The sequence below is a fragment of the Coloeus monedula genome, assembly GCF_965178545.1.
Source record: "Coloeus monedula genome assembly, chromosome: Z".
Taxonomy (NCBI): domain Eukaryota; kingdom Metazoa; phylum Chordata; class Aves; order Passeriformes; family Corvidae; genus Coloeus; species Coloeus monedula.
Window position 1 is genome coordinate 63540958 of NC_138822.1, and position 54107 is coordinate 63595064.

The following is a 54107-nucleotide window of genomic DNA, read 5'->3' on the forward strand; positions in this document are numbered from 1 at the left end:
TCCAGTTGTTCAGTAACTAAGACTTGGTATCTCAAAGGTGGCTTTCATTTCAATGTCGCTTATAGTTTTCATATTCCCAAAATCTTTTGTCAGGCAATCATATTTATAAGGCTTTCCTGTTTCATCTTCCCCAACACACCTCACTGCAACCTCCTTTCAGGCAGTTGTAAAGGGTGATAAGATCCCTTTCCTGAGCCTCCTTCTCTCCAGGCTAAACATCCCCAGCTCCCTCAGCCACTCCTTGTAAGACCTATGCTCTAACTTCATTCCACAAAGCCTTCCCCAAGCAATCTGGTGGGCTTATTACTTTACAGAAATAAACCCACCAAGGAAGTCATCTGGATTTGTTGAAGTGGTAGACACAGGAGACAAAGAAAAATCCTGAAGAATGACAGACAAAGCTACAGCCAGCCCTTAAAGGGAAACTGACATGCAATGTGTTCAGTTCCTTGCTGGAGACACTGGACTCTAGGCAAGCTGGAGAGTAGTAGACATGCTACTTTACCTGAAAAATTACAGGCTGCAGCCAGTTTTTCATAGATTGCTAGCACAGAAGTGGATAACAGAACAGTAAAGCTCTTACAGATATTCTCTGGCCTTTCCCAAACAGTAATCTGGGGCTGGGCCCAGAGAGTGGTGGGGAATGGTTCTGCATCCAGCTGGGGACCAGTCACTAGCAGTGTCCTCCCAGTATCAGCGTTGGCCCCAGTCCTGGTTAGTATCTTTTCTGATGATCTGGATGAGGGGATTGAATCTACCACAGCAAATTAGCAGATGACACCAAGCTGGGTGTGAGTGTTGATCTGCTTGAGGGTAGGAGGGTTCTGCAGAGGGATCTGGACAGGCTGGATTAATGGGCCAAAGCCAACAACGTGAGGTTTAACAAGACCAAGTGCCTGGTCCTGCAGGTTGGCCACAGCAATCCCCTGCAGTGCTACAGGCTGGGGACAGAGTGGCTGGACAGTGGCCAGGCAGAAAGGGACCTGGGGGGTACTGATTGACAGCAGCTAAACATGAGCCAGGGTGTGCCCAGGTGGCCAGGCTGCATCTTGAATCCTGTGTTCAGTTCTGGGCTCCCCAGTTTAGGGAGGATGTTGAGATGCTCAAATGCATCCAGAGGGCAACAAGGCTGGTGAGAAGGGTCTGGAGCACAAGTCCTATGAGGAACAGCTGAGGGATCTGGGGTTGTTCATCCTGGTAGCAGCATCGTAGTGAATCCTGGCTGGACCCCTTTCCCATATTCCAGTATCAAAGATTTGTGCAAGGCAATTAAGGAGTTTTGGATGCATAGTAACTATTTTAAGATCCTTTTAAGTGCTACCTTTTCTACACATCTGTTAGTGCCTCATGATTTGATTACAATAATGCAAACTCTTCTCACACCTGGTGAATTTGTGTTGTGGGAACAACAGTGGAAGCTAATTTTATCTGATTTATTGCGAATTCTATGGCAAACTCCAGATAATTATCTGGATTTTGACAACAATTATATCACACTAGACCATTTATCTTTATTGGTGACAATAACATCGCAAATCCTCAAAAACAAGCAGTGCTTATTCCACGTCCTGCTCTTATTGAAATAACACGTGCTGCTGAAAAGGCCTTAACATTACTACCATCTCAAACTCCTGAATCTCATTATACTAATATTAAACAATTGCCAGCTGAAAATATTATTCACTTTTACAAGCATTTGCACGGAGCTATCTTTTCCCAGGTCCCTAATCCTGACCTCCAACAAGCGCTCCTACTCGAACTGCTCCAAGTGAATATCAATGATGCTTGCAAACAAATCATCCTGACTCTTCCTTTACACTCCCCTCCGACTGTTGAATCCATCCTTGAAGTCTGTACAAAGAAGGTGCAGCTGAACACAGCTGTTCCCCTTTTGAAAAAAGTGGGGATGTTGGGGGAGGTTGTGGAGAATGTGATGGGTACAGGGTGACACTTTACCATGCCATAAATCGAGTCTCTCCTGATGGGAGAGAATTTGCTGAAAGTCTTTGCAAGGAGTTTGAGAGATAAACCGAGATGTCTCCTTTAGTTTCAATGCTTCCAGATAGTTGTTTATTAAGTCTTATCAGAGGAACTGAGCCACTAGCGTGACCCAGGTACAGCACAGAAGGAAGAAAAGTAGGAATGAGTCCAATTATCAAGATTTACACAGCCTTTTAAAGATATTTTAACCAATAGTTACTAAAAACGTACCTTATTTTCACTTTCTTACCAATTATTCAGTAACACGACTAGGAACTGCGGAATTTTCTATCCAATCATTCCAAACTACTTTTACTGCAGAATATGGAGCAGTAGAAGGAGAAGAAGGTCTAGAGAACAACAACAATCCTCCATTTTGATATTTTTTACTCTTATTTATTTACTACAAAGAGAAGCCTAAAAGCTCTAAATTTTTCACCCTGTGACAATCTTACATAGTAGTCTATCACCTAATTCACACCACTGTATTTTCTAGTTCTTGTCTGACTGTTGGTAATTTTTTCCAAGGTTTGAAGCTAAAACGGTGTTGTTCAGGGGGGTAAGAACCCTTAAAAACAGGCAGAGAAAGATTCTTGGCACTCTGCGTTCCCACACAGGGGAAACTCAATCTCAAGGTAAACTTACATGCTATCGTTGTCAGAAAAAGGGACGTGTGGCTCAGAATTGCAGAGCAATTATAACTGCTGCTAAAAACTCTTCAGAGACTGTTTCCCCAGGTCAACAGCAGGGAAACTAATGGCCCGACACATCATAGTTCGATGTTCAGACAAAAACAGAGCTGCAAACAAAGCAGCTTGGACTCCTGGACTTAGGTTTAAGGTAACCTGTGATGAAACACACCATTTCAACAACAACAGACTGTAATATCCATCTCATTCCAGACTGTGGACCACATGCCAGACTTTAAATGCCTTTTTGTTATTGGGGACACTCGGGAAACACCTGCTGGGATAGAGGTTACACCCACACTCATGAAAATGGATCGGAATGGGGGTTCTAGCCCAATGGTACACTGTATATGTCCACCATACTTTATGCCAAAGGGTCAAGTCATTGCACAGGCCATTCCACTGCCCAAATACCTGCCCACAGATGGTCATATCCCAGCCATCTGTTGGACTGAGGTTCTGGGAAACGATAAACCTGTAGTAGAATGTAAGCTCCATCACAGATCACATAAAATCAGTATAATGGGAATGATAGACACAGGTGCTGATGTGTCTGTCATTCCATTTGATAAGTGGCCTGAGCAATGGGAATTGCAGTCTCAGGGTATCATACAAGGGATTGGAGGTACCCAAATTGCGAAGCAATCCAAAAACACCATCCAAATTGAAGGTCCTGAAGGACAAATAGCGACACTTTGTCCATATGTCCTGGACACTAAATTCACCCTGTGGGGAACGGATGCCATGTCTCAGTGGGGAACAAAAATTGGTATCACCCCTAGACATCAAAATTTTCCCTTGTGGCCACTGGAGCAGAGTGCCATCCACAAAAATTAACTTGGAAAACAGATGAACCAGTGTGGGTTAACCAGTGGTTGCTAAAAGAAGAAAACTTCGAGGCACTCCAAACATTAGTAGCTGAACAATTGGCTAAAGGGAATATCGTACCAACAGCCCATGGAATACACCCGTGTTTGTAATACAAAAACCAGGAAAAAACAAATACAGGCTCCTCCAAGATCTTAGAGAAATCAATAAGGTTATTGAAGACATGGGACACCTTCAACCAGGTAGGCCATCACCTTCAATGCTCCCACAACATTGGCATTTGGCTGTCCTTGATAGTAAAGATTGCTTCTTTCATATTCCACTCCACCCTGCAGATGCCCCTCGATTTGCATTTTCTGTGCCCTCTATTAATCATGAAACTCCCATGGAATGTTACCATTGGCTTGTGCTTCGCCAAGGTATGAAGAATTCACCAAGTCTCTGTCACGAGAATATTGCCAAAATTCTATCTCCCATCCATGCCAAAGCAGAGAAAGCCATCATCCTACATCACATGGATGATGTACTGGTATGTGCTCCCAATAATCAGTATCTCGAGCAGACACTTAACATGGTGGTTGAGGCCCTAGAGGCCAAGGGCTTTGAATTACAACCAGAAAAAATGCAGAGAACAAGCCCTTGAAAATACCTCGGACTCAAAATCACAGAAGCCTCTATCACCCCAACACCTGTCACCATTAATAATAACCCAAAAACACTAGAGGAAGTGCAACAGATCTGTGGGACACTGACTTGTATAAGACCCTGGTTGGCACTCACCCCAGAGGATGTAGCTCCTATTATGAACCTACTGTCAGGGGAAGGCGGTCCAGCACCCTCTAGATCCTTGACAGAAGAGGCAAGGCAGTCTTTCAAAAAGATACAAGAGCTCATTTCCACCAGACAAGCACACAGGTATCAGCCCTCCCTACCCTTTAAGCTTGTCATTCTAGGGGAGGTACCACGCTTTCATGGCCTCATATTTCAGTGGGACAAAGAGCAGAAGGAACCCCTCATCATAATTGAATGGGTATTCCTTCTACTCCAACCTCCTAAAACCATCACACAGCCACAAGAACTAATGGCAAAAATTATCATGAAGGGTAGAGCAAGGCTCTGCACCCTGGCAGGATGTGACTTTGCATGCATCTACTTACCTGTAACAACAGACACATTAGATCACCTACTCCAAAATAATATGAACTTCAAATTTGCATTAGACAGTTACTCAGGCCAAATATCAAACCATTACCCAAAACATTACTTGTTTAATCTGGCATTCTCTTTTATCCCTCGAGAAATTCAAAGTAGAAAACCCCTTGATGCTCCAACCATTCTTACAGGTGGTTCAGGAAAATCTAAAAGATCAGTCCTGACTTGGAAAGATCCAAATACGCAAAAGTGGGATCTGATGTCAAGGTAATCCAGGGGTCACCACAAGTAGCTGAACTAGCAGCCATCGTTAGAGCATTTGAGAGGTTCAAAGAACCCTTTAATTTGGTCACAGACTCAGCATATGTAGCTGGAGTAACTGTGAGAGCAGAACACTCTCGCCTAAAAGAAGCCTCAAACAAAAAAATTTATGATCTGCTCTCAAAGCTAATTTATCTAGTTTCCCACAGAGAGCATCCCTATTTTGTCATGCGTGTGAGATCACATGCAAACCTGCCAGGATTTATTGCAGAGGGTAATCGTAGAGCTGATGTTCTGGCTATGCCAGCAGACACAGTTCTATCAGCCGGCTTACCAAAGCTCCCCCAAGTTTTTGAACAAGCAAAATTGAGCCATGCCATGTACCATCAAAATATTCCTGCTCTTACCCGCATGTTCCATCTGTCACGGACACAGGCAAAAGCAATAGTGGCGACATGTCCCAACTACCAGAAGCTACAGCTTCCATCCCTGGGCATGGGGGTCAATCCCAGAGGCATTAATAGCAGTGAAATGTGGAAAATGGACGTCCCACATTTCCCTGAATTTGGGAGATTAAAATATGTTCATGTTTCTATTGATACCTTCTCTGGTGCTATGTATGCCTCTGCACATGCAAGTGAAAAGGCTAAGGATGTTGAAAAACATCTTGTCCAAGCTTTTGCTGTGAGGAGATAAAACCTGATAATGGACCTGCCTACACCTCTCAGGAGCTTAAAAACTTTCGTCAGCAGTGCGGATTTCGACATGTTACAGGTATTCCTCACTCCCCAACTGGACAAGGCATTGTTGAATGTGCCCATCAAACCCTCAAGCGAATGCTGCTACAGCAGTCAGGGACCACTAAACTCAACTCACCTGCCCTCAGACTCAGCAAAGCACTGTTTACCATAAACTTCCTGAATGGCACCTTTGAGGATCCAAACCCTCCCATCTATTGTCATTTCCAGAACACCAGGAGACAGAAACTGAAGGAGAATCCAGAAGTCCTGATCCGGGACCCAGAGACTCAAAAAATCCAAGGACCATACAAACTTGTAACTTGGGGACATGTATCCACCCCTCAGGGATTGAGGCTGAAGCCCAGCAAGTGGGTAAAACCCTACGTCACGTCCACAAAGGTCAAGTAGGTTAAAACAGCCTCCTGGAGAAGACACCGTAAGGAAAATTCTGATTTTGCATCTCCATTTGAGCCCCTTCCACTGAATTTCGATGTTAATCCCCTAAATTAAGTTATGCTGTTTTGCACTCACATGTTGTACTTTATTTTGTAGATCCTTGTCCTGATACCCCATACCATATTGTCCTGACTGACCTCCTGAGTTTTCTAACTGGGGGACTAGTTCAAAGACATCTTAGGTAGTGTTGGGTTGTAGGGACGATGGATTTCAATTATGTTTTGCGCTGTTTTTTTATTACTGTTTTGTGCTCTTTAAGTTTCAGGGTTACAGCCCAGCTTTAAAGAAAAAAAAATGGGAAATTGTTGCTGCCTGCCCCCCAGGTGCAGCCCAGCCTGGGACTGGCCAGGCAAGTCCAGACTTGTTCCAACCATGTGCTCTGAATTCCCTTTGTTCTAAGCGCGGGTAAAACTGAAAGTAGCACAGGCTCCCCCGAAGCAGAGTCTGATTGGCTGGTTACCGATTGGCTCGCCCCTTTCCCTTCCCCCGAATAAAAAGTGACCAGAGTGGGCTCCGCCCCCTCTTGCCCTGGCCCCACTTCTGTGAAGAGCTGCTCCAGTCTCTCTCTTGAGATGCGAGGAAAAACCAAGCAGGATTGAGGCACAGAGTTTGAGCTGTATTTCTACCTCTTTGCTTCTGCTATTGACATTGACTTTACAGCTATCACTTGCTGCATTTCGGAGCCACCGAGTCGCTGGATTGCCTGTGCCATCTCTCTAGGCTCGGGGCTTCCTAAGGCACAGAACGGTGAGCTGAATGACTGAGCAAGCTGAGAACATCTCCACACAGTAGCACGTGATTCTACTCACTTTGTTTCAATGTTCATTCAGCCTTCGTCAGAAGACCCTCTGGATTTCACAAAAATAAGTAAGAAAAGCGAAAGTATGGTAGTATAATTGGAGTCACTGTATACAGGCTGCATCTCCATTGGAGTGCTTGAGGAGTCTGCAGTTCCAAAAACTGTTGTGTGTGTACTCATAAATCCATTGTACAATTGATCTGAAGCCATTTGCTCTAAGAATGTTTCTTACTCTGACATTTTTTAAGCATCAGGTTTTCTCCTCTCTGTTTCCATATTTGTCAATTTGATGCTGCCAGGTTGCAGTGAACTTTTAAGTCCTGGATCCACCAGATATCTTACTGACAAATAGTAGGTCTGTTTTGTTTGTAATACTGTATGTGACTCATTTTGTGCTCTCCAGACCTGATGAAAAGGTATGCTGATCCTAGGACACAGAGAAATAACACTGGAGAGCCAGTCACAAGCATGAAAGAATATTATTTTTTCAATTTCTAAGACAGTTATGTTTTGGTTTTGTTTATTGTTGGGTTTTGGGATTTTGGATGGGTTTTTTTAGTTTGGTGGGTTTCTTTATAATACTGTTTGTTTATTTGAAAACCAAGGAGCAAAAAGGATGGCTTGGATGCACAGAACAAGTGACTGACAGAGCTCCAAGCACCAGGAAGGAAATGAAAGACACACCGGTTATCTCTCCTTACACCCCTACACTTGCATTGTCTGTCCTTCCAGCAGCCCAATATGTCTCAGAAATGCAACCAGCTGTGCTGACCAGGTGGCCCAGTTTTGCACGCTGGCATCATGGTACTCTGCCTAATGCCATAATACAGAATCCAACCTTACAGTTCTCATCTCTTTTCTTCACTGGCAAAACTCCCATTGCAGTAATAAACTGCACTGCAGTAAGGAGTACAGAGCTCTGATTTACTTCATTTTCTCTTTATTTAGATTAAATAAAAGCACCTTCCTGCTGTCAGGAATTCTAATTTACCTTCTGCTCTCCAAAAAAAACCCCAGTTTAAACAAGTCTATTTTATCAATTAATTAAGTGCATGTTTTTAAATTCGAACTTTCAATATATATCAGCCTTAGTCCCTGAGTGTTAGTGCTAGGCACCAGGTAATGAACTGGGCATAACATCAAAGTCCAAACAAACCTATTTCAGATATGACTGAAAAGGCCCTGCCACCTGTACATGCAGTATCTCCTATTAACATGTATTAGGTACTTCACATTACAGTTCATTTTGGCACAAAAATGCATTAGAGTACAGAATTAGCAGTGGTAGAGTACTAAAAACAGTGGTGCTTTGCAGTAGGCTTGTAACAAAGCCTCTAGCACACTGAGTGTCTAAATATGCAGTATTCCAAACACTACCTGAGATCTTGCTGTGATAGCTCAGAAGGGGGTGCTCCAGCACTGAGTTTTATACTGCACTTTTTATACTAACTTCCAGAAGATGCTCTTCCTACATCATCTATCACACTTGTACTTTCTGAAATTCTAGGACTGATTTTGGCTTAAATATTTTTGTTTCTCCACTGTAATTCCCTCATCAAGCCGTCAGAGGCTTGAACCTTTCCTGGAGGTTTCTCTCTTGGGTCACACAAGTAGCCCGTGTTCTCAGCACTAAAGGTAACACTTTCGAAATAAGGTACTGCTACAGTAAACCCAAGACTGTGATCTGGAAAGTCTTGGTAAGTGATACACATAACCGTATTTTAAAAGGAGGATTTCCGGCTATTGATACAAATTATTGTGCTGGAAAAGGTATCTTCTCAACAGTAGCGCAGTGATCCAAAAGCAAGAACACCATGAGCTTTCTGAAAAGCTTGTGTTAAAGGTTATAAATGCAGAGTAGTAAAGCTAAGTTTCTGTATAAGCACTAAATCAGAATCCTGCCTAAGCACCCATCTAACAGCAGGGACTCATTGCAAACTACTTTCATTCCTCTGTCTAACACTGCAACCAATACAGTCATTAATCTTTCGTGACTTACACATCTGGTCTTCCTATCCATCTCCAAGATACCTCAATTCATAGTTCATAGTACACAAGTTCACACCTTCATAATACAAAAAGGGAATGTGGAGACTGAACTATAAACAGTATTCGCCCTGTCCCCAAACCCAAAACTCCTCCTCCACCCAAACATTGTAACAGCTTCCAAGTAACTAAGCACCAAGCAGCAGCAAGTTTACATGGTATAAATAATCATCATATCCAGGGATGTCAGATCACTAATGTTAGGCAAGGGTCTGCCTGTAAGTCAGAAGATGAATCAACAGTGGTACCAGCAGGCTTGGACAGTTACTCACCTCTTTGTAACAGGAAACAGATCAGGAATAAGGCTTGACTGCTTTTATGTAGCTCTTGAAAACTATGATCTGGAAGGCTGACACAACTTCTAAAATAATAATTCTTGCCTTTATGGTCTTTATAGATCTCTATTAGTCTGTCTTCATAAAGAGCAAAGATAAAGGCAAAACCTGCTAATCTTACAGGCAGAGATGTCAGAAACCATGAAATATGATCACTTCAAAAGGGATATACTACTCTCTCCATTTGCAGTTATAAGCTGCTGTAGGAATAGTTACAGATCTGACAGAAGAAAATAAAGTAATTTTAAAAAGTAGTAGGATTTATATGTTTTATTATCACCTACTGAATTACTACAGTTCATACGTCTATAAACTTCCCTAGGTAAAAATGATCAAAAGAAATCTGATTTACTAGAATGAATTAATTTATGCAATACTTGGCTACTATCTTTCACCTAGCCATAAAAGCACCGTAAATGCCAATTTCTAACGCATTCAGTGCAATGCAATGACCCAGGTCTAACACTTTCTTCCATCAGAAGATTCTGAAGTATACTTCAAGTTAATTAATTCAGCATTGACACACTTTGGCTGAATGGAGTAGAGTAAGTTCTGATACAAAATTAGAAGAGTGAAGAACAGAGTATTATAGTGACTTACTGTGTCCCCCACATTATCGGAGAAGTGGCCCAATAAAGCAGCAGCCAGCTCCCCCAGCTCATACCATAACACACATCTGTCATCTATCCACTCTCTTTGAAACCAAATATAACAAAACATATCACAATTCTAAAGATCATAGTGAGTCAAATGATCTCCTTACTGATACAAATGAAATTTGGATAGACCAATTAACACATTTACATTTACCATGAGTACCCACTGCCATCTTACACAGAGGCTGGCCCCTCTCCTCTATATGATTTTGAACCACTGAAAGTTATCTCAATGTGTTTCTCAGATCTGTTTTTCCCTGCTTTCACAGAGGAACAGCATGGTGAAATGCACTTCACCAGACCACAGGCATGGTGACTAAATCACCTATGGTGACTAAATCAGTGGGAGCTAAGCCAGCCACGAGCCAGCCAGCCAGCTAAACCGACCTCAAAAATCATCAGAGCAGATCACTAGTGAGCAAGTTAAGTCTGTTGAGAAGCACATCTCAAACTATTGCTCCTTAATCAGTGCTATTTAGACTCTTACAAATTATATAAAGCAATTGAGAAGCTTTTGCATGGAGAAGTAACAAATTATATAAAGCAATTGAGAAGCTTTTGCATGGAGAAGTAAATTTTGGTATGAAAACATCCATGGCAATAAACTGATAAGTACCATTAATGTCAGAAGCTCTGCTTGAACTCCTGATTCCTACTTTGCAATAGTCTTCTATACAGTCACATTTACTAATTTACCATTTGAAAGTGAGACTCTCTCTCTGGTGAAACTATGGTAGTTTCCTCTGCAGAAGAAAATCCCCTGCCCAGATAGGGAATTCAGAAGGCTCCTCTGTAACTGAACAGTGATGATATATTCAATTACTTAACCCCTTATCACTTTTCCTTTAACACTCTTGTCAGTATCAGTAAAACAGTTTCAAAGCACTTCACTCTGGGGCAGATAAAGCCTACAAAAAAAAGAAAAAAAAAACAGAGAAGAGAGAGAATTGTACAGTCATTTGTTGTACCTCATCTAAATTTAGTGGAAGTGAGTTTATGACACCATTAGAACTTTGGGACATGGTTTATTTATGAAAATAACAACAACGTAATAGCATTTAACATTTCTTTACACGTACCATTTTCATAGTTGCTTCATTAATGCAAAAATATACCAACATAGCACAAGTGTGGTTACCTGGTAATTAAACTTTGAATACCTACATTATTAACAGAAATATCAAACTTAAGAGAAGGAAAATAGTATTTTTGCTGCTGTGGTGCTTAGGTTCCTCAGGTATATGTGAACCCAGACTGTGATAGGTGCGATTTGTGAGTAACAAATTAGACACAGCTCCCGTATCAGCGGGGAAAATACCAGAAAGGACCTGCTGATAGGCTACATAATCTGTGAAATTTAAATTACTCTCTTGATCTTTCTGGGCCAAATCAGTCATTCCTTTGATTGTTATGTAAACGATGGCTTTTCAAAGTAGCAATTTCTAAATGCCCCAAGATTTACTCATCAGTGCACTAGTAGTTCCAAATCTTTGCACTAGGGAAAGAATAGAGCAACATCTTCTAAGAAAGCTAGTTAACTGGCAGTCTCATTAAGGATATCAAGAACTGCATGAGAGATGAAATTATTCTTTTACTATTGCAGATAAGTTTTTCAGGCCAAAAAAGACACATACAGCCTTTTCAATGGAAAAAGAACAATTTCATTAACAATTAGTAGAGAATACACTTTGTATACCAAAAATCTCTGATCTCACATCAAATTTGGCACTAGCTGAACATAAAAAATGTAACAATTTTTTTTTAAAGTGTAAGCTGAAACTTTCCAGAATAGTATAAAGAGCTAAACCCCTGTTTTTTGCTGTCCGTTCTCCTGTATTAAGCTCAACTATCTTAAAACTGTCATGACAATAAAAAAAAAAGAATTGCCCTCTTAGATAGTAACAGTTCACATGTTCAGAACACACTGAAAGCTGAAGTTGGTAGATAGCTTCTCAACTGTAGTATTTACCCAAACAATACAGAAGTGCAGTGTTAACAGCTTCATCTCCTCAAACTAGAGGGAAAGTTGCTGCCTCCACATATTGGGACGTTTATTAAACTGTATTACATTGAAGAGAATACAAAAGAAACCCTTGTGCTAAATGTGTTCACATTCTGCAATAGGACATACCTACAAATGAGGCAGTCTTGAATTAGAAATAAACACTGCATGCCATGACATTTTTTAGAAGTCTAAAATTAAACAGAGGAAAGTGGGGTTCTCTTACATTAAAAAAAATCCTTTTGTACAGTGCTTTTAGTTTCAATATAATTTTAATTATACTTTTCAACATATAAAAATAAAGCTAAAGTACAAGCTGAAATTTTCTGTTCTGTTTATGTATTAGCAAACAAAATTAAATTTTAGATTCTCTTTAGGCACTAACACTTAATGATATCTACATATACTCTCCACACTCCAGTCTCTGGTGGGAAAACTACATCTCTCTGATTAAATGTCCAGTGATTGACAGGATTTTAGACATCTACATATTTCAGCATTTATGCCACTAATTTTCACTTTTAAAATTATAACACCAAAGGCAGTATTTGATTGCTATAAAATGGAAAACTACCACCAAGTGGCATATGACCCAGATAATGATTCACAATTCACATCTTAAAAGATTGTTTCACCACTATAATGCTATTATCACACTAACACTTTAAAAGTTCAAGATTATTTTGGATTTTTTTTTTCCCTCTAACAACACGAGTTCTGATCTTGTTTCATTATAGAAGTGATGCAGAGATGCTTCAGACCTAAAAGTAGACAATACACATACCACTATGGCATTACTGTTTGCAATGGTCACACACATGAATGAAAAATAACTAAATAAGGACTGGCAATACGTATACAGTAATTTATAACATACAAAGCAGGCTTTACTTAACTAGCTCTTTCTTAGACCAAAAGAAAATCCCGTAATTCCTAATCTAGTAACTATTACAAAATACCAGTACAAGCTAAAGGCTTGAAAGAAGCTACTATGTAACAGATCTGAAGAGTTTCAAAGTAATTCAGGTACTGCCTTAAATGTAACTAAGAGAACAGTAGCAAGCAATGCAAAGCATGCTACAGACTACCGAATTTAACTTCCTTGCAGCAGAGTAAATACACGGAAGTGTCCACAACTCATTTCAGAATCGAAGCTGTGCATAGGTTGCTGTCAGCCAGCTAATATAAACCTTGTTCAGACACATTTATCTATCTGAAACTCCCATCCAAAAAATTAGGAGGTGATTAATGAATAGGCAAAACCCACATCTCAACAATTTCCCAAGTATTCTTCAGATATTTCTAGTTTCTAACCAAGTGCTTTTATTATCCCCAATTCCAATTCCGACATGAAATCTAAGAATTCTTTACATACCATACTACTATTGGTGTCTGCAAATAAAATTCCATGCCTCACACCTTTCTAAATCCATTGACTTTGATTAAATCATCTGAGCCACAGCCACCTCTATCTTGAGTTTTAACATCCTGTTTCATCCACCAAGAAGTTCTCTTCTACTACCTTCTTCTTTCAGGACGTAAAGAAAAATCCTGTCTGCTACCCAGAATCCTGTTGGGAAATAGCTATGGGTAGTAATGGCAGCTTATGTGCTTTATGTGATCTTAGCAAAATGGCACCAGATCATCACTCTTCTGAGCAATTACATTTTCAAGTAAGGGCTGATTCAGATGAAACTATGTGTAAAACAATACAGCTGTCATGAACTATGCTGTTCTCAAAACTTCCACCCAAGTTAAACCTATTTATAAAGTGCAAACCCAAATGATCTGACACAGCAGCTCAGCACACAAGCTTGTTAATGATGAAGGCAATGGACTTCCTATGGAAGTGGATGATGCACTCAATCCTGTAGGAGCAGGATGGAACTTTTATTACTGTGCTATGCTATCAGTTTATAAGTGAGCTACCCTCTGTAGAGATAAGCATTTTACAGAGTAACAGTTCTCCAGGAGTGGCTTTTTAGGAACACCTGATAAGAAGGGACAGATAATAACTACCTCACAGATCTGCACTGTATTTACAAAGCAAAACCAGAAAATACAGTGTTTGCAAGAAAACATGACCTGAGGAGGGGAGAAAATGTGTGTATTTGGTGGCTGGTTGTTTTGGTTGTTTTTTTTCCTTAACAAAAAAACAACCAACAAAACCAACCAACCAAAAACCCTAAAAACCCCAAGACACTTTTTGTAAGGGAATCATAATGAACACACAATGTAACAATGTGCTGCATATAACCTCAGACATGGGATAAAATAGCTAGGAGTAAGTTAAGGCTGCCATTCATAACTATTAACTTCCAAAGGCATGTTTCTCAGCTAAGGGTACACAATCCTTTACATATTTTATAACTGATACATCACAGAGATATGCTATTTCAGGCTAACAAAACTCAAGAAATCAAACTAATACCAGCTAAAACATGATACACGGAAAGAATTCTAGCTCTTCCCAAAGGAGAAACTTAGCTTTTCAAAGACACCATAAATAATACATATATATTTTCACTAGTATCCCCATTTCAGATGAAAAAAGCTCTATGAATAAGACTAGATGGTCTAAAAATACTCCTTTAAAAAGTATGTACCAGCAGAAACTTCCCTCTAAAATACTTATTTTATTAGTGAAATGGTACCAAAGATAACAAGTATACAAACAATCTCTTTGCTCTATGCTACTTACACATCATAAATAAGACAGCTGTTGTTGCAAGACACAATCTTTCACAGTCTTCCTGTAAGCATACAGATTTTTTATTCTTTTATTAGAATTAGCTGTTTACCAGCCAACAGCATGTGGCTTAAAATCACAAAAATGGCTGTTCTATACTTTACATGGTAAAGCATTTTCTGTTGTCTTAAATGTACACAGTGGTAAGAACATTAAATGTTATCAAAAATGCGGAGTGATTAAGCAGCTTTGCTTCACAATCAAATTGGATTTCATTACCTTAGGAGCTGGGCAAAGTTTTCATTCCCTGTAATATGCTTCCCTTCCACTGAAAAAATTTAACTATGCAGAGGAAAAGTAAAACAAGTAGAAAGCAAATAGCCAATACACTCAATTTTTTATTTTAACTGAAAGAATTAACACGTCCCATGAGGTAAGGCAATTAAGTAATTTGATTGCATTAAGTTGTACTAAAAATAATCTACGTGATTTTAGATATGATAATGTCTTAAAAGTATAACTTATCAGAAATCTCAGGTAACCAATTAAACTAGTTCAGAGAACACAGCCATGTTTTGCCTTGACGAAAATAGTTCTTTTGTCCTTCTCTTCTTACATGCTTTCTCCACAAAAAATGAAAAAAGAATCTCTACTGTGTAAGCCCTATGTAAATTAGAACTTTCTTCCTCATATTATTTATCCCCTGTTTCTTTGCATGCCATTCCTTTTATATAGCCCAACAGGTATCAGAGAAAATAACAGAGAGGTAACAATTAAGGCCATCCAACCGTATATTAAATGTCTTAAGGACTTTCTTTGATGCAGGTGATCAGAGCACATTTTGTATTCCGCTACTACTTTTGTACAGTGGTGGTCCCCAAATGACATCTTTCCTCTTATTTATAAATCTAAGAAAAAAAAAAAGATGGAGCTTCAGTATTTTAACAAGTGAATCAAACAATCGTTCTGGCAAGTCACTTGCATTCTTGTCTACAGCATGGTGGTGGCAAAGTAGCAAGAGAGATCAAATAAGATTTAGCTGAAAATGTGTAACAGCACATATACATTTCTAGAAAATACCACATTTTAAGAAGGCACTAAAGCTTCTGCTTGTGCTCCCATATTTTTTTAACGAAAAAGAAAAATTAATTTTCTTAATGGCACCTGTACTATTTTCAGCTGAACAGACACACTGCAGTACATTTCAAAACAAAGCTGTAAGTTCTGGTATCATCATATAGATGTGCTCACTTCTCTAAGGACAAAGAAAACAACAAAACAAACAACTCCAAAACAACCCTGTAAGCTAACCTAATACCTATAACATGGCAATGTTCCTTTTAGGAACAGAAAAAGCGCATGCATTGTTCAAACACTTTAAAAGAAATATTAATTTCAGGGATATTAGTAAGAAATTATTTTAAATAATAAACCCTAAGAATCTCAAGCAGTGAGCAAATGAAAAACATACTAATCTGTGAGTATTTAACATAAGAACAGTAAAACCGTGTTTATGCTTAAACCCCCTTTCCCTACAGTTGTCATTTACTAGGAAAGAAAGTGTGTATATTTATGCACCATTTTCAAGCACATCAAACAGCACACATTGAAATTTTTGTGGATTTTTTAACCTACAGGGCAAAACAATACAAACGCCATCAACAAGCAGTATTTTAAACAACCTTCAATGCATATCTTCAGCTTTTTTTGGGAAGTACAGGTTTACATCTTTCAGTTTCTAGTTATTTGTAACACCTTATAGCAAAACTTAACATAAATCGTTTTACAAGTACAGCCATCATGGAAAAGCATGGATTTTCAAGAGATGAATAGTTCTGATGGCATCTGCCTTTTCATGGTATAACTACTGGTCCGTGCTATCTTGCTTTACAGCAAGAAGACAACAAAGCTATCACAAGAATTGGAGGAGCTACTAGTACTATCAACAGGTTCAGGTTGATTGCTTTGACATTTTCTTCCTCATTCTGGGAAATAAAATGCTTTGGGTTTCATTCCTTAGTTGAATTGTAAGTCCATTCTTTGCTTTAAACCTCTTCCATTTTAATGGAGAGGTTTTCTTCATTTGGTTGACAGTTCCCGTTCTGTTGTAGCTTGACTTCATCTGTCCTTTGCGTATCTCTATTGTCTACTTCCTTGTCAGTCTCTGAATTCTGATCTTCTTTATTGTTATCTTTGTCCTACCAAAGATAAAATTATTTGACAACAAAATAATATTTGTAGCATTATAGGCTATGACTTCCAACCAACTCTTGGTAATTTTTTTGTTTCAATTTTTACATGTCTATCTTGTCTCTGCAAATTTTAGAATAGAGGTGTGAGCTTCTTTGCCCCCTCCCCCCTCTTTTTTTAAAACTAGCTTTCTTTTCAGTGGGCTGAAGTTAGGCACTTGTAGCAACCCATCACCCAAAAAATTATGCCATAAAGTGATCTGTCTTTATTAACTATAGTCAGACAAAACAGAACAAGCAGCACCACAGAATGTATGAGAAATAGCTCCAGAAATTAAGATTTCACCAACATTTTTTAAATAGAACTTTTAAAATAGAAATTTTTTTTTCTTTTTTTTTGTCAGGTATCTGATGCATTTTAAGGGAGTTCTTGGGTAAGATACTTAAGCATTTCAGCAGTCACCTAAACAAGCTGTTTTGTAACAGCTGAGTAATTCTCCGAGCACAACGAACTACTCTTTAAAGGTGTGCTGCTATTCAAATTCTAAGATTAAACAATTTGAAGACGTTTCTTTTCTTAATTCTAGTACCTTCTATTTTGCAGGGGAAAATCCTATACCACTCTTTCACAACTCTTCAACTTCACTCCTATAGAATCCAATATACAGACCAGGACCAAATCAGTGAGGGAGAGTTTGAGCTGCAGTGAGAGTTTATTCAAAAAGTAATCTTTTCAATATGACAGTCAAGCCACCGCTGAATACTGCTTATTAGTTAATGCTCTGCCTGCTCCTAGGAGTAGGGAACCAGGCATGTCTTAACATAGGGCACACAGTAGGAAAGAGAAACAAGGTGTTTCTGTAACCTAAGCACACAAACTCCTACAGGTCAACTGAAGTCCAAACATGTAGACTTAAACTGGACTACTAACCCCAACTAGCAAATACTAAACCCAAACTGATTTGGTAAGGAACAGGAAAAAAAGAAGGGAGGAGTAGAAGAAAGAAAAAGGAAAGAGAGAATTTCAATAATGGCTTCATTACCACTTCACTCTGCTGATCACGTGGTCACACAAACTTACCTTCAAAGTAGTGGTGCTTTTGTCAGATTTCTCCTTTCCCTCTTTTTCTTTACTACTTTTTTTCTTGGAAGTGGACCGTTCTCTTTCTCTTCTTTCATTATTTGTATCCCTTTCTCTTTTCTTTTCTTTCTTGTTTCTGTTTCAGAAATTTTTTATTCAAATTAGGATTTGATCCAACTACAACAAACTTCAAACCACTTGACAGCAAACTAAACTCCCAGCGTGGATGTTCAAAAAACCTCCCAAAATTTAACAAAAAAGCCCTTCACGAAGACAATGGGATTTTTTTGGCTGAAGAGAGCTAAACACTGCATGCCCAGTACACACTGTATTTGCAAAGAAAAAAGCGAATGAATCTGTATCAGATGAAGGGATTTTATTGATTTGAAGCAATTTGCAATGCTGATTGATTTGAAACTATGTCATTGAAAGAATACCAGAGCTCAAATTGGTTAAAGTTTTGAGTTAGTTTTAAATTAAAACTGAATCATACTGACCAACTGAAATAATCTGAAATCCTTAATGCAAAGGCAGTAGAACAGTGAAAATACTATAAATCCTTCCTTCTTTACTCATCATTAACTTCTATGTTTACATCAAACCAACCTTCTTGGAGAAGGAGTTCGTGAAGACTTCCTTTTTGCTGTTTTTGATGTTTTAGGAGACTTGGAGGGACTTCTACTCTTCCTTTTACGCCTTTCTCTACAGGACCAAGAAATTCAAGATCATCAAAACCCAAAAATAATAAACTCAAAGGAGATAAAAAGAGAAAGCTCTTACAATGATCTAACACATTCACTGAATTTAACAGTCTATATTACCAACAGAATATGAACTGTACCACCTAAAAAAAATTGTACGCTTCAGTTTAGTGGGAAAGGCAAGGCTGCAAGTAGGAAAAAAGAAGTTGTGTCCTTTCAAAATTTTTTTTTTAAAATCCTTATACACTTGATAACAATGGAAACACACTGAATTCAGTAATCCAGTTAAGTTTCTTCAGTCAGGAAAATAATTCAATTGAATGAAGTGCCATATTAAGACAAATGGTGTAACTTGAACAGTATGAATCTCAAAATGTAACATTACAATCTGCAGATCACTGCAACTTCAGTTTAACCTGACTGAAATTTAATTCCTAAATATATGAGTTAGAATTAGCTGGTTTAGAAGAAAATATTGCAAAATGAAGCCCAAGCTCTTGTCAAAATCAGGATAAATAAATTCTGTTGTTTGTCTTGTGGTCCTTGCTTAGCAAACTCAATGTCATCATTCCGTAACACACGGAAAAGCCTGAAGTGTTTTACAAAGCAGCTGTTTTACATAGCTATATGGAGTTTCCTGAAGTTGCCATTATGGATACTGATCTTGAATAGAACAAAAACATGAAATAACTGGTCATTTATACTGAGGCACACATTAAATTAAAGCAAAAATTGAGCCAGTACAACTTCATTCAACATAAATGCAGAACCCATCTGTCAAAATAAGACAATTTTTTTCCTATCAACTCTTTGTACAGCAGGAAAAGCAGACTGGAAGAACATTGAAGAAAAATAGGGAAATTTAAAACTTACTTCTAGATATAGCACAAAAGCTACATTTATGGATAACACCTTTTGCAATTTGTGTATACTTAAATCTTCAATATTTAGAAAAGCCAAGAAAACAAAACTTATTTGATAAATAACAAAAGGAAACATTAAATTATGGCCAGTATCACTACATGGATTGACACTCTGACAATATAATTTACTGTGACTGTCCTGGTTTTGGCCAGGATAATTTTCTTTCTAGTAACCAGTACGGTGCTGTGTTTTGGATTCAGTATGACAATGATGTTGGTAATACAGTGATGTTCTAGTTGTCACACTAAATCAAAGACTTTTGTTTCCCATGCTCTGCCAGCAAGCAGGTGCCCAAGACACTGGAAGGGAGCATGGCAAGGAGAGCTGACCCAACTGGTCGAAAGTATATTCCATACCATAGGCAGGGAGCTGGCTGGGAGCTGCAGACTGCCCTGGAAGATGGGCTAGGCATTGGTCCATGAGGGGTGAGCAATTGTGTAGTACATGACTTGTTTCTCTTGGGGTTTATTTCTCTCTGTACTTTCCATTACAATTATTACTGTTAGGGTAATTATTTTATTTTGTTTAAATTACTAATGTGTTCTTCCCTCAACTCTCAAAACACAGAGCCTGGCAGAGCATGACAAGGTTGAACAAAGAAGGGACTGGTGAGGAAACAAAAGAAGTCAGAAATGAACTGTCATGGTTTAACTCCAGATGGCAACTAAATCCAGAGTGGCATTTGCTCATTCCGTGCCTTCTTTTGCCCCCCCACTGCCCCTCAACCTCCATACCCCCATGCCACTGGGGAGGAGAATAATCAATAAGAAAACTCCAGCACTGTACCAGCTGATAATAAGAAATTTAACTTTCTTTCAGTCAAAACCAAGACAGAGACCTCCTGAAGCTGCACAGGACAAGATTTCTTAGGTATTTTGTTCAGCAAGCTTTTAAGTGTGATTGATAAACAAAAATATAAAATGGCCTCAAAATTGTGGACTAAATAACACAGTAACTACATCAGTTGTTCACTAGTTAACATGCATTTTATTTTGAACATCTCCACATTTATCATCACCTTTATTTAAATGACGATACTGGAAATTGATTATTCTCTCTTAGTGCTGTCACTTCGGCTACACTGAGTACATTCCCACTTTATTCTGCTTTCCAGCATACATACCTGCAAACCAAGTGCTTTAGCAATTGTGTTCAAACTAGAAACTGCTTATTCATGAAGCCTCATTTTCAGTTGCTGCTCTTATTTCAAGCTGAAGAACTGTATCTCACTGCATTTGTCCATACAAAGATTTTTGCGCACCCATTTCATTAACTCTCTTGCACAATACTAATACAGCAGAATTTAAGAAAAACAAGTTCTGAATACTTTGATAGTGATCCCATGTCTCTCAATCATACACAGAAATAACATTATGCACCTCATCTGGTGCTACTGGTTCTGCTAGCCTGTAAGATAGCTCCTTTCCCTGATTTCTCTTCCCCCCTGGTCTGTCTCTTCCTACAGCTAGGAATCACAAATAACCATCTTATTTCCAGTACCTGCATGCTGTATGTCAGCAAAGCAAGGTCAGTTGCCATCTAGTTCTTAGAAGGTCCCGTATGTCCTACTCCACCTTCACCTCTTCTCCAAAAAGAAGACTGTTTGCCCCGTATTTTACATTTATCAGGCAAATGATCAGAATGAAGTGCTGTACTGTACGTTCAGGCAATTGAAATGCCTCATGGTTGAATTATCTTCACTGGAAAGGCCTGCAACCATTTAAACTATGCAATGTCAACCACCAAAGAGAGACCACTGAAAGCAAGCTGTGACTGTAACCCAACCCATCCAGAATTACTTTTCAGAGAACCAGAACCATGACATTACTGAGGTTGGAATTACCTATCCCTTCCCCACCTTACAGGAGGGTCAAACCAGAGTAGGTTATTCAGGGCCATATCCAGTAAGATTTTATTATCTCCATGGAGAGAGGAGACAATCCCTTGGGGTAACTAGTTCCAGTCTGCCCAAAAAAACCACAAAGTCAACATTAGGAAAAAAAACCCTTTATTTCCCATATGTCAATATGGGCCTGTCACCTCTTAATTGTCACAGGCCTCTGCTGGCTCTGTCTTCTTCATGCTCTTATTAGATATTAATACATATTTTAAGACGCTCCTTAGCTTTCTTTCTCTTTTCCAGGCTGAAGAGTCCCAGATTCCTCAGTATTCCCTTGTATGACAGAAGCTCCAAGCCCTTTATAAGCTTCATGGCCCTTCACCAGACTCACGCCAGTATATTTGCATGTCTCTTGTAACGGGAAGCCCAGAACAAGATTCTAAATGTGTCCTCACCAGAAGAGGGAAAGAATTTCCTTTTTTGACCTACTCACAACATTGCTGGCCTTCTTAGCTGCAAGGACCTGCCAGCCAGCCTTCCAGCCAGTCAGTCCCCCTGCTATACTGGTGCAATGGCATTATTCCCGCACATGTGTAGGACTTTTCCTTTCTCTTTGTTCAATTCCATAACTCTCAGTCCATTTCTCCCACCTGCTAAAGTTTCTCTGAATGATGGACCAGCCTCTCCCCACTCTACTGTTTGCAAAGCTGCCAAGGATGCCCTCTGTCCCACTATCTAAGCCCTTATGTTATCTTGATAACAACATTCACCAGTATTGGCCTCTGCATGGATGTTCTAAGGATAATGTTATATCTGAAAAAAAATTGTAAATCCATAATAGAAAGTGTATTTTCTCATCTTCCAGCTTCAAAAGAACACTGCTCTCGTTTAACAATATCTGTATCATATCAAAGTACAGTTTTGTACTTTGCACTAGAAGAGATGCACTAATTTTCACTAGAATTGTTTGCTCAAGTACATGACATTGGAGCCTTTCCGTAGCACTTTCTTAACTAGTAGGATTCTTAAGGGGGAACAAAATTGTTGCAAACTAAAGTATGAGCTTTTGGTTACAGCCAGCTAACTACACTTGCTGTTTGGCTTTAGGAACCTGGTTTTCCACCAAGGGTCCTATATAAGCTCTATATTGAAACTCATGTATTTTTCTGCACTTATCCAATTCTACACTGAAGCCTACGAACCGAAAAAAATGGTTTCAAAGCTGATAGAAGTATCTCTGTGTGGGTCTTCCACGCATGTAAATAGGAAGCTGCATATGCTTAAAGAAGAAACAGTATTTTTCCCATAAACCTCATAACACAAACACAATGTTCAGAAACTATTTCACCCTTTTTTACCTTCTATGAGCTTGGACTAGAGGAATTCTGCTTTTGTCTAGTGAAATTATGATAACAGAACTTCATTAGTATAGGTAGAACTTTAGCAATTCATTCAGAATTTCATTATCTCAAGGTTACAGGTATCATTTGGTATTTAAAACTGATGCAATACTACTGAACTTTAATTCCTGATGTAACAGAAAGGACCTTATCCACCAATGCTTCCGAACTTACCTTAGCTGCACTGCTTTTAGAATATGCCTGAGTTTGCTTACAGAGGTTGATTATAATCTCACAGCCTCTTTCTGCTGTACTGAATTTATCCAGACTTCCTGCCAGTTAATCTTCCTTCAGAGCCAAAACCAACATCTACATTAACTTTATTGTTTTCCTGCTTACAGTCAGTAACGTTAACGAACGTCACTTTTAACTTATACCTGGCCATCTAGTCAGATAAACAAGGTTTCTGTCTCTTCCAACAGAGATATATTCACCTTGTGAAAGGCTAGCCAGCCAAGCAATACACTTGCTTCCTGCAGTTCAGCCATCCAGCCAAAAAGTAGCAAGTACTATGGAACAACTGTTTGCAAGATCTACAGACCAAAATGTTGCAGTACGTAAGTAATGAAAGAACTATGTAACACTGACTCAAACTTTCATCAGGGCAAAGATGATGTGTGTGCTGTAGGCCAGAACTTCTGGCTGTCTCCAACATATAGAAATGGCACAAGAATCACCCAATTACTGTCCTCAAGGATTATATAATATGGTTATGTGAAAGTCAAGCACCAGCAGCCCAACAAGAAACTGTTCTATCAGGCATCATATAGAGCATTTTATTACAGATGTTACTTTACAGGAAAATCTACAGAATGGAAATAATACATATTTATTTAATAAGAGACATGGTGATATCAATACATAAAAATTAGGATGGTGCCTCACTGAACTGACAAGTCAAAAAAAAGCATGAAAAATTCTAAACAAACCTGCTGGAGCTACGAGATCTTCTTGAAGAGCTATAGCTTCTTGGGGGTGTTCTGGATCTCTTATCTTTCTTCTTTTTATCATCTCTGTCTTTTTCTCGATCCTTCTCCTTATCCCCATCTTTTTCCTTTTCTTTGTCTCTGTCCTTTTCTTTGTCCTTATCTCCCTCCTTGTCCTTAATCTTTTCTCTGTCCTTCTCTCCTTCTTTCTCAGTATCTTCTTTTTCTTTGTTCTGATCTACCTCTTCCTTTTCTTTTTCCTTATCTTTATCTTTTTCCTTTTCCTTGTCCTTTTCCCTGTCCCTGTCTTTGTCCTTATCCTTGTCCCTGTCTTTGTCTCGGGCTCTCTCTCTGTCTTTGCTTCGCTCTTTATCTCTCTCCTTGTCCTTCTCCCTATTTCTCTCTTTATCTCGCTCTCTTTCCCTGTCTTTGTCTCGGTCCCTATCCTTCTCCTTGTCTCGGTCTCTGTCTTTTTCTTTGGCCTTTTCTTTTTCCTTGATCTTTTCTTTGTCTCTTTTCTTGTCCCTGTGAAAAGCCAAACACAAACCCATTAATTAATCTTCAAACTTTCCAATTAGAATTACAACTAACTTTTTAGTATACATCAAGATAAAGTGTCTCTGTTGAAAAATAGTAATTCTTCAATATTTTACTTTTTCACCCTGTTCACGATGAGGGAAATCTACATATAGCTAGGAAATATACGGCTACATACAGCTAGGAAAAAACTGGAAACCAAATTGGAGAAAGGGAGGCCAAAACCAAATCAAACCACTATCTTCCAAGTGATGTTACTATGTCTCTCTCCACCTCACAGTTATGTAATTATACATATATATATTGTCTCTATTTTGTCAGAGAACGGACAAAACTCTACAATCTTTAAATCCACTCTACACTAAAAATATATCCACACAAAATGACCTTCAGATTAGTCACTGCCAAAAGAATAAAGACAGCTGACTGACAGAAGTCTTTATATTCTACAGTTTTGTCTCACACAGGTATCTTTGAACTGCTTGGAAGTCCAACAACACTTAATTCATAGAAATAAAAAGAAAACACGGACAAAATACCACCAGATACCCTTAAAAGGCAAATGTAAGATCAAAACTCAAGACAATTCAGCTATCTGTAATGTCATTAGGAATTTGAAAATTACTGAAAAATTGCTAATACAGTAAAAACAGAAGAAAGGAAAGCAGCTTCTTCGGGACAGGAAGTAGGATACATGCTGATAAAAAGAACAGTAAGGAAAATTCCATCTGATGTTCAAATCATCAAGTCAAACAAAAACTAATTAGCTCACAACTTTGGCTGGAAGATTACATTATAGTATAGGACTATTTGAAAATGCAAGACTCCATCTTTCCTCTCTAGTACAGAGACACGTGACAAAAGAACAATTGCTCAGAGAGAGAAAACAGGAGAAAGCACAAGAGGAGAAATTCATTAGCAGGCCTTATTGGGTAAAAGAGAACCAGATGGACAGAAGTTATCTGGTATTGGTATCTATTCTAGATTTTCACAGATTCTAAGAGACTCCTTCACACATGAAAGGTCCTAAGCACTCAAACAGTCCTCCAACTGAAGAAGTGTTTGGCAGTATCTTCTCAACTGTAAATAAACAGCAGACTGTTGTATGCTCTGTGACCTAATAACTTTGATTCCCATTAGGTTCTGTCAAATACTTTGTTAGGAGTCTCAGAGAAGGAATGTAACATCATAAAGACAAAACAGCACACAGTCCCCACGACACCAGCCTTAAAACCTCTCAAGAAATGTCTTCTAGTTAATTTATCAGAGAGATTTCACTGGACTTGCCCCTTCCAGTGAGCAGATGTCTCAAGAAGCTCCAGAAAAGAGAAACAAGAGAATCGAAAGGACCCACCAATAAAACCCAGCTGGCTACATAGTCTAGTTTTGTTTCCACATAGGTCCACAGATCTACAGCTCTCTTTCCCACAAAACTTCTTATCTCAAAAAGCAAGAGGCAGCTGCACAACCCAAGTACAAATCTCCCTTTAAATGAATCAAGGGAATTACAGAAATGAAACTAAGAACATACCAAGACTTATATTAATTAAGCTATTTTCACAGGCACTTTTGGTTTGAGTTTATTCTCTACTTCATTGCTCAAAAAATTGTGCTATGATCTTGTTAAAATTTCACAGTTTAATAATTAGATGATCAGACATAAAAACTAATAAACTAGATAAAATACACACATATTACATCCTGAAATACATATATGCCACACAACAGACACGTGCATTTGTTCCTGCTGTTTGACATATGAGAACATCAAAGGTGAAAACAAAAGCTCATGCACAAGAACTATATACATGTTCTCACAATATAGGATCAAGGTCAGTCTGAATTCAACCTTCTCAACAGATACACATCAAACAAGCAGTATCCATTTTTTTTGTAGGTTCACAAGGTACACAAGGTATTCCTTAACTATTGGTTGTAGTCTGACAAAATTACCTCTTTTCAGTCAGCCTGGATGTAAGTACAAATGTAGACGAGACTATCGAAGTTCAGGTGCCTCAGCATGATCATTTAACCCCTGTAGGCACCATCTAGGCTACAAGAAAGACAATTAACTCTATCCTAGCCAAGACCACCACACTCAGTATTAAATATTACTTTCTGTCCTTTAGCCCCACAGATGAGACTCCACCCTTTATGGTCACCTAAAAGATTTGTTAAATTTTTTTCAAAAACTCTGTATTGTATCATTGTATCAACTCAGTATCATTTTGTGGAACAGATCTCACCGAGAACGAGAGCGACTTCTTGATTTCCGTCTTTCTGTAGATCTAGAACGCTTTTTCAGGGGACTTCTTGATCTGCGTCTGTCCTTGTGTCTTGAGAGAGATCTGTTGCCAGATCTACTTCTAAACGAAGAATGCCAGAGAAAAATATTTTAATATTGAAACTTCATACAAATGAAGTCGACCAACAAAATGACAGTATACATGTGTGGTGTCACCCCATAGTTTTATATAAAGAATTACACCTTAATAATATACTGTCTGCAAATGTTTTTGCAAATACGGATACTTTATGCTTCACCAGGTGTACATGTCCTACTTAGAAACAATGAACCATTTGAGTTATACCGATGTTTCATAATAATCTCCATGAATCAGGAAAATAAAAGTTAATGTAATTTACAACAGCTGTCCTCACAAAATGACACTGCATAAAATCTGATTGACAATTTTTAGCAAATTTTAAAAAGAATTAGTTACATTTTATTTCCTTTCCAGGCCCAGTCACTTACTGAAGTCCTAAGTCATTAAAAAAAAGATGACTTTGGCTACAACAATCTCTTTTTGCTTTGTTCTCTATCCTTATAATTTAAATTTAAAAAAAACCCCTGATGATGTGCGGCGCAGGGTTTAGTCAAGTTACCTTTTCAGATAAAAGGACCTGTTAATATGGATTTCAGTTGTAAATGAAGTGCAGATACTCTGATTAAAAAAACAAAGTCTTATGCAGATTTGATGAAGAAAACAGCACTTCAAATTTTTTTTCCAAAACTCTCCATATTTTTGACGACCCTTTTCCCCAGGAAAGGAAAAATAAAAAGCTGAATTTGCACATTAAGCTTCAAAAAACAACATCACTGGATACTTTGCTTCAGATATTAAGGTACCATGAAGTTTAACTTACCAAAGACAGAAACATCATGTATATTACTCAGTAAAAACTGAAGAATTGTGAGGTACAAAAAGTAACAGCTGCACCTACCTTCCAGAATTCAAGACACACAGCGTAATATAAACCAAGAGGAGAGGAAGCAATTTTTTACCTACACCTTTGTTCTCCTTATCAGCAGAGAAATACAAATCAACTGCAAGGCCAATTAATTACAACTGAATCAAAGCACAACCTTGAATACATTTTATGTCACAAAGATGAAAATTATGTTATATAAAAGAGTAAAACAGGGAAGCTGTAAGGATAGATTATTTTTACGGATGAAGCTCCCTCAACAGGTCAGAGTGGCTTTTTTTCAGCATGTTCTCAAAACTGACAGTAGCAATATTAAAGAATTTACAAAACATAACAAAATATAATAATCAACATTTGTTTCAAGAACAGGTTTTCCATATTTAAAAAATAAAAGCTTATCTTCTAAAATTCCACTTGGTTTCTGTCAGTATAAGATAGTACTGAAATTACTGCATTGTTACACGAAACCAAGTTTGTTTTTCAGTTATGGAATTAAGAGACATAGCAGAGAAGCAAGCAATAAAGAAGTGACCAAATGGTCCTTCTTGCATTAGAAAGCACCAAACATTATGAAGTCATCAGAAAACATGTGCTGTGGTTTCCTGCTATTGCAAAATTGAAGCCTGCACTTGTACCGTATTTCTTTGATAGTAAAATTGATGACAACTCCCTCTTGGCCAGATCTTCCGTATCTAAAAGAATCCTAGTAGCCTTATTAAAAGGCATGAATGAAAGGATGCAGCAGAGCTGTTGCTGCAATACGGACAACACTCAACTTTTTAAAGTGCAAGCAATCAAATAACATTCCAAATTTTGAGGGTTTTTTTATCCTTAATGTAGCCAAATATCTTTATTGACCTATGATTTACCTGGGTTCTCAGAAGATACTCCTGACAATTGAAAGAATCTGGACCGTTCTGGGAAGCCTTTAGAAGTCTCACAGAACAAGAAGGCTGTTTCATTCTTGGAAAAAAACCTTAATGGGTATACTTCAAGAATGACCTAATGATTTTCTTTTTCAGAACTGAACAGATTTAACAAAGCAAACAAAATCTGAAAAATTAGAAACTGCCCCTAATGCCTTTTCGCTATGCTTTTTTTAAAACATAAAAGCTCATCAGTCTGAATTCAACCTGCAAAAAAAGGTTTTTAAAAACATAGCTTCACATTTACAGGACAGTAAATAAAAACACTGCATTTATTAACTCAATGTTTAGAAGCTGAGGACAATAGGAATTCTAAACCAAAAACCAGCCAGCCTATTTGCTCAGGATGTTACGAGTAAATTATTTGCTCCATGCACAAAATGCAGGTTTCTCTTTAAAATACAGGTCACAAAACGTTATTTGGCTACATAGCCTAATGTACAAAACCATAAAATATACAAAGAAACCACATAACTTGTTATTGTACATGGCACAGGAAGTGCCTTCTAGTATGTTTTAACTGAAAGTAATCCTAAAAATGTTTAGGATTTAGAGGAAAAGAGTACCTACTCAGAGACAAAGTTCCTGGTTACTCTGGTCTGCTGGGTGCAAGTTAGTAATCTCTACAGGAATACTTGTGTGTAACTAAAAAATCTCCGTTAACAGCACCATGCAAAAAATCCCAATATGATCTTAGTCTGAAACAAAAAGCATACCGACCTGTGTTTTGAGTGCGATCTTTTCCTTCTAGATCGGGATTTTGAGCTAGACCTGGATTCTGAACGAGAATGGGAACGAGATCGACCGCCTTTTCTTTCACTGCTCTTTCCAGACTCTGAGAGGAAAAAACCACTTTGCAGTGTAAGCTCAGAACATTTAAAGATCCCAGTTAACAATCTGGCACAAGTGGAATGTACCACATATATTGCAAGGGGCCTACTCTCTGCACATCTTCCTTCTTTGCAAATATCCTTCAGAAACATCCAAGAAAGTCATTGCATATACTCGTTGAGTGCAGCCATCCTGCAGCAGTACACATAAACCAGATAATTATAAACAGCTAGCTCTACTAAGAACGGGATTTATGTTGCTGCCACAATGTACAAGATCATAACATGTCCTCCTTTTGGTCTATTATTTAATATAATTACTTTTTTTTTTTTTTTAATAACTTGAGAAGAATTGAGTAAATTTAGAGGGGATAATTTTGAAAACAAGCACATAATATAGATCATTATTACTGTCTGTATTTTTAGATATTTTAAACACTGCACAAATACTGAAGTTTTATTCCTCATTGTTTTGTAGGAGGAAAGGATGAACAGAACAGGGTGAAAAGTCTGACCAAAGGCCAAAAGTCAACAGAAACCTTAACAGTGAGCTCATCATGGTTCAGAGTCTAATTGTTATTTTGTTGCTTAACAGTGATAAAGTGCTTGAGTTATTTTACTTCCAACCAAAAAATACAACAAAAAATAATCTCCCCCAAAAAACCCTCAAGACTCCACACTATCTAACCAACATAAGACAGTATCTGGGTTTGTTAGTAAGAACGGCAAAAAGTTGCTGACGAAAAGAAGTAGGAGTCTGCTAAGTTGAGAATTTTTTTATGCTGTGGTTTTGCAATCCATTTAAGACAGCATAAATCACCACTAGAATGTCTGTCTAACCTCTCAACACAACATCACCTTCCTACTTGACTTGGCATCTCAGTGCTAACAGGGAACAGGGAAACAATCTGGATGAAAAGAAGTCCTTTAGGATATGTTAACATTTGTCCCAGATTCATTCTCTGATCCCATTTGCTTTGAGGATGCATACAGTCTTGAGCCACCATGAAAAAGAAACAAAATTAATCTTCTGCAGATAAGGAAAGCATAATATTACTGCTTTCAGAACCATGCTAGCTCACTCTGGTCGAGACTATAGCACTAATGGGTCCTAAAGGACAACAAAAAATATAAAGCATTTTCTTTTAAAAGTTTTCAAGTACTCTAGACCTAAAAAGTACCATCATTAAGTACCAATTTTGTACTAAATTTGCATTTTTTAAAACATTCAGTGAACATGTATCTGGAAACAAGACATGATTAAATAAAAAGCTTCATTCCACTGTTTAGTTTCATGAACAGAATTTTGATTATTTTGTTTTTTTCTCCAACACATATTGAATATGTGGACTTTGGATACCCTTCTCCTGCATCTGAAAATACTCTTACAAATGTGTAGAAATGCTCTTAGAAAAGGTACATACAGAATGTGTCTGTTCAGTAATGAACAAAATATACCTACCTGGCTCAATAGCAGCAGATATAAAAGACTGGGCTTCCCTTACTCTCTTCATCACTTCTTCTAGCTCCTTGGCAGCAGCTTGTGGTGTCATTTCAGGAGGCTTCACTATTGCATTATTGGAGTGATTTATCCTAAATTAAAGAAAAATAAAGCCTTTCATTCTTAAACACTCAAACAGGGCAGATGAAAAACAAGAAAGGAAAACATCTCAATTTTGGTGTACAACTAAAAACTTTAAAAAGTTCAGCAAAACTACAGATTTGTAACACCCATCTGTTCCAAGTATCCAAAGTACTTTTTATTACTTTGAAATCTTAACACTTTTAAATAAAAGCAGCACAATATTTCTGTGTTACAATATTTTTAGTAGAAGTGTAGGAAGTTACTTCTCTATTTCAGATCAAATCTCCACATTAACACCTACTAACTACATACACATCATACAGAAAACTTAATTAGTACTATGGACTTCAAAGATTTTTTTACTATTACAGCTTACACTACCTCAAGATTAATATAAATGTATTTTACTCAATGCTATACATGATCTATTGAGAGAAATTCAGGCCAAACTGTGAAACTGGAGTTGATAAAAATGTTCTGATTTTTTAACAATAGGCCTGCATATTGAAAAAACATTAGTCGCAGCCTTTTGCTACACCTAAGTCATAAACGTGTATGCAACAATACAAAGAAATCTCTCATTCAACAGTCATATGGATAATTAATTTCTTACTTCAGTGGCCGGTCTCCAAACATAACTCCATTAAAGGCAAGAGCTCGAGGTACAGAATTTTGGTCTGCAAATTCCACAAAAGCAAATCGTGTTGGTTGCGTCTCATCACCTGCCATTCGCACAAATTTGACTTCTCCAACTTGCTTAAAAAATTCAAGCAGCTGATCAGCTGTTGTAGTCTAGAAAGAGTTGAAGAGTTCAGCTGAAGTAAAATATACAATGAAAACCACTTATCTAATATATTCAGTAGTCTTAGAGCTAAAGATTTTGGAATGATATCTCAACATTATTACAAAGGTGACATGAATTTGGTAATGTTACATTTTAAGACTCAAAGACAAGTATTTTTCTTCCAATAATTTAAGAATATTCTAAAATTTTAAACAGTGCAGCCACAAGCCCTCAGTCCTTCACCGAGGTAAAAAAAAAAGGTAAAAAAAAAAAAGGGCTTTTACACAGGGTTTTGCACTTTTCAGACAACTAATCTGAAATAACTGGTAAGAAATTTCCTTATACACCTGTTTCCAAGCTACTAATTTTGCCTTCTGACCAAATAAAACAAAAAAATCCAAACAATATTAAAGGACTTACATTTATGTGGCTTTCTACTAGCTTCCAGTTTGTTTTACTTGATCACAATCAATAGTAATTTTACACTCAGTAGCTATTTCAGCAGTCAAAAAACCCAAAATGTAATACTTAAATTGCTATCAGTCAAAAGCAAATATTTTTCAATTAATCCAATCACCTCTTGAAAATCCAAGCTGCTAACTGAAATATATTTATGCTAATTTTGCAACTTCCAGTAGGACACATTATTCCATCTTACTGTACCTATGCAACTGCACTGTGCCCTGGAGGACAGCTACAACAATCTCATGACTTTTGAGGATCGCTCATCTAATATAACCAAACCGTACACCTAATCAACACACACAATTAGGTTTCTTTAATTCACCTTTGGTTTCTCTGGTATTCTGACAATTAGGGAGTTTTGTTTAAATTCATGTTGTCATTAACTAATGGAAACTCTTTAACATGTAAGATTAGAATTCACAGGTTACGTTTTCACATCTTCTGTTAGTATTTCCACAACACAGAAACGAAGAAAAGCTACCTGGGAATTCAAGTTTCCAACATAGACTGTTCTCCGGATTTCATCAATTTTGGATGGATCTACATTTCCCATAATTGGTGGTTGTGGTATTTCTCCCAGTGCTGCAATGTTAGGATCCAGTGCTGCTGCCGGTATAGCCCCTAAGGTACCAAGTGAAACACCAAGCTGGAAAACACAAGCACAGAATACACTTTGCAGCCAAGCACCTGTGAAAGGTATTCCACTTCTTAATACTTGTTTGCCTGGATGCGTTTCTGCAAAAACAGATGTAATGAATATAAGCAATACTTTAAGGTCACAGCACTTCCCATTTTTTTACAGAAGAAAAATCTACCCAGAAATAAGTTTCATAGTTAAGGTATTCTGTGAGTTATTATTTAATATCTTATCAAAGAGATCTGGACAGGGATATATATTAATTACAAAACATACAGGCCCTAATGCTTAAGAGTCACTCAAATTGAGTATGATTCTTTCAGACACTGCTAGTAGTCTCATTTTTTTTTCAACTAGATGAGTGATTTTCAATAGCTGAGATTTTGCCCAGCAAGGGAAGAAGGAAATTTCTAGTGCTCAGGGCCACTTAAGGGACACATAAAGTGTCTTTTGGAAAAATGAATCACCCCGGACAAGATTAAGTACAGTTGAAATGCAAAGAATATTCCATCCAAGTTCCTCCCCTTATACCTAGAGAATGAGAAAAATACAGCTCTCATGTTTGGAACTGAAAGTGAAAACTCTCCTGTAAAATGTTATAAAAAGTCACTTAAAAAGCACTACAAAACTGGTGCACTGACTTCCTGGTTTGAATTTTCTTGACCCAAAAAGCAACTGCTTTTTCAAGAAATGAATTTTCTAAAAAGCGTGGGGAATTCTTAACAAGCCATCGGTACCATTTTTTATGTAACAAAGGAAAAAACTGCTCTATTTTAACCTTAAATTTTCCTTCAATAAACCACAGCAGCTCGCTGATGTCAAGAAAGGCTTACAGAGGCAAAAGGGAATGGAGCAAAAATAACAGAACCAAGCTCCTCTACTTTTTGTAGTGAAAACATTGTTAGACAGAGTCTAACAGTCAAAAATCTTGCTGTAGCGATATCAAGTAGAAGTCTCTACTTCAGCTTTTAATATTCTGAAGAACTCGTGTCAATGTAACTTAGGTTTTAATAAATTTCTTGTCAGTGGATAACTACCACTGTACCAAATTAATGGCCCTACGGGGCAGGACAGCCATTAAAATGAACAAGAACCAAAACCAGTATTCACCAGTATTCCAGTAGTATTTTGGAAAACACTACTCTGAAAGACCCTAGAAAGGTAGCACGTGGACATCTTCTGATCAATCCTTAGAAGACTCATCACAGCTAAATCCTCACTGCAACATCCATGGACCAAATAGTCCTTGTTCCCTGAACACAGAAAAGGCTACCAAGAACAGAGGAAACCAGAAATTATATAGACACTGAATTTTACTTACTGTAGTCAGAGGGGTTGGTGTAGGTATGGGAAGCAACCCTGCACCAGGCATCAGACTTGTCATAGTAGGAGCAGGCGCCAATAGAGAGAGGGCTTTGGCTTCATCTGGGATTTTACCTGAAGAAGCAAATTAAAGCATTACACAGAGTTGGAACACTAGACAGATGTTACTCTTTCTATGATTTTACAATTACCCTTGCATTAAAAAATGTAATAAATAACAATGAATCTATCTACCAGATCCTTACAAAGAAACAAATATCTTAAGTTTTTCCTTTTACCCTGCTCTATTAGGAAAAACAAAAGTGAGCAAAACTTCAAAGACTAGCAATCTCATTAATGGATTATTATTTTAAAAACTGAATAATGTATATAATTATTTAACACTTTGAGCTATGGGTCACCTGTACTGGAAACTTAACGTTCATGAACCAAACGATATCAAGCATGGACGCTTTCCCAGGGCGGTGTTTTCGCGGTGATCGAAAGTTGTTTTACACATGACAACCGTTCGTGTTGGCTGCATCACTAATAGCACACAGAACATCAGATACAGAAAAGAAGAACATTTTTTAAAGTTTAATCCCCAGAAATGGCAAATAACCAAATCAGTAAAAGAAAGAAAACCAAAAAAAAAGGGGGGGAAAAAAAGAAAAAGAAAAAAACAAAGTATGTGCTAACTGAAATTTGTGCTTTTCTTTATTCCTCTGGTGCTACCTACTCAGAATGTAAAAATAAATAAAACATAAAATAATAAACTACTGAACTACTGTGACTGCACACAATACATACTACAAGTGAAGTTGAAGGTGGAGGAAGGAAGAGTAGAAAAAAACTAGATTTGTACTGTCTCACATTCTAGGTCACCTCAATTTATCTGAAACTGCTAAGTTAAATCTAAATTTACAGAGATTGAAGAAAATCGTAACTGATCAGGCTAACCAAGCTCTATGTCCCCAAAATACGTACTTCATGCTATTTCAACCTGATCGTAGGCCTCCTATCATGCCTGAAGTTTAAGTAATAACTAATCTGAATTAAATGTAGGTTTCACTCAATGTTAGTCATGATTAGACTACTAAATGAACCCCCCAAAAATCTCCAAAAATCAAAAGATTAATAGTTAAACAACTATGATTACAATTAAATGTACATTTTAAATTCAAAACGCAAAGGGATTAAAACTGGTACAAACATTAAACACTGAACTAAAAAACTACTGCAAGAAGTTCTGATTACACTGGGTATTTATGATCTGTTCAAAATTACTGGCATAACTGTATATATGCTAACCAACTGAGCCCTTTGGTATAACTCCATGGACCTAAATAAAGTAAATGCTCTTATTTAATCGTTGTTGTAACAGTCAAGTAATAGATAAAAGCTGTGCCAGTGGTTTCCTGCCTTGATTCAAACTGCACATTTCAACTACAAAATGCCTAAATTCAAAATTTAAAGATTAATATATATTCTTATCAAAAGGAAAATTTGAGGTAAGTTTCAAAATACATGCAGGTTCAGTGATGAGAGTTCCAACTGACACCACAGAAAACATGCTACTTTAAAAAATGAAAAGAAACAAGTGCTGCAAACCTGCTCTACAGATCTGCAGCTAAGTCTGGGTTACAGCTGGATATGACCAAAGGACAAAACAAATCTAAATGAAACTTAATTTATATGTATCATGGGTGGAACAGAACAGATAAAATAACAGTATCCATTTTTTTTTCATGCTTCCTATTTACATTTATTTTATTTATGTTAAATTTTGAGACACCTTTCTCCTTAACATGTAAGAAAGAAACCACTTGATTTTCCTATCTAAGGGAGAAAAATAGGAAAATTGTTAGCAATTAGAGGAGTTAACTGTGCAATAATGACTTCCAGGGCTTTTTAAACAAATATGCATGAATCTAAGCCACCATCACAATGTTCAGCACTCTTTACAGATCTTATTTTGAAGTTGGGCATGCAATGAGAGGTGCACCTGATCTGCCTGACTGCTCAAAAACATCAGGTATTTTGCGAACCCTGCCTAATATGCAGGCCTACAAATAGGCTTTTGAATATACAGTTCCAGCAGATGTGCATGCAAATTAGGCATAGAATTATGTACCAGTTCTTCTGAAAACTGAAATATTTAAGTTTTTTCAAATGACTAATGAACCAGAACTTATCCTGAACAGTGAGCATCTTGCAGTTAACCAGACACTCATGCAGGTTTCTATAAATCAGGAAACATGGCACAATTAAATCCAATGGCAGAAATGGCTCTAAAAGTGGTGCATGCTAATTGAGATCTTTGGTCAGTAATGTACATAAGTATATGCCTAATTTAAGTATGCACTTACATACAGCCAATTCAATACACACTTAACTAGGTAAACTTACAAAATGCTTAGGCATTTAGCCCTTTTAAATAGGGGCTCAGTTAGGTACATAACTAAGATGGACAATGACTCAAGTTCATAAAGCAATTTAAGTAGAGGCCTAAACTTTAAGCATACGGGTCATAGCACTGAAATAACTGAAATTATTAATTTGCTGAAATGTTGTTCAAGAAATCCACTGAACATTTCAGGTAAGTTCACCATTATAGCAGCTCACAGAATGAACAGCATGCATATGTAAATTGTAAAGTTTGCAGCATTATTTCCAGAATACTTTGGTCTTTCAACAATGTAAAGTTCTATTTTAAATACAAAATCAAGTTGGTCAGTTCCATACCACAAAGAAAGATTCATTTATTTTGTTTTCAACAATGAGAAAGGGTCTACTTCTATAGACAGAACCCTGAAAATTTGCCTGTATATGCAAAGGTACTGTCTCTTCAGAACAACTTTTCCAGCTTCTAAGACCAGGTCGAAGTTTTAAAAAATTCTAGAACACTCTTTTGGAGAAAAAAAAAAATTGCAGTACTTTGAATATCTACCTCCATATTTTTTAAACAGTTTTGAAAAACAAATCAACATATGAGTCCAAATAATCTCATGAATTAAACACTTTAAATTTTGCAGTTTTATCTCTGTGATTGTATTTGTAATGGGAATACAAGCCCACAAAACACAACAAGACATGCGGGTTATGACACAACAGATTAGGACAATTTAGCTTAAGAATAATACTTCATTTTTAGAACATGATATTTAAAATCTGAGTAAGAATGAGGTGAAGAGATTTATTTTCTAATGAGGGAAGCAGTCAAAATAAATATGCCATATCTATATCACACCCTTAGATAGATTTCTTAGCAGCTCTTCTGCTTAGTAATTTACAGGTTCTATGACATTTATTTATTGATTCATCCCTTTGCAAAATGTACATATTCTCAGCATTCCCTAAAGGCATAGTTGTGATTGCTACTTTTTTGTACCATTAGTCTAAAGAACCCTAGACAACCTAGTCCATACTAGAATCAGTTCTGCTGAAGGCTAAACAGAATCATCTGCATTAAGCAAGTACTAAGCACAGTATTTTTATTCTTCAAGCGCTCAAAAGAAATTAATTTCCTACTCTTTGTAGTGATCCTATAAGGTTAACCCCCACATCCAAAAGTGCTTCTGCAGTGAATGAGTTTGCTTGTTTTAAAAATACTAAAGAGCTCACAATCTACTTTAAACATTAAAAAGAAGTCATTATTTTCCTGCTATTTTACATCAGTGAAACATGTACACTTAGAAATAAAATAACTTTTATGTGGTCCAACTCATGAATCTTAGTGGATTTAGCAGAAGTGAATAAAGAGATTACAGCTACTGGCAATTACAACTGCCACAGTAAAATCCAACAAACATCATGAATCAAAGCTCTTCCCAGCTGCAGTGCAGAGCCTGGTGAAAAGAGTGAAACCAAGAGCTCCCAGTGCAGCTGGCTAGGAAGAGCAATGCCTGAGGACTAGACACACCACTTTGTTCACCATTTCTGTTTCAGGGCTTCCGTTTCACAAGAAGTAAGAACATCCTTTAGGGATGAGAACCACCTCAATCACTTCAGCATGAACTACCAAGGCTTCTAAGACTGTGAGATGACTGGAAAAACACTTCTTTTTCCTGACTTTGGTGTTTTTTCTAAACCTCTTCCTGAAATCATCACCACTGGAGCATGTCAAAGTGCAATACACACACACACACACACAGAGAACTGATTCAATCTTCCCACAAGTAACAGTGTTAAAAGACAATGTGTCTCACATAACACACTCCAACCAAAACTTCAGGCTGCATTTGTACTTATGAGTGGTAAATAGTTTTTTCTGAAAATTACAAAAAAACCCCTGATGAAATCTTACTGCCACTGACCTCACTGGAGCAAGGTTTCATCAGAAGTAAACAAATATTTCATGACATTCAATACTCACAAAAGTTCAATTTCAGAAAAAATAATTTTCAACTCATCATATTAGACATAAATAGAAAGCCTTCTTTTAAATAGCTGGTACAACATAAAATGAAACACTCTGCTGAGGAAAAGTAGCAGAGAAATATTATGACTTTACTTTCTAAAGTTGCTTTCTCCAGATGCAAAAGTTTTAACTGTCCTTTTCCAAGATAAACTCATAAAGCACAATATATGGAAGAATACATCTCTAAATTGATGAATTTTTCACTATTCCTGTCTTCTGACATAATGTACTTATCTGTTAAATTTAGATGCTTAAACATATTCCACATCAAATTTATCCTTAATTCAGAGCATTAAAAACTAATCATATTCTAAATTCTCTGTATACCATCCACCATTCATAAGCAGCTTCAAGTCAACTTCAAAATCAAACACTGTGAACCCTTTACAAACATCATTTTACAGAACTGAAGTACCAGTTCACAAGTACAAGGGAAAGAGATTCAACAGAACAAAACAAAAAAGGGACAAAATAAAATAAAAATAAAAGAAACAAAGGAAAGAAAGCAAAATAAAATAAAAACAGAGACAGGGCGTCCATCTTCAGCAGGCCAGACTTCGATCTCATTTCCCCCATGAAGGTTTCACTTGGCGGCAGGTTTAGTGGCATGGCAAACAATGCCTAACTCAGGCAAGTGTAACAGGTCTGCCTTGGCCAGTCTAGTCATCTAATAATGCACAAATATCACACAGAGAAAACATACAAAACCAAATTAATAGTCAAAATCCATCTACCAGATAATGTGGACATAAAATTTAGAAAGATTAGGGTGGCATCTTTGTTTAGCTTTCAACCTTTGCATTTTCAAAGTATACTTAAAGAAAAACCTACCATTACACACACACAAAAAGTCATCTTTTCACAGCTTAATAATCTTAATTTACAATTACATTTTTGTTAAATTGTTCATTAAATGTCACATAATTTACATTGATTTCATTCTGTAGTGATTTCCTCCTTGATTTACCACTGTTTAAATACACTCCAAATTTCAGATTTTATTCTGTTTTTTAAAACCGAGTTTTTGGATTTCCATTTTACCTCTCCTCTATGTTCAGCTTCACGCATTACTGGCAATGCTGGCCAGTGGTAAAACTTAACCTCCTGGTAGGATAAAGCCATCGCTACTTTTAAAACCCATGATCCACTCCACTGACTCCATTAACAATGCATTATATGATTTCACATAGTGAAAAAACCGTTGTGCCATGGTCTCCAAAGCCATACTTACTCCACACAATAAATTCATCAGGAAGTTAAATTTGTAAAAATGCACATCCTTCTATAAATGACTGATTCTGATATAAAGTTACAGGGAACAGCATTCTGACACTAAAAAAAAGTGATCTCAAAACCCAATCACTTGTTCACCCAATTATGCATACACTTCTGTGGAGTCCAGAATAATTCTGCACAGTGACAATGTTTTCTCAGAAATGCCTGATCAGCCAGTTATGAATGGAATTGGAACAAGATTTGATTTATTTTGATTTCATTTATCAGAATTTTAATTTATTCTTTCATTCATAGTCTACCACAAAAGACACAGGAAAATGTAGCTTTACCTGCCTGTTGCCATATCATGTCAGGCAATGATCTCATCACAAGAAAAACACCAGAAGTGTTGTTCACTCATTAAGCAGACATCTTCCCTCTCTGGCAGTACTGAACCAGTGTTAAGATCTTATGGATGAAATATAAAACTAAGATTCTGAATAATCTTTCGTCAATTTAGTTAGGGGCAATTCTTCAACTGGAGACTCTGGTCTCCTCAGCCTCTACACAGTTTCAAGCGTATACAGCCATATTCTCTTTGCGGTTGAAGAACAAGTTAAAAATACGAAACCAAAGAGCCCCTATAACAAGACACAAAAGCAACTAAAAACCTAGGCTTTACAAAGACAAATGTATGTGCTGTATGTCCTGCCTAAGAAGGCTACAGTAGGCAGTACACAGTAGGTCAATATGGCCTTTAGTAAAAGTATTTCAATAGTGTGTGAAATTTTGGAGATTTGTCAGTTCGTTAAGAACATCCCAGGTGAATACTACAGCAGCACTCCTCTCACACTGTCTAGATCACGATGCACCAAGCACGCCAAAAAATGGTACTCTGGGACCATCGTTAACAAACTGCAGGAAGTCGATGTATTTTTTTGAACCAAAACCTGACTCTTGCAGTTAGAGATTTTACTAAGAGTATTTCTTGATCTGCTGCATTTTATGGTTCAATCACTCTATGTATTGTTGGTCATGGCAAAACAGCAACAAAGTTGAAAGTTAAGTCAGGTTCACTTCATCAGCTGGAATGATTCCACTCTAAAGAGGCAAAAGGTCCAGAACCAGTCACATGCTAAATTCCACAATGATCCCAGTGAAGTCAATGGGGCTCTGCCTAACTCCATCGATATCCCTATCACAGGACCCTGCTTCATGTAACTGCATTCAAATCTACGATGCTATACTAACAACACAAACTGTCTTGTACTGAGCACATCTGTAAAAGCATGGCCTCAGAGCTAATTAAAGGAACATCTGTCAATTTAGTATTCATCAAGTATTTTATTTCATTAAGAGTTTCAAGAACATGTTATGATGAAACCATTCTAGACAGATCACTGCATGTTTAAACAGATAGCCAAAACAAAGAAAGAGTACCACTATACATAAGGAAAGTGTTTTATGGCACACAAAGTAACATTTTAAACAGTAACAAGAAGGAAAAATTGTTTATTAAAAATTAAACTAGCAGGTAAGCATTTATATTCAAACAGTATTCTGAATGCTAAGTATCTTACATTAGATAACCCTAAAATGGCCAAATGAATATATTGCATCTATAAGACAAAATCTGGATTCACTCTAAAAAAATGCAGAAATAATCAGTATCTTTAAAAAAAGCATAAATCAACAAAAACTTCACTACAGCAAAGGTGATACATTAAAATTCAAACTGCAGTGTTATTCTGTCAGGAAATTGCCTGATCTTTTCAGAGCTCCATTGACTTCAGTGAGAACTCTGTGTAAGAATACGCCTGCCAACACAGACCATAGTGAAAGGAATTATTTTCCTTTCTTTTCTTTCAAAATATGTAATAACTACAGAAACCTGACTTATAACTTGAACCAGCTATATTTTTGCTAATGCTGAAGTTCAATTAAAATGTATAACTGGGTTTTTCTTCATTCAATTTTGAATTTTGCTTCAAGGTCTTTTTTTTCCAAATGCAATAAAATAAAGTAACAACAGAGCATCACCTTCTTACACAGAAAGCTTAAAACAATTAACAGACACAACAAAGACCAACATTGTAGAAGAATGTCTAAAATACCAACCTTCTGCGCAGGGCACAACTATCAAAGCTCTGTCAATAAAAACCGTGTTAGTTAGATGCTGGGCCACACCAACACTCGATGCTTCACGAAACTTAATATAACATACTTTGGAGGAAAAAGCAAGAGGTGCGTTGCTGCAAGATAAAAGGAAAAAATAACAATTAGTCATAATTGCATACATGCATTTTTAACTATTATTCCTTATGGAAGAAAAGGTTTTAGACTTCCCAGAAAAGGAAGCCTACAGTATGGAAATCTACTAACTTGCCAACTTGCTGTATCAGTGAAAAAAGCATGGAGTAGCACCGCCCGCTTTTCAATGAAAATTTACATAAGCCAAAATCACTAACAAGACGAATTTTCTTGTATTACCTGGCTACACAACATTCAATAGTACATTTCAAATCACTATTTTAAGGAGCATATTTACCTGACAATTACAATTGCCAAGGAAATTTTTTTTTTTTCCTGAAAACAATCTTTGTTTAGGAAAGTCAAACAACAAACCCTGGGTCCTTCAGACTGTAGCCTGTAATAATCAATATTCTTTCTCTGGCTTTCACAAAAGCAGTTTTATTAATTCTTACTAAGATAAAAGCAGTTCTTGAGAGAGCTTTCAAATACTGGGTCTTAGCTGAGTAATGTAACAAAAACGTTGATTTTTATCATTTGCCTAAGTTTGGCATAGTGTAGCATTGAATAACTCTGGAGCAAGTAGGAGCAACTCACCATTTGGCTACAAAAGGAAGAAATTTGTAACTCACTTTTCCATTACGCAGTATGCCAACAGAGAACATGTAAACATTGCAATCTTGATCAAAACTACGTAAGTTTGCTTTAAAAATTGATTCCCTAGTCAAAGTTTGTAATCTTTATACGAGCAGCTTATTTCTTCACACAAAGGAAGTACAGGTAAAATCTTCAAACAGAGAATACAATAGGGTACTGCTGCATTATCAGCAATTTTCATTTGAAACCATGGAAAAAATGCCACACGGACTGTTTCACCCTGATCCGGTCTCAACCAAAATGGAAACACTCGCCAAATTTCTGGAAGCACCGGCAGCAGTTCAAGTTTAACACAACTCATCCTGCAGTCCCTTCGAATTCCAAGCAGGTACTTCCCCAGTTATTCTGTGGAATTGTATTGTACTTCAGTATTTAAATACAAATCAAAAGTTTAAGACACATTATCCCATCATATTAATTACAAAAATAAACCAAGAATGTAAGCCTGAGGCAGACAGACCAGTATGTTTTTGGCTACCAGAATAGTAGAACCAATGTTTATCTAGAGACAGCCAAATTCAGAATGGCATTCAGAAACACCTATGATGGAAAACTCTGGAAGAACAGACAACACTGCTGAGGAAAAACTAAACAGGAGTGGGAAACACATAAACATGAAAGTCAACTTCATAAAATTCGGAAAAATATTACAAGATGACAACATTTCTTCTGCCCACTTTATTTATTTGTAGCGGCTAATGTTTTCACAGTTTCAAGTTTCCACATTCAGGAAGGAAATAACTGCATGGAATAGCTTCTGAGTCAGCTGTAAGGTCTTGGCTGAGACTAGTTTCCAGCATCAGAGGTGACAGCCAGCTGTGACTTTTTCAGTACTTGACTTTTCAGTACATTTACCACAAAGACTTCTATGGCCACAAGCAGTTTTTTATTTGGTTTGGTTTGTCAGGAGAGAGGATTCGAAGGGGAGGGAGGAGAGGGTGTCTTGGGATTTTTTGTTGTCCTGGTTTGGAGTTTGCTTATTTCTTTTTTAAATATACCCATTAGTGTTATAACCCAAATAGCTGAAGCCACCAATGAAGGTTCTGTCGTCCACACTGTTGAAGACTTCTAATGTCTCCTGGGCTTTTTTCCTTTTTTGTTTTCATTGCCAACTCAAGAATATAATTATGCTCCAGGCAGTTTCAGACCCCACAATAATACTTAAAATTTTAACATCTATAGAGCCTGCACCGACAAGTGTGTTTTTGTAAGATTTACTCTTCTGTATTTCCTAATTTGGAACACAAAAGCTATGTGGAAAGTATGTTAAAAAATATCAAATGTCTGAACACTGGTGCAAATGAGGCTCTACAAACATGCCTTGGTACCAAGTGTTTTCCAAAGGTTAGGAAGGAGAAGTTCTCTATAAGGAGAGCATCTCTACTAAAAACACATCAAAGTTGCACCTACATCAAGGGAAACTATTAAGATCTAAGTGATCTAAAATTATAGAAGGTTTCAGTGATCGAGTCCTCTCCTTTTATGAAGTGGGCCTCCAAAATCCTCCCATCAGGCTTCCTACGAAGACTTTTCTAAAACAGTAAAGTCCTATTCTAATTCCTTTTGTTGCTTTTATTTTGCTAACCTTTACTGAGGCTGAATTGAGAGAGACACATGATCTTTTTCCTAGGTTACACAGCACTGATGTCCAAAAGCAACTCCTACATCTCTGATTCAAAGTTACTAAAAATCCAGTTAGTCTCTTCAGGGGAAAAAAATTAAGAAGAAATAAATATTTAAATAGTATTTGGACATTTCTGACATTTTTGCTTCCCTTTGTAGGAAGACAGTAACATGCATCTCCTAACAGAATAAAAATCAACAGAAATATTTCCTAAGAAGGATGTATTCAGAAATCTATGGTTAAAAAAAAAAAAAAAAAAAAAAAATCAAAGAAAGGCTACAAAACATTTCTCTAACTGCACAAATTTTCTTAGGCGGGGCAGGGGGGTGGGGTGTGTGAGGTGTGGAGAACATGACAGAAACTATTAACTTTTTAAAATAGAATGTTACAGAATAATTGCGCAGATCAGTTTAAATAAGGTTGTGTGTGTTTTGCCTCAAAGGCCTCACCTACATTGCTGTCACTGCAGGATATAACAATGTCTATTTACTAGACCACACAGATGACGAGTCTTTGTCTCAGATGAGATGTCCCTTTTCTCAGTTAAGTGAAGGTGGCCCATCCACCTGTGTCAGAATGGGTAAGGTATACAAGTGAGAGTGACTTGCATGGCACCCCGCAATGCTAAACTTGGCTTTGCCCAAATACTCTGGTTCATGAACCAGAACACCATTAGGCTCCAAACCTCACCGCCAAGGTCTGGTATGGCACGCATCTCCATCTCTCAACGCCTACTGGGTTGCAACCAGAACGGAGCTTCCTGGTGGCAGAACACAGAGGCCAATCCAGTCTTGCCCTTGACTACGGGAGGGTTGTGACCAATCAGCCCATCACTCAACTTTTGTTTAAACCAAAAGTTTATTCTCAAACAGTGTTCTAGCTTCCAAGACCACTCCAGACTATTCAGAAGCAAGCACTGTTACACAGCAGGTCTTTCCACACCTAATAGAGACAGTTTGTGACTTCCTGCTTTCAAACAACTCATTCTGCAAAAACCCAATTGTTGCTCAGTAAGTTTTTCAGCATTTAACTGTTCAAAAATCCTCTTAAGGCCACATTTGAAGGCTCATCGCTACACATGTAATTTTGAAGACTACTCTGAAAGGCAGACTTCAAACAGGCGATAAGTGTATCACAAAAGCATGTCTGGGACCCAGAATACAACTTAAGGTGTCACTGGTGTCTTGCTAAACTGGAAAACACCACCAAGCTGTTGTGTCGGTGGCTAGCATACTGAAGTACATACCCAAGGCAAAAGACCTGTCACATCATGGAAACCAGCTTCAGATTTTAACTGTACTTCAAACTGATAGTGATATATGTTTTCTTTGGGACACCTTTGCTTCCCATCCACTTGCCAATGAAATACTGTTTTCTGAATTTATCACAATGTTATTTAAATACATTTTCAGAAAGTCAACAGGAGGCACTTCTTTTTTTGTTTCTAAGGAAGGGCATTAGAGTAAATACTTAATTTTCTCCCAAGGTAACAATTTAGAAGTCAGTTCAAGTGTCCAGAAGTATGAGGCAAGGAAATCCATACTTCTAACATTTGTGCATAAATAACTGTAAATAAAACCAAGAGTTACAACAGGCAATCACAATCCTGCACCCTATGTCTGAAAACTGAATTCATCAGCATTATAACCTTAACTTCCCAAGTGAATCCCTACTATGGTACTGGATTTTAGTATTTTATGTGTATATACACTCTGGCAAATTTGTACACAGTGGCACAAACATTATCTGTGTATGAATGTCAATAAAGTCCCCATTTCCCTTAAAACCTGTTATATAGCCTAGTGAAAGATAAAAACAACAGCTGTAACAAAAATATGTACTCAGTCAAGAGAAAACCCAAAGCACAAAGAATCAACTACGGAACGAGTCCAGGACAAAGCCCTAGAAAACTGTATAAAAATCCACCATATAGCTATCAGTAAGGCTGTTCTAAGCATATCTTTACATATGAAATACTTTTTTTTCTGAATGGCTAGTATTCAAACATATTCTGATGTAATGCAGCTACATAAAAACTGGTTAATACCAACTTTTTGCTATTCTCTATTGCAAATCGAAGTTTTGTTGGACTGAACATCTTTGTATTAAAGTTCATGTATTGGGATGCTAATAATGCCCTCTCCTTTCCAATAGTCCGATTTAATTTTTCTAAGAAAATACAAGGTTTGAAAGGGCACATTCGTTATTCACTTCCCAGTACAACTGCTGGCTTGAGAGAACGTAAGTGTTTCATTTACACCCCCTTTTCTGCTGACCAGCGTGTTCTCGTGAGAGGCAACACTGTTATTTTGAGAGCCCCCGCATCTCCCACCCGAGCGCACCCCTCGCACGCCGCTGACACCACGCGAACCGTTGTAATTTAGGGACAGTTGTGACGTCCGTGATTAATTTACTGCTTAAGTCTTACTGGGGGCAACTCACAGCACAAGGCAGGGCAGGTTCCTCCCATCTGCATAACCTCAGTTACTTTGGCTTCTGTTCGAACGGCGCCTTTTCAAAGCACTATGCCTTTCGAACAGAAGGGGAAAAAATGAAATAGAATAAAGGCAGTCAGGCGAAGGCGGCCCTGGGACTCCCCCGTCTAGCTCGCCCGCACCGAGACTAGGAGAGGAGAGAGGTAGGCCAGAGAAAGCGGGTTTTCAGAAAAGGGGGAACAGGGCCGGCGCCGCCATCTTAAGTGCGGGCGCAGCGCCTTCCCCGCCGCTCCGACCATACAAAGGGGAGGGACCACGTGACGCCCGCCGGGTGCCCGCACTCAAAATGGCGTGTCTGGCCTCCTGCCGCTGCCCTTCCCGCCACCCCCGGCCCTTCCGCGCCTCTTCTTCATCCCTAGTCTCCGGCGCTGCGGAGGGTGGCACGGGCCCCACTTACTCCGGGGGATAGAGACGCAACTCCTCGATATCACCCAGGAAGCCGAAGAGCGTCCGCATCTGCTCGCTCGTCACGGCCGAGGAGAGGTTCGTGACCTGGATGACGGACGTGGGGCCCAGGGGGAAGCCCAACGGGACTCCGATCCCGCTGCTGTTCATCATGGCTGCGCCTGCCCGGCCTTACCGCGCGCACCCGGGGGCGCAGGCCCGCCCACCGAGAAGGGCGCGCGCCACCGGCCGGAGGTGCCCCGCGGGCGGGCGCTCTAGCAGCGCACTCGACTGCTCCCAGAAGAGGTCTCGGAGGGGCGGGCGGCCCCTGCCGGCGGGGCCTCCGGCTCACCCGCGGCGTGGAGATCGCTCGCTTCCCCAGGAGCCGCTTCCCCAGGAGCCGCCTCATATGGAGCCGGCCGGGCCGCCTTGCATAGGGCGGGACCGGCGCGGGACCCAGGCCCCGCCCAGGAAGAGGCGCGAGCCGTGGGAGGCCGTCCCTGCTGCTCGCTGCTGCGCGCGCGCGGCGGCCCTGGCGAGCCTGTGGGCGGCTCGGGCCCTTCAGGAGCGAGGCCGCGGAGAAAAATGAGATTTCCCGTTTAAATGCGCGTTTGGTGGCCAAGTTCAGTAAAAGTTTAATCACCCTAGGGAATAAACCTTTGAACACAGCCTATGTCTACACAGGAAGGGCTTGTAATAGAACGGGTTGTAAATGCTTCTGTTATAAATTGACTGCGAATCTATCCCAATGAAATTGATGTTGCCTGCAGTTGTAGTTCAAGTTCTTAGAAATTATATTGGCTGGAGAAAATGAGGCTGAGCACTTCGTGTGTGGGTGATCACTATTAAGGATCAAACTGCAGTCTTCTCTAGTGATAACAGGTGTGCATCTTAGCACTGAAAGGTTTAAGGCTTCAGGCTGTTCATAAGACTTTCCATTCCCCGAGCATGAGCTGAGAAGAGATTTAAGTATTTTTGAAGCTATCTGGGATGAAAAACAGTGCAAATTTGTGACAGTTCCCTGAGCAAGTAGGTCAATTGTTACAGAATCTCCATAGATAAGTCTGGGTAGTGCTTCCTTTATTAATGCTCAATACATTACAGAAGTGTAATTCCAAGCAATTGTCAGAGATGTATTTTATTTAATAACGTTCATGAATATGTTTCAGATAGGACTTATTTCAAAATTGTTATCAGTGCACTCATTCTCTCTTTCTAAATGAAATCCATATTCAAAAAGTACAAGACTTAAATCCTTTCAGCCATTCTGGTAGCTTCTAATTATCTTGAGAGAAGCTTCCAGATATTTTGTTGTATATTGTGGAAAATGAAACTGATATTATTATTCTATAATAGGAACCTTACCTAAAGTTTTCTTATGTTTTCACTAGTACATCTTATCCAAAGATGGTTAGCAGAGATGTAGAAGCTATTGCTGCTTTGAATATTCTTATCCTTTCTCCTTGCATCTCTCAGTGGAGGGTCCAAATTAAAAATGAACTCTGAAATTCACAAAGAAAAGCCTTGTGATGTCAGAACTGACTGGGATACCCTTCTTCAGGTAAAGCTTGTAACGTGAAATTCTGAACTACTGGTTTGCTCTCCAAAAATAAAGCAAGCAAAAACACTGTTTAAATTTTTTAATTGTCAGTCCCTGTCAGAGTACAAAATTAGCTTGGAAAATAAATGAATTTCTATTTCAGGAAAAATAGGGCAAAAAAATTAAACCAATCCCAGACCCCCAAAAATCTAATGCTGAAAGCTTTGGGTCACACATGCTGCCACTAAAAGGCTGGAAGCAGACAATTACTATTTTAGTCAAACCATTCAAAATTTAAAGGGCTAAAGAGCACTGCCTTTCATATAATAAACCAACCCCCCCCCCCCAAGCTACTTAGAAAGAAAAAGTTAAATAAAAAGGGTAGACATGCAGAAAGGGAATCATACAAGCAGTGCCCTAACATCCTCTCTCTAATCAATGGCTAACAGACCTGCGTCTTACACACTGCTGTAGGTCTAGAGAAAACTTTGTCTGTGATCTAAGTAAATTAATATGTGTACAAGTTTCAATTTTGCTCACCTGTTTTTACTTGTTAGTGACTGTATTTGTGCATGTAAGTAAAGCTTCAGTAAATAAATTCTTTCACCTTGCTTGTCAGGTTAACTAGCAAAGGCATTCTGCAGGCTTTTTAAGGTAAACTGAAATTCCAGGTTACCTGCATGTAAAGCAGTGAAGTTGTTGAGTAAGAGTGACTATTAACCAATTGTCTAAGACTGTATTTTGTGATCTTCCCATGAGGATTAAATAGCATTTACTGGGAAATGTTAATTGCAAGTACCAGTAGAAGAATATTGGCAATTCTGAAGGAAGTTACAGTAAATGCTGTTTTAGAGGATCCGGAGAAAAGTCTTTTTCATTACAAGAAGTCACCTTTTAAGTAGACAGTAGGTGGTCTGATAGAGGTGGACTTGCTGAGCGTGCAAGGGGAGGGAACTGAAATCATGTGAGGTAAAAGAAGCATTAGAAAGCTTTCATTAGCTTTCTTTAAATGGAACCTTAAAGACTTCAAAAAGAATGTTAGCCACAGAGCTAAAAATTATTTGGTAAAAATCTAATAGTTCTAAGTTTTAAGCAATTTATGAGAAGTAAAATTTAATTTCCGGTTCAACCGGTGGCACTGGTAAAACTTGCCTCTGGAAATCTAAAGCCCTTGAGACTAACGAGAAAGCTCGAGCAAAGATGTACCCATGGCTGAGGAGAACCAGTTGAAAGGAATTGTTCACACACAAGATTACAGGATGGGATGTTGGGATGTTCCTTCGAATGTTCAGGAATCTAGCCAGTGTCCTGTGAGACCACCTCTAATGATCTTTCAAAGTCATAGTGTTTGGGGAGGGAGGTGTCAGCCCTAGATTCCAGATGGGAAGAAGGAGCATTGGTAAAATTAGAGGCAAATCAGCCTCACCTCAATCCCTGGGAAAGTGATGGAGCAAATTCCTCTGACAGCCATTTTAAAACATGCTAAGGACAAGAAGACAACGGGGAGTTTTGAGTACGGATTTATAAAGAGAAGACTGTGCCTGACCTGGTAGCCTTCTGCTGCCATGAAATGACTGGCTCATGAATGAGGGGAGAGCAGCTAATACTGTTTATCTTGACTTTCTCAAGACTTTTGTTACTTTGTCCCATAACAAATCCCTTAAAGTATTTTTCTCTGACTGCTCTTTCGAAAGCAGTACTCGAATGCCACTAAAAGCCAATATATTTGTATAGCCTGTGCTGCCTAAGTTGTTCTCACACATAGTAACTTTACACCAGTTTCCTTATTGTATAACCAAAATGTCAATGTTTTGTGTAGATTAGTGATGCAGAGCACAGGAAACCAATTTCTCTTCTACAACATGAATGTTCTTTCTCTTGTGAATTAATCAAGAGGCATAATCTTCGAATGCCAGTCTCCTACTACTCATAGTAGACTGCCAATACAAACTGACTGCTGATAATACTCCTATTTTATGTTTTTGCTCAGACACGTGCTCCAGTTTCACAGACATATGTTCACACGTCAGATTAACTTGAACTAACTTTCAAATACAGACTAACCAGAAAATGTTAACTTCATAACATTTCACAGACAACAGACTTTATTTTAAACTCCAGCAGATACACAGTGCTTCCCAAGTACAAGAACTGGCTTTCATCCCCTTCCCATTGTTACACCTTTCAGGTTTATTAGCTCTTGTTTTTGTGTATGCCTTAGTATAATTTATGGAGTCTTTTAAAGAAGACTCATGTAGAACAGAAAAACATCTTACAGAAAATAAACTCTTAGATCTGTGTAGTAATCCCCAATCCACCATATCTGTAATCCGCAAAATTATATAAAATTATTTGAAAAGAAATTATAAGACCAATTTTATATACCTACCCAGAAAAATTATAAAAATATTTTTCCCAGATAAAATTTCTAGAGTAGTAATTGTTTTCCCCAGATGAAAGTTTATCTGGAAATCTTAAAATCCTGCCTATAATGAGATTAACAGATGAATGCTACATGGTCAATGTAAGCAGCTGAAACCAGTTTAAACCTCCTGCCTCTGGATGGCAGTCAGCTGTAAAAGTTAGCATTGGTAAACTGAAACAGCTGTGAGATTTCTGCATCTGCTTTTTATCTGTTTTATAGCAAACACATGAAAAAATTTAGGATTTAGCATAGCACTATCCATTAGAAGTCATATTAGCAACTCTAATGTTTTACAGTGACATTCTTCTCCCCATAAAATTGCTTGTATCAAAGATGGAGTACTTTTTCTTGCCTTACAATTATTTTTAAACTTACTTCAAATAAGATGAGGGAGTTAGCTGACAGAGATAGTGTTGTTAACTCTGAATCTCCAAGTACGTATTAACAAAGGAGGAGTATCTCCACCATTGAGAGACCGGGAAAATGCACAAAAGTGGTTTAAGATTTGAGAATCTTCATGTGAGAACAGATTCTTCATCCAGTTACATTTCAGGGCAGCATTTCTTCAGTCACTTATGAAATCCAGTATCTGTTCTGCAGACAACGATTCTTGGATTACAGAAGCATTTTTCTTCAAAAGGGGATTTTAGAAAACCCTTTTTTTAAAGCTATATAAAAGTCTACATATCAGTAGATAAACTAACAGTTTTATGATAAACTTTTAATACCCATATGTGTGACAATGTATGTGTTGGGAAAGCAAATGTAAAAACTCGGCTTTTAATTTTTTTTTTTTTAATTGAATTCAGTGTCTGCTAGGAGATCTGCTACTTGCTGTTTTTGTGGCAGGACATGCAATTGGAACTGTTTAGGTAAGTGCCCACTGGAGCGAAAAAAGTACCTTTTTTCTTTGCTCTGAGGTTACCCTGCTGGGAATCACAGCGTGTAATTTTACATAAGGGGAAGCTGTTTTTAAACCTCAACAAAACCTGTCTGAACAAGGTAATTCAAAGGTGTTGAATAGAAAATTCTGGAATTCACTGGGGTGCATTTCTTCCCTTTCCAGCCAGATTTTGTAGGAGCAGGGCAAGATCTTTTCTTCAAGGCAGAAGAATATAATAAAACCTTTATAATGATGAAGTTTGAAAACTGCAGTATAACTTGGTGCAGATAAACATTAATGTTTTACTTCCAACTTTTATTTGAAAGTGGCATAAAATAGGCATTATTACAACATGAAGTGAGTTTGGTAAATAGTAACACTAAAAAAAATTTTTGATGTCTTTAGATGTCTTAAAATATAAGCACATAATGATTAAAACTGTAATAGATTATCTACATTTGCAATTAAAAAACACCACACATCGCTTACTGCAGGATCAGAAAATCACGCAGTGTATTTTCATAAAATTAAAATGCAGCAGAAAAAAAAATTGTTGAAGTGTTTTATCTGTTTGGAGGCTTCCAGCATGGTCTCTAACCCTTGCATGCATCAACTCCAGCCTCATCAGTCATTGCTCATGACAGTTAGCAAATGAGACAATTTTACATTATTATTTCATTTTTTCCATGACTTAGTATTATGTCAGCCAACTATTTACTAGTAAACCTCAGTTTCTCTGTAGTGAAGCCACAGCTTTCAGCTGAAGTAGTTTTTGGTGGAAACATTCCCAGCAAAGCCACCTTCTCCATATTCAAAACAAGTTGTTGATTATTCTATTGTAAGTGGAAATTCTTGCAGATGAAAATCAATCAAATATGCCAAGACATTGATGTTAAGAGCTGTGGCACAATATTTTCAAATCCTGTATTTTAAGTGCATACTTATAATTCAGTAGAAACCTCTCACCCCTTTTTGTTAGTTTTTTGTTGTTCATTCTTTCTCCAAAGTTTCCTTCATAAATTATCAACATCAGCAGATGAATGAGAATTTCTCTGTAGAGCATCTGGTTCATCTGCTACCAGTTTGTCTATTAGAAGACAGTCCATGAAAGGTTTGTCCCAATCAGTATTTTCACATCTGGCAAAGAGTGAATATTCTGCCACAGTTTTTTTCATTACTTTGAATAATACTGAAGCATAAACATTTCAGCCATTTGCAGCATCCAGCCATGCCTCATGAAATGGATGCAGTGCGGAGCTATACTGCCTTTGTGTTATGCAACTGCTAAAACAGATGTTGCAGACTACTGTGATAAGAAGTTGAATTCCTGGTGCTCTAATATTTGGGCCATGCAGAAAAGCTTTGTTACTTCAGCAATGTGACTTTTCATGAGGAACTCTTCTTGGCCATCTCAGGAAACTTACCAGCCTAGTCACATGCTCTCTTGCGTGTTCTTAGTGCACCTCTAAAGCTCTTAATCAGTATTGATATTAATATGAGGGGCTGAAAGTGTCCTGGCTTTACAATCTATATGTTAACTGAATCTTTCACAGCTCAGTAATGTTTATCCATACTTGCAAATTACCTTTGATAGGCACAAAATTCTGTGCATAGTATTTCTGATGTAGTTTAAAATACTGAATTTAGTGCTCATTTCATGTTTTCCTTTAGGCCAAGCAGGTGCTACTTTTACCATACTTAATGCTTATCCCCAACACAAAGCAATAGTTCAAATACTTCAAATAGCAGAATTGAAATACAAGTCACATTCTCGTAGACAGTATTCAGGAAAAGCAAACATAAGAAGGCAAAGAGCTGGAAATCAGGGAATGCCACAGAAAAGAGGGTCTGAACTGCAAGGAGGTGTCAGGTACAAGCCAAGGGGGGTCACAGGGCTGTGGGCCTGGGGAAGCTCTGGCTTGTAGCGAGTATGGTCAGCAGCTCTTGACGCAGGGTGCCTGGAGCCTTTGTTGCAGCTGCCCCTGCTTGGAATGGGTGATGCTCCCACCCTTTAGCTGGTGCTAGGAGGAGGCTTGTTGGATCAGAGGGAGTATGTAGCCCCCCCCCCCATGACCTTTTGTGCAGGATCTGTGCTGCTGTTGGAGAGCTGTGCTGCTAAGGAGAAGAATTTTGGAAGTCAGCAACCTTTGCAGCTTGGGGAGAGATAGGACCTCCTCAGACCCTACTGCTTCAAGAGCCTTGGGCCCCACAATGCAGACCTGGGCAGTCTGTCACTAGCAGAAG

The 54107-nt window shown here is 38.0% G+C and overlaps 1 protein-coding gene across 2 annotated transcripts; it reads right to left on the reverse strand.

Moving 5' to 3' along the window:
* Positions 1-10963: 10963 nt before the first annotated feature.
* On the reverse strand, positions 10964-47448 carry SREK1 (splicing regulatory glutamic acid and lysine rich protein 1). Of its 2 annotated transcripts, none has more exons than XM_082301907.1 (12): positions 47029-47448; positions 41724-41857; positions 33990-34105; positions 32513-32677; positions 31396-31574; positions 30660-30790; positions 29088-29202; positions 26478-26597; positions 23698-24219; positions 18510-18605; positions 17904-18039; positions 10964-16831 (listed from the first exon to the last, which is right to left on the reverse strand). In XM_082301907.1, the coding sequence occupies exons 1-12, from the start codon at positions 47187-47189 to the stop codon at positions 16679-16681; spliced, it is 2028 nt and encodes a 675-aa protein (XP_082158033.1). In that variant the 5' UTR covers positions 47190-47448; the 3' UTR covers positions 10964-16678. The 2 variants fall into 2 exon arrangements, with proteins under 2 accessions (XP_082158033.1, XP_082158034.1); XM_082301908.1 differs by lacking the exon at positions 47029-47448 and adding an exon at positions 34393-39057.
* Positions 47449-54107: the final 6659 nt, after the last annotated feature.

Excerpts from the sequence above, each read along its gene's own strand:
- SREK1 (XM_082301907.1), bottom strand. The coding sequence starts at position 47,189 with ATGATGAACAGCAGCGGGATCGGAGTCCCGTTGGGCTTCCCCCTGGGC. Across the intron at positions 26,598-29,087 it reads AGATCGCACTCAAAACACAG|AAGTAGATCTGGCAACAGAT; the intron begins GTCGGTATGCTT and ends TTCTTCGTTTAG. Across the intron at positions 24,220-26,477 it reads AGAAGTCGCTCTCGTTCTCG|GGACAAGAAAAGAGACAAAG; the intron begins GTGAGATCTGTT and ends GGCTTTTCACAG.